The sequence below is a fragment of the Pinus tabuliformis genome, chromosome 1_1 (assembly GCF_031772625.1).
Source record: "Pinus tabuliformis cultivar Carrire ecotype Pingquan chromosome 1_1, CPIR1, whole genome shotgun sequence".
Classification (NCBI taxonomy): Eukaryota; Viridiplantae; Streptophyta; class Pinopsida; order Pinales; family Pinaceae; genus Pinus; species Pinus tabuliformis.
This window is the reverse complement of record NC_142297.1, coordinates 44,284,637-44,356,725: the sequence shown is the minus strand read 5'-3', so window position 1 is coordinate 44,356,725 and position 72,089 is coordinate 44,284,637.

The window sequence follows — 72,089 nt, the reverse complement described above, 5'->3', positions numbered from 1 at the left end:
ATTCCTCATTTTCGCACAAACCCTAGTTTCTTGCTACAAACCCTATTTTCAAGGCTAGGCCTGTGTTTATCCCTTTTGGACCACTTCCCCTCACTCAATTTCTAAGATTCCACTTTCCTCTACTTCCTAACATCCCTCCCCACTTCCATTTTTTTTTTTTCAAGAATTTAGAAGCCCCTTATCCCCTTCATTTCACTTCATTTCGACAAATCCCTTGTTCCACACATCGGGGTAGGTTTTACTCAAATAATGTTTTTGAGCAATAAAAGATTAATTTTGGAAAACAGAGAGAGGTTTTTTTCCACAACAGGCCAATGAAGAAAAACCTCTTTCACGTTTTACACAGGTGTCATGGTTTTAGAGAAATGTTAAAAATACCGTTGCCTCGGGAGAATTGATGCACCTCTGAAATGACTTTGGGAAAATCAAGTTTTCTCATAGCTTGGTTGGAAAAATTACTTGCTTTTTGAGTCAAATGATAACTAGAGACAAAGAGATTTCCAATGAGCTATCATGAGCTCAATTTGAAGTTGAGGAACACCTTCAAAAGTTGACTGCAATAGCACTCTACCCTAGGCAGCCTCATTTGGTACATTTTGACCAGTCTTGGGAGATTTGGTTTTTGACAAGTAAATTGAACTCCAAATTAAAAAATTCCATTAGGGTTGGAAATTAGACTCAAATACCTTTCCAATGACCTATCTTTCATCCAATTTGGACACCAGTAAGGCCTCCAAAAGTCTCCTGAAAAAACGCGCTACGCACAGAGAAGGCGCACTACGCATTGAGAGCGCGCTACGCATTGGGCTTCATCGGCTTGTGTAAAATTACATGCGCGCTACGAATTGGGAGCGTGCTATGCATTGGGTAAGTGCACTACGCATACAAACTCAGAGCTAAATTTTGTTTTTGTGCCTTCGTCCAGATTCATGCCAAATTTCCTCCAACCTCTTGCAAGTAGGTTCTTTATGTTTGCTTAGTGAATTTTAGACATGATTAGGGTGTTTTGAAAGTGGAGAAACAAGTGTGAAATGTAAAGCCCTATGTTTATTTCCAAATTCACTTCTTAGGGTTTGAAACAAATATTAGGGATTGTGTGGGGGTTTTCCAAAATTGTGCTATTGATATATGCCTATGTCATCTATTTTCAGTGGTGTCCCTGCTCATTATTAACTTTAGCCTCACGCTCTCTCTTTGCCATTACATCACTGCTGTCATTGTTATGACCATTGTCATTTTCACACTGTTTATCATTCATGTTATGACATAGTCCCATTTTCACTAGTCCACATCCTCCACTGACACTTTTCAAACAATGCCAGGGCTATTGTCACTTTTGTTCCTAATAGTTATTTCCCCCACATTACTCTCTTTTCTGCTCACTTGTCAAATCCCCTCATAATCAAAGCAATGACTGTTTTTTTCATGCAAACTCATTTGAAAAAACTATTCTCATTATGGCTTTCCTATGATACTTTGATACACATGTGATACAGTTGGGGGGTAAAACATACACCTTGCATGGAAATTATGGAGACAGACACCGAAACATCTTATGAACAAGACAGTGATTTCCACCACTAAACTGCATGCACCAGAAGGACACTAAAACGGCGAAAGAGGCCAGATCCACTTCGAGTTTTGGCGGAGGCTTCATTGGCTGGGAATGATACATGATGGAGGGTCTTCACTCCGAATTTGAGCAAATTCGGAGAAATTTTTGTCATTTTGAAATTTTTGGCTTGCAAAACAGGTTTTTCAGCCCATCGCATAGCGCGTCGACGCACACGCTTATGATTGGGACACTTGCTGGAGGAAAAATTTATATTTTTGGATTTTTCATGATAAGTTATGCATTCTCTAGTATGGCCAAGACATTTCATCAAGTTCTGGATGATCAAAAGGGCCAAAAACACCATCAAAATCACCTTTCTGCACCTTTTGCACCAGCAAGAAGTACTTGTGGGAGAATGAAGTTTTGGAGGGGCAAATGAGCTCCAAATTGGGAAATTCCACTTGGGCTGGATAGGAGACTGCCAGGGATTTCCAACAAGCTATTTTGAGCTTGATTTCGATGCCGGGAAGTGCCCCAAAAACAGGCTGAAAGGTGCGCTACACATAGAGCTCAAGCGAGCTACGCATAGAGGTTTTTCGTCAAATTTTCATCTTCCAGCTCAGAAATTCGGCCAGTTTTCACTAGTTTCACCTTCTGATGTAATATTTGATTTATCTTGATGTAATTTGATGTATATGATGTAACTTTGGCACTTATTTACCTATTCTAGATGATTCATTCAAAAAATAGCAAAAATTTAATGTAATGAATCAGTTTCCCTTCTTTTAGAGGCAGGTTGTTTGGATGCCTAGTTTTCAGCTCTATGTTGGAATTAGTTCAAATTGCTCCTAAAAGGAGGAGCTTGATCCCTAGAGGCTAGGAGATGGGTTGGCATGGTCTATATTATGTAGATTTTCAGTCAGTAGCTGAGGTTGGACTCTTGGGAAAAGCTTGGCACTCTATTGTACATTTTATCTCTGCATTTTTGGCTAAGGAAAAACCAGAGGTTTTGCAACACTGTTTGGGATCCATGTGGCTTTATGTGTTGATGGTGTACTTCTTTCTGTTATTGTAAGTTGTTATGTGTATCATTTTCCTTCTCTCGTCTTCTGCAATTAAACAAATGAAGTGTTAAGGTAGAATCCATAGATTGTTATGCTTTGCCTTTGAATTTGTTTGAATTTCCATGTTTTCATCTGTTTAAGGAGAATCCTTGAAAGCTTCTTGCTCTCCTTAGCTCCTCACCAGTCAGATCTGCCCATTCATTTCCTTTAAAAGCATCAAGATGATCGCCTACCTTGCCCCAAATAGACCTCTGCAAAAACTGTGTCTCATCCCCGCACCCAAAATTTCCTTTCCCTTTGATTCAACAAAAACCTTAAAAAATCAACCTCAAACTCCTTGTACTTCACACCTAGCCTAAGATCAATTAAAAATTTAGTCGTCTCGAGCCTCATCGATTACCTTTTGACGAGATTGACCCGGAGAGAGCCCTCTCCTGTCCTCGTAGGGCTAGCTACGAGGCCGAGCGTGGTTTGATGTGGCCTTGAGTCTCGCCTTCCCTCAGCCTAAGGCAGATTCCAGTGCTAACAGGTTCTTCACTGCTGTCTTTGCAAACCTGGAAGACATGGATTGCAATTTTGATGGAGGACCATATTTCTATGCCTCAGCAGTCCTCTATATGAGAACCTGGAAACCAAATTTTGCACCTAAACAGAAAACATTCACGCATGTACTTGTTTGGATTCACCTATTCTCTCTCCCCACTGATTACTGGAGACCTGCAACATTGGAACAAATAGGAAACAAACTAGGAACCTTCATCTAAGCCTCGGAGGCCACCCTGCAAAAAAGGTACACCACTTGTGCAAGAATATGTGTTGAAATGGATGTTTCAGGTGCACTACATGAAGGTCTATGGCTAGAATTTAGAGATGAAGTCTTATTTCAAGCCATATATTATGAACAAATCCCCTTTCAGTGTCGGAAGTGCCATGAACATGGACACCTGTTTAGGGAATGCCCAATGAATAAGCCAACTGAGAAAGCCAAGGAAAACACAGGCAAGGATCTAGAAGGTTTTTCCCGTCCAAATGGGAGACAACGGGCCAATTGGAAAAACCAACCCAAAATAGGCACCTCCATCAAAGGAACTGTCAATGCCTGTTATAGATATTTTTGGGCCCTGCAACCCCAGGCATAAATATCCATAAACTAAGGGCTCCTAAGTCCCTAAAAGTGTTGTTCCAACCCCTAAAGGAACAAGGTCAACTGATTACAGCTTCTCCCAGAAGTTCTCCATGAAAAACTGCTTAGAATGGGTCAAAACAGGATCAGTGCACTTGCTCCATGGCTAGGGTGCGTTGCAGCTCACCTAAGTACACTAGGGGGGTGCGTTGCATTGCAAAAAGCCCTTCTATGGGGTGCACTGAGCGAGAAGAGACAAATGGCAGTATCATTCTGCAAGGTGGAAAAGCATGGAATCTTCCATAACTTTCTCCTATGACACTTGCCTCTCTGAATTCGACCAAGGATGAATAAGAGATCATCAATCTCCAAGTGGAATCAAGAACTATCAGAGGGAGGACACTAATCAAAACACAAGATGACTCATCTCCCTTACCGATATCTATATATGGATCCCTCATCCCAGAGATCCAGAGGTTGGAATTTTGCATCTTGTAAGGAATTGCTGTTAGTTTCTTGAGGTAACATCAGTGTATGTTGGGTGATCTAAGCTTTGTATGAGGTGAAAAGAGGGTTTTTCTTGTCAAGAGGATGATGCTAGGTCGGAACAGCTGGTTGTAACTCTCTTGACTCTACTTTGATTATCAATAAAGCTATTCTAGTTTCCTTCCATACTCTTGTGTAATCTATGTTTTGTGCATTTGTATGGTCAATTTGCATCTGACCCTAGATTGTTTATGATAATAGATTTATGCTCTGGTATAGTTTTATGTTGCTTTGAGCCTGCAGGTACTCTATGAAGCTGGTTGTGCAAGAAGGAAAGTGACAAAAGACTATCAAAAGAGAGAGGAACTGAACAAGGAGTCTAGCGCAAGACAGAGGTTGGTCATCCTTATTCTTCTCTCATCTATTCTTCATAAAAGGAAACGAAAGTAGACTTTACTTTGTTTGTTTCTAAGGTAGCTACCACACCTTAGTGGGATAGAGCAGTTCTATATAGACACTTTTCCCCATAACAAAATGGTGACTCCGCTGGGGAGAGAATAGATTGTTTGTTCATTTATATCTGTTTACTTTATAAACATACAGACGGAGCCTGAAGCCAAGCCAGCTAGCCTTCGAACTGCATTCTTTTTACGAATGCAAAGTAGATCAACGCTGCTTCAGTCAATCTCTGGGTTTGTTTATAAACTAAACATTGGATCTACAAGCTCTCTAATTTCCCTTTGTGGTGGCCTTAGTAACCTCATTAGATCCACCCCTGTTGTTGAGTTACTGATTACCATTGTCACGACCAAAAACCCTGAACTGAACTGCAAACTGTGACCTGGAGCCTGCTCAAAGTCTCGTCTCTGGACCAGCGCACCCTCTATTCTGAGAAACTGCATTTCAGCGCACTTACCGAGTGAAGAACCTGCACTGCAATTCAGTTTCCATGTGTTACAGGTGTGCTGATCAGACCGAACTTTGTCACTGAATCTTGGTTCCTGTGTTCACTCCTTTCAGTTCCATTCTTGAATTTTGCAGCTTGTGATCAATACACCTATGTTTGAAACCCTTTTCCTTGCTGATATTCCACCTCCAATGTGCAAAGGACTGTCAATGTTTTAAGTGTATTTTTAGTCATTTTCAGTTCTCTTTTTGCAAAAAAGTAACGTAATCGAGCTGTCGTCATTTGATTTGAAAGTGTCGTAACTGTCATTTTCAGCCATAGGCAACAATCCTCTTGTTTGGTAGTCGATTATATGATTTACTATTGCATATGATTTGAATTTGTGATTTTTTGAAGTGTCGAAAAAGCAATATTTCATTTCAAAATCATTGAGTGTCTCTTTTACCCTCACTTCTTTTTGGAAAGAAAGTTGTTAAATTACAGTTGCTTTAAAAGTAATTCAAATTTGCACATTAAACTTTATTTTTATCATCTACATATTAAGAAAGTCGAAAAACAAATACATGCATGTGCATTTTCATTTAGACAGTTTGATTGGTTTGATTTAGGAAAGTGCATATAGTGTGTGCTCTTTGCTCTTTGTTGAAAGAAATCTGTCTATCTTTCCTTAGTAGCTAGGATTTTCATGGTATAAAGAAGATAAAACATTTGTTTATCATCTTAGATTGCATTTAAGGAATTATATCTATACATCACGCGGTGAACCCAAAAGGCAAATTTCATAAACAAGATCAACTCTAAAATAAATTGAATGAATCTAACAACGCTTTGGAACCTAACGCAACATCTAGAGGTCTAGGATAGAGACGTGTTCCAGCGTCGTAAAACGTGGTAGCTATCGCATTCACTATTGGTTGGGTGATTCCTCCACTTTGAGATGACAAGTGCCAATACAGACTTGTGCTCCCACGTACCGTCGAGTATATTTTGGGAGACCACTATAGGCTTTATCCTTTATCCATAGGAAGCCGTGTCTGCCGCCCTATTGATCGCAATGCACTGAACACAACATTCGGGAAGATTGACTGTCATACCGTAAAAAGTATTCTGCAGTTTTGCGATTGGTTTGGTAAACCCTCTACCTAGATCTCCAGAGCAGTCCCTTTCGTTCCTTTTCAGACTCTAACAGAAAAGGTCCATCTGAGCACTTGTCACTTCAGGCTCATTAAAAATCGAAGGAGACTAGAGTCATCTTTTGTTTTTTCTCGACTCTTTAAAATTGAAAAGACAAGTTGTGTCAAAGCGTCTTAAAATTTATTTTAAACGGAATAATTATCACCTTTCCTACGTTGGTCTTGGGTTGAGAAAATGGAGTCCACCAACCAAGGAATTCCCCTTGGAGGGAATCCTAGTCCCTTCTCCTCTTGGGGAGATATTGGTGCACCCCACATGGCCACATTGTCACTTCCAGGATTGACAATAGGCTTGTCGGTATGGCTCTTCTCAACCTCTGTCGTTTAGAACACCGCAATTCCTGAACAGTCAAGTCAGTAGCTAGACGATCCAAGAGTTACCCCCCAAACCTCCACTTCATCAAATTCTTCCTCTCTTCCTTCCTCTTCGCTTGATGGGGCTGGTAAAGCCAAGAATCAAGTACCTAAGAAGGAGAAAGAAAAGAGGAAGAGAGAGAAGAAGAAGAAGGAGCCAAAAGTGAAAGGGGGCAACAAATTGTTATCTGGCGAAAATCCACACACTGCACCGACCAGGCCTAAATCGCCATGTGTCATTTGCAAAGGAGACCACTATCACAGAGATTTTCCCTGCATCCCTCAGATCCTAAGGGACTGGTCTCCTCGTTTGCACAACCTGGTGTCGTCAACCTCCGATAATCATGTTGAAAGCACACTGTCGACTAGTGAGAGTGAAGCCCATGGACAAAAATGAAAATATAGATTTCCTTGTAAACTGTGTGAAGGCGATCATGCCGTCCATCGTTGTCCCTTCTTAGACGAGGCTAAAAGAGTGCTGGAAGATCATCCAGTTTCACCATTACGACTTCCACTTGGATATAAAAAACTCTTGCCGAGTCCGTCACTAGTCGAGAATCTGGCTGGCCCACTCAAGTGGTTGGCCGAAGCATCTATCATTGAAAATGAATCGTCTGAATCCACACCATACGAAAGTCAAAAGGTCGAGACGGCAGTTGACCCGGTCTTGCCTTCAGAGGTTCCATCTTCAGATGATACCGTCACCGAAGAGAACAAGGATAACACCGTCCAAATTCTTTTCGTGAACACAGACTCCGATGAACATGGGGGCAATACACCCATTCCTTTACCGCAGGAAGGAAGTTCGTCAGAGTCGTACCCAGCCGTCTATTCGGTCCCACCTCCAAGCAAACTGGTTGTTTCCTTCGATTGGAATCAACTAGGTAGACCCTACCTACCGGCTAGTGTACCATTTCGAATCATTACTCAAATATATAAAATGGTCATGGCCGGTACCATCATAGATGAAGGGGCTTCTGTGAGTATCCTTTCCTTGACTGCTTGGAAAGTGCTTGGTTCGCCATCGCTTTTTCTTGAAATGAGAAATTTGACAGGCTTTGACAAAGGAACCAGTCGACCTTTATGAATCCTTCCCAATGTGCCAATAACATTGAAAAGGAAAACCATTCAAATGAACGTGATGGTAGTCCAAGGTCCCCTAGATTATAATCTACTCCTTGGGCGAGACTATATTTATTGCGTGGGAGTGATTGTCTCCTCACTCTTTAGAGTAATGTGTTTTCCGCACGAAGGAAGAGTGGTCAAGCTCGTAGACCAGCTTTCATTCCCCGGCTCACACATAGCAAATAGTCATACACCATTCCTAAATGGTATTTTCACGCAAGGAATGTCTCATCACCCAGTTCGCCTGCCCGATGAGCGTGAGTAATTCGGGGGCGTGACTGAAACCCAGGGGGCATGCATCTTGGTCTGCTTCGGCAGAAAAACTTCGGGTATAGGATAGGTTTCCACGAGAAGTATATGACCTTTGTACCCCCGTCCGTGATTGGAAGAGGGGGTTGGACTGGAATAAGATTCTCTTGTCAAAGTTATGTGGGTTGGCGGCATCGCCGCTCACCTTTGTTTATTTCGGTAGACATCGCCGAAGAAGTGTTTTCTTTGGTAACCTGTAAGAGGTAGGCCTCTCTCGGTAAAACAAATGTTTTGGCGGATAGAAGAAGGGGTAACCTTGAAAATCTATTTTATACCTGGAGGCATGCAAACCTCTCGTAAACAAGTGAAAATTGACCAGCGTAACGCTAACCTTATACATTCTCTAACTATAACCACTCGAGTTGGGTGAGTGGTCGGACCAACCATTCGTTTTGTGCAGAGCCTTTCTTCGAAAGGCTCGGCGGATTAAAGGAGAGATTTCCTACCTTGCTTTAGTGGCTAGCTAACTCCATAAACAGTAGTTGGTCACTCCTAGCTTGCATGTAAGAGGCTCAAGGGCAAAGAATTGAAAAATTTCCATATTAAATGAGACATTCTTATTATACGACTGGATTAATCGAGCAGTTTTAATGCGGACTTCATGCTCGTTAAAAAATAAATATAAGCAATGAGCACATGTTCCTCCAGAGTTTAAGCTCATTAAAAATAAAAAATGAACCAATTTCTGGTAAATAACCATCGTGAATGTAAGATTTCATCCTTTTAAAGCCTTGGGCGTGTTTGCACCATCACCTCCACTTTTGCATTGGCCGATCATTCACCTCCATTTGATTGTTTACCCATTTTGAGGAACAGCTGCGAAGAGTGATCATGTTAGCCATCCTTGTAACACTGCCATGATTGGAAAATTCCAAACCTTACCTGGAATCAGCTGCTACCCATTTTATCACTCGTTCCTCAAAAGACGAGTCTTCTTTGAGCTCTTTTCAACTGACTCGTAAAATATGAAAAGATTGCCAAGCTATTGGCCTCTCCAGCTCATTAAAGCGACCGGAAGTGCTATCCCTCCTTTAGATTTTAATATTTTTGGACTTGAGGGATCATTACACAAAAAGATCGAGCGCTTGTTTTGTTCGGCTCGTTAAAAGAATCGAAAATCCATCCCTTCTGTATTATTTTATACTTTTTCGGACTTAAGGGATTAGGTGACGAAAAAGGAATGTTGGAGCTTTCTTTACGTCCCTTTTCAGACTCTCTAAAATTGAAAAGGACCGAGTTATCTTTGTCGTTAAACTCGTTAAAATCACAATAGCGACAAAGTTGTCCGTGGCAGACAAGAACGAGTTTCACTATTGCTAGGCTTGGTAAAACATAGCGATGGGTTTGCCTGAAGGGAAAGTTATAGAACAAGCATATGTTATCCTCCTCAAGCTTGAAAAAAATAAAGAGGTACTGGTCAACAATGACTGGGGAAAAATTGGGAAGAAAACTTGGAGAAACTTTGTTGGTAGCAAGTCGCTCTTGAACATGACACTTTCACTCCGCTTCCATGTCGGGTTGGGTTGTTTCATTCACTGGTCACATCACCATCGTCACATCACACCATCCACATTTGGGGTTAATGCTACCAATCCATCATGTTAGTGTCGCCGATATGTTCAAGAGAAGTCATTCAGAAAGTTCACCTGTGTCTCACCCACCGCAATACACTTATACTCCATTCTTTCATGACCGCCATCCTGAACCTTATATCACAAAAACGTTTTCACTTCCATAAAAATCATTTGCTCCGTTCCGTGTCATTGATGTGGGATTCATTAACGCCCTACTATGACGGATCACTTCTTGTCGACATCAGCTCATTATCCAAGAAGTCGTTCTAGGAACACCCCTTCAGTACTTTGAAGCTTGCATGCCTTAATGGCAAGTTTCTCACTTCCGGCGAAAGGTTTACATCAATGGTCTTCGACCAGAAGATTTTGCATGGTGTTCGATGCCAAGTCCTTTATTCACACCACATAGATTGTACTGCAGTACCTTGAGGGTCATCATCATTATCGGTGATTCCTCTCGCGCCTGTTAACGACTTACATCATTGGCTGGTAATCAGGCGATGTCTTTCCATGTTCGACTCCAAAACATTTTTCACATGGATCGACTTGTAATTTGAGTGAATATCGGACGAGATTGAAGACCTCGGATCTAGTTTCATCCATCCGGGCTGCGATATATATTCAGGAAAATAAAAACATCAAATGTACAACATTACGGCACAGATAATCATCCAATCAAAGGGATGATGGCTCTATCCGAATCATCAGTCTATACTCAGACGATTGTCTGTCCTATGTACATGAAAATGAATTTATAAAGCTGAGCATGGGAATGCCCGCCTCAGCTAGATCATGAAAATGTTATGAAGATAATGTATTGTGTTGTATCTTATTACAGGTCTCCTCTCGACTCGAAAGAACTCCGAATCCTCATTATAAAGCATTTCACTCGACATCTAAAAAGAATTAACGACCTCATGATTTAGGGGGCAACTGTTATAGATATTTTTGGACCCTGCAATCCCGGGCATAAATATCCATAAACTAAGGGCTCCTAAGTCCCTAAAAGTGTTGTTCCAACCCCTAAAGGAACAAGGTCAACTGATTACAACTTCTCCCAAAAGTTCTCCATGAAAAACTGCTCAGAATGGGTCAAAACAGGATCAGTGCACTTGCTCCATCGTTAGTGTGCGTTGCAGCTCACCTAAGTACACTATGGGGGTGCGTTGCATTGCAAAAAGCCCTTCTATGGGGTGCGCTGAGTGAGAAGAGACAAATGGCAGCATCATTCTGCAAGGTGGAAAAGCATGGAATCTTCCATAACTTTCTCCTGTGGCACTTGCCTCTCTGAATTCGACTAAGGATGAGTAAGAGATCATCAATCTCCAAGTGGAATCAAGAACTATCAGAGGGAGGACACTAACCAAAACACAAGCTGACTCATCCCCCTTACAGATATCTATATATGGATCCCTCATCCCAGAGATCCAGAGGTTGGAATTTTTCATCTTGTAAGGAATTGCTGTTAGTTTCTTGAGGTAACATCAGTGTATGTTGGGTGATCTAAGCTTTGTATGAGGTGAAAAGAGGGTTTTTCTTGTCAAGAGGATGATGCTGGGTCGGAATAGCTAGTTGTAACTCTCTTGACTCTACTTTGATTATCAATAAAGCTATTCTAGTTTCCTTCCATCCTCTTGTGTAATCTATGTTTTGTGCATTTGTATGGTCAATTTGCATCTGACCCTAGATTGTTTATGATAATAGATTTATGCTCTGGTATAATTTTATGTTGCTTTGAGCCTGCAGGTACTCTGTGAAGCTGGTTGTGCAAGAAGGCAAGTGACAAAAGACTATCAAAAGAGAGAGGAACTGAACAAGGAGTCTAACGCAAGACAGAGGTTGGTCATCCTTATTCTTCTCTCATCTATTCTTCATAAAAGGAAACGAAAGTAGACTTTACTTTGTTTGTTTCTAAGGCAGCTACCACACCTTAGTGGGATAGAGCAGTTCTATATAGACACTTTCCCCATAACAATGCCTTTGAAGTTTTTAGGTTCGGAACAGTTTCAGCCAAAATTGCCAAGTACCAGACCTAACGCAGGAAATCTAGAATGTTCCTTCACAGGAAGCCCAAGATCCCAATCCAAATCTAACAAATGAGATCCTACAAGGTCCTGAGTTGGCAAAAGACTTAGAAGGAGAAGTGGAAATGACTGCCAGTGAAATAGGAATAGAGGATATGGAATTTAGTGACATACTAGAGAGAGAAGGCATGAATCTCAATACCATGGTAGAGCAATGGAAGCAGAAAGGAATGGAACATATACCAAAGGAGGAAGTAGACAAAGTCAATTTTCTCTTCCTAATAAGGCAAGATGCAGAACTGAAAGGGCAGAAAAGAGGCTTTCATGCCACAAAGGGTCTGGGCATCAAGGCCCAAGGTTTACACCAAACAAACCACAATTCCAAACACAAGAAAAAGAGAGGCCGTCAAACAAACAACGAAGCACTCCATGAGCTAGATCAAATGCTCCTCAACTCAGGAAAGATGAAAGCCCTTGAGGCTTTCTCGTTCTCCTCTTAAACCTTGTTAATTATGAAGATTCTTTCATGGAATGCTAGAGGGATAAATAGCCAAAGAAAACAAAGACTTCTGAGAAAGAAAGTCAAAAATGAAAATTCTGACATGATTTTTTTACAAAAAACTAAGTGCTCAACCAGAAAATGAAAGGAATAAGCAGAAATTTAGGAAAAAGAATGGAATACACGGAAGTGGAATGGAGGGAGGCCTGGCCACTTTTTGGAATCCCCACTCCCTCCATCTTATAAGTGCAGAGGCTTCCAGATCTTACATTTCCCTGGAAATGAAAATCATAAGGGAATCCAACAAATACCTATGCACTAATATCTACAACCCCCAAAGACTAGAGGATAAACTATTGATGCTAGATTGCCTCTCCAAGATGCAACATAGACACTCCATCGCTAAAGCCATATATGGAGGAGATTTCAACATGATTACCTCGTTGGCAGAAAAGAAAGGAGGGCAAGAACTGTGAACAGAGATGCAAAGGCATTCAATAGCTTTATCAGAGTAGCAAATCTTGTTGATATCCTCCCCAAAAAAGGGTTATACACCTGGAATAACAAAAGTTGAGGAGATAGGAAGATCGCCTCTAGACTTGACCATTTTCTTATAGCAGAAGCCATCCTCCTTGAGTGGGTCACTATGGAATCAGACATTATTCCTTGTGGAGGCTCTGATCATTGGCCCATTACCCTAGACACAGCCATCCTCGATACTCAGAAAAACAGACCTTTCAGGTCTGAGAAATTTTGGTTGGGCCATCCAGATTTCACTTCGAAAATAAAAAATTGGTGGCACGAGCTGGTGCACACCATAGGCACCAAAATGTACCCACTCCAAGCCAGATTAAAGCACCTCAAAGCCCGGCTTCAATCCTAGAACCAAGAGGTCTTCAGGAATATTTTCAAAGACAAACAGGCCTTGGAGGAACATATGGCACAGATCCATACAAAATGGCTCAAAGAGGACATCACTCAGGATTCCATTAGCATTGAGAAAGTCGTCATGTAGAAATGGAATGAAAGATGCCAACAGGAGGAAATATTATGGAGACAAAAGTCTCGCATACAATGACTTAAAGAAGGGGAAAAAACACCAAGTTCTTCCATTGTTAGGCTATAGAATATAGGTGCACCAACAAAATCACCTAGTTGAAGGATGAGCAAGGTACTCCCCTCCACTCTCATCAGGATATTTCCTCCATCCTCACTGATAACTTTAGCCATATAGTAATGGAACTAGACATTGATAGGGAAGAGGCTATCAGGGAAGTCATGACTTCCATCCCAAGGTTAATTATTGAAGATCAGAATAAATCCTTAGACTGCCTTGTCACCATGGAGGAGGTGGAAGAAGCAGTGCAAGAGATGCCTAATGGTAAGGTACCAGGGTCGGATGGTGTCACCATTGATTTTTTCAAAGCTTGCTGGGAAATTGTGCGGTTGGAAGTGTGGGAGGTTGTTGAATATTCCTGAAAATCTTCCTCCATCCTCAAATCCCTCAATTCCACGTTCATCACCCTTATTCCTAAAGAGGAGGCAGCTTGTACCCTTCAAAATTTCAGCTAATTGCTCTATGCAATGTTCTTTATAAAATTATCTCCAAGGTAATGGCCAACAGAATGAAGCCAATTCTCCCTTTAATAATCTTAGAGGAGCAATCTGGTTACATGGAAGGTAGACAAATCATGGATAATGTCTTGCTAGCACAGGAAATGATTCACACTCTTCAATCCCAAAAAAAAGTAGGTATGATCATTCAGTTGGATCTCTTGAAATCTTATGACAAGGTCAGTTGGAAGTATCTAGAAGCCATTCTGGAAGCTTTCGGGTTTGCACAACTTTGGATCAACTAGATTCTGACCTTAGTAAAATCCCCCAGCTTTTCTAATTTGGTCAATGGAGCTCCCACCTTTCCCTTTGCCTCCTTTAGAGGCATTTGCCAAGGGGATCCCATTTCCCCTTTTCTTTTTGTCATTTTGATGGAAGGCTTGAGTCACATCATTAAAACTGCAAAGGAAAGGAACAATATCAAGGGCCTTAAACCCCTAACACCTTGCCCAACCACTACTCATCAACAATTTGTGGATGATACCATGCTTCATGGAACTCCAACGGTTCAGGAAGCCCAAGGTTTCAAAGCTATCCTTGATCTCTTTAGTCAAGCGACAGGTATGGACCTTAATTTGGATAAGTCATCCATTTTATTTTTCAATACTCACTTAGCGATCCATAAAATCCTTACTGATATCCTTGGGTTCAAAAGGCAAAGCCTTCCCTCTAAGTATCTCGAGATCCCTCTCACTGATAAACCTTGGCAAAATATCCACTAGGAGAAACTACTATTCAACCTCGAAGAACGGAGTAATCACTAGACTAATAGGGTCCTTAACTTCGCTGGCCGACTTGTCATGACTAAGGCTATCCTACAAGCTATTCCTCATTATATGCTCTCCATCCTTCTGACTCCCAAAGATGTTCTCCAAAAAATCAGAAACATTCAGAGTGTTATATACCTAGGGGGGGATAATATTGGGTACCCAAGGTAATAATGTAATAATGGTATGGGCCATAGTAATAAATAAGGTCGTTAACCCATATCATGTAAGGGACCACAAGTAGTTAGTAATAATGTAATGGGCCCATGGTATTAGTTCGATGATATGAGGGAACCATGGTAATGACCCATGGTATTGTATGTATGAGGCCTATATAGAGGCTAGAGACTCCACATGGAGAGGTGTCAAGGATTATTGTATGAACAGGCATATGGCTTGTGGAGTGTTCTCCTTCCTTAAGGAGTGAATGTATGGTGTTGCCCTACCTTAAGGGTTTTGATAAATAAAGTGAATCATTTCTGTATATATTCATATCTTGTCATTTATTTCTGGGTTTATTTCTATTATCAGATATTTCTGGGTTAGATCTATAACAAGTGGTATCAGAGCTATAACAAGTGGGTTTATTTTCATAGTCTTATTTTTTCATATCGGATCTATAAAAAGTGGTATCGGAGCTATAAGACAATGCAAATAAACCCACTTGTTATAGCTCCGATTCCACTTGTTATAAATCTAACCCAGAAATATATGATAATATAAATAAACCGAAGAATAACAAGATCTGAATATATATAAAAATGATTCACTTTATTGATCAAAACCCTTAAGGTAGGGCAACACCATACATTCACTCCTTAAGGAAGGAGAACACTCCACAAGCCATATGCCTGTTCACACAATAATCCTTGACACCTCTCCATGTGGAGTCTCTAGCCTCTATATAGGCCTTATACATACAATACCATGGGTCATTACCATGGTTCCCTCATATCATCGAACTAATACCATGGGCCCATTACATTATTACTAACTACTTGTGATCCCTTACATGATAGGGTTAACCACCTTATTTATTACTATGGCCCATCCCATTATTACATTATTACCTTGGGTACCCCATATTCCCCCCCTAATTATATAACATTCCACCCCCCTTAGCATGTTTCGTCCCCGAAACATGGGAAGAATACAAATAATAAGATCTACTCAAAAGAGTAGTCCACTGGTACCATGCACGTGCATCTAGCAATCCAAGAGAAAGGTGAACCCTCGATCTTGCTGGTGCCTCGCTTGCTTGAGATGGAAGTTGACCGTGTAGCTCTTCTGTGTTGTTGTGTAGTAGGTGGATCTTTGCTCCTCTCTATCTATCCTATGGGGGTTGTTGTCCTTGTGGCTAATTGTTTGCCATCTTGATGGTTGTTGTCTTTCGGGGTGATGTGGGTGATGATATGTTGAAGTTTTAACCCACACTATCTTTTTCTTTAATTCACCCCTTACTAGAGCCTGACTGTTATGTTGTGGTGCTTGTTGTGGTGTCTTATCTTCCAATATTAATTCAACCACTGAGACCTCATCTAATGTATCAGCACCTGTAACCTTTTCTGCTTCAACCTATGTTTTTGTTTGATTGTCGATCATCACTGGCTCATCATCTGATATGTCAGTCCCTAGAAAATCTTCTTCTTCAGCCTCCTTGGACTCTACCTGTTTATTGATGGAAATATCCTGTAATGTAATTTTCTTTTTTTATACCAGAGCTTCAGGAATTTCTTCTACACATTAATATTGATAGTACCCACTGATTCCATCCAAGGGTATCCCAAAACAAAATCCATGTTATCCATATCTAAAGCATAAAAATCACCATGCAACACATACTTATCCATAGACAACTTCAAATCTTTATAAACTTGCACATCTTGTGTGTTTTCAATGTGTTTTGCTGGTACTTGTAATTTTTTTGCCAAGTTGACATTTATGAGATTTTGCTTGCAACTAGGATTTATAGAAACGATGATTTTCTCCTTCTCAATCAATCCATGAACCTGCATAAGGATATACCAGTAGGAAATAACCGCACATGTTTCCCCTTATCTTGTTTTCTAGCCTGAGACCATTTGTCCATAAGGAGTTTTTCCATTTCTTCATTCGAGAATTTGGACAAGCCTCTAATACCCAGTGAGTTCCACCATATGGCAACCTCTTCTTTCAAACCAATTGGTACCATAAACTTCCATCCCTCCCCAAATATGTTCTTTAGTTTTTGTATGAATTCTTCAATAGTAGGGCTATCATCTTTTCCAGTAAAATTTTCCATGAAGAGGGTTTGAGAAAAATTCACTTGGCAAATATTTGAAATGGCCACAATTCTGTCAATATTGCTCAGAATCCCTATTATGGCCTATTTTTGGAAATGGAACAACCATTATGCATCTGCCTATGTGATAGAAATCTTGATCCAAGCACTGAAATTTCAGATCTGCACTGCAACTCTCTCGTCGTCACCCAAAATTTTTGAAAAAGAGTTGATTTTAAATCAGCGATATCTCCCTCATCCGGACTTTGATTCAACTGATTTTGTTATTTGAAATTCGGTAATTTTTCACAAAGAATCCAGATTTTCAATTATATTTTGCAAATCTTGCACCAGGACATCTAGATCTATGCCGCAAACTCGCTACCTTGAAATATTATCTACAACTCCACTGATTTTTAAATCAACGATATCTCCTTCATCCGGACTCCGATTCGACTAATTTTTTTTTTGAAATCGGGTATTTTTTCACATAGAATCTAGATATGCAATTAGATTTTACATATTTTTCTCAAAAATATACAAATCTGATCTGCAAAAAATAAAAAATAAAAATTCTCCACTTTTTGCCCAAGAAAGTGCTCTGATACCACTTGTTATAGATCTAACCCAGAAATATCTGATAATAGAAATAAACCCAGAAATAAATGACAAGATACGAATATATATAGAAATGATTCACTTTATTGATCAAAACCCTTAAAGTAGGGCAACACCATACATTCACTCCTTAAGGAAGGAGAACACACCACAAGCCATATGCTTGTTCATACAATAATCCTTGACACCTTTCCATGTGGAGTCTCTAGCCTCTATATAGGCCTCATACATACAATACCATGGGTCATTACCATGGTTCCCTCATATCATTGAACTAATACCATGGGCCCGTTACATTATTACTAACTACTTGTGGTCCCTTACATGATATGGGTTAACCACCTTATTTATTACTATGGCCCATCCCATTATTACATTATTACCTTGGGTACCCCATATTATCTCCCCCCTAGGTATATAACACAGAGAACATTCCTATGGCCTAGAAAAGCTGACAAATAGAAATGGCTCTAGTAGCATGGGAAAAACTTTTAAACCCAAGATCTTGGATGGTCTAGGGCTTCAAGACCTGGACACAGTAAACAAAGCCTGTGGTGCCAAGTTCTGGTGGAGATGGGTCAAGGAAACATAGACACCCTGAGCCAGGCTATGGAAAGCCAAGTATGTTGAAAACTGGTGCCCTCAGGATCTCATTAGAATGACTGACCCTTCAGCTGGATCCCCCATTTGGAACCTGGCATGGGCTAATCAGAACATCATACAAGATCACTACTTTTGGGAAATCCACAATGGTAGCATGGCTCTCTTCTGGGAAGATGCTTGGCAACAACTTCCCAAGCTTGAGAGTCCTGATTATCTTCCCCTGTAGCACAAGTATCAGGAACAAGGAAAACTTAGGGTGAACCAATACTGGACTGATAGTATCACGGACCAACAATGGAGACATTGGCACCCTAATACTCCCCCACAGGCAGATGTGATGGGAAACCTTCTCTTATCCTTGCACTCTTGTCTGGATAAGAGGAAGATCTGCTACTCTTAGGATGAAGATCAACTAAGGTGGGGCAAACTTGATGGAGGCACCTTCAACCTAAAGGAAGCCAGACTTTACTTAGAACACAGGGATATAGAAGAGAAAGTGATTTGGCACAATAATGTTTGGGATACCACCATCTAGCTGAAGATAAAGACTTTCTTATGGCTCCTAATCATCGTAACATCCTCACTTGGGAGAAACTGCGAAAGAAAGGCTTCATTGGTCCATCCCGATGTCCCCTTTATGAAAAAGAAGAGGAGTCTATGAATCATCTCCTCAACAATTGCTAATGGACCAATAAACTCTGGGTATGGATGGAGGATATCTTCAAACAAACAGACATGAATAGAGAGTCCATACAAGATAGCATAGCTAACTGGTGAACCAAATATTCTAGCTACGACATTGTAAACATCCTATGGAGGTTAAGCCCTGGTTTTATAGTCTGATCCACATGGAAAGAAAGAAATAGAAGAATTTTTCAGAGGGAATATAGGCAGCTAGATACCATCAAAACAAACATCATGAAAAATATGCGAGAAACTACCCTCACCAGTAGTAAAGCAGAATAGGAAAACAAGCTTTCCGCTAATGACATGTGAATTTTGCAGCTATTTGGCATGAGTGCTGCAATTGGCCTCAATTCTCTGGTGTAGAGACCTCAATCCACTCCTTCTCTGCTATCCTGGAAACCTCCTATCTTGGGGTTCCACAAATTAAACTTTGATGGAGCCTCTCGAGACAACCCTGGCCTGGCCGGCCTTGGAGGTGTCATACACGACGATGAAGGGGAAATTCTTTATATCTATAGAAATTCTCTAGGGGAAGCCACTAACAACGAGGTAGAATTTGCAGCTCTGGAGCAGGGTTTGCAAATCCTAATCCACCTAGGTAGTGGGGCAGCAATAGTGGAAGAAGACTCGCTCTTAGCCATTAATGCTACGAGGAAAATGCAAAATGGTTCACGTTCTGAGAAGGTTACTAAGCACTAGCACCTCACCATGGTCACCACACTCATCGCCAAACATCTCTCTGCTCTCAATGGAGTCATTCTGCAGGTAATCAAGTGCAGTGCAAATGCAATGGCAAATAGCCTAGCCAACCAAGCATTCGACCACCCGAATGATGACATTAACACCTGTTGGCAGAGCGTCACATGTTCTAATCTTCAGAATAAATGCCTTCAAATCTCAAGGCAAGACCTCACTGGAGTGTCAGGAGAGGAGGATGGCTTACAAGGTACCAATCATCAATGAATAATGTGGTTTTCTCTTAATGTTTATTCCCTAATCCTTAATGCCTAGTGGTGGCATCGCTAGCGGTTGTCCTTTGGCTTGCATCGGAAAAGATGGAAGATCAACATACCATTTACGATTTGGGGTATGCATGGCCTCTTCTCTTAAGTGATGAGCGTGCCAGCCTGAACGCACTCAATCGTAATAGTAGAATGTCATCAGTAACCTATTGGGGATCTAGGCTGTCAGAAACATGGAAAAGATGGAAATTTCAGTTAAGATCGTGACCCCTCGCACTACGTCTCTCGCTATTAATATAGAGCCAATCAGGAAAGATTTCACCTTCTCACAGTATTCCTCAAATCTTAGCCCTATATTTATGGTTTCGTGTATAGGAATTCACATTTCAATAGTTTGCACCTACAACCTTGCCATGGCTAAGCACAACCTCCGCAACTCCAAAGTTGCAAGAGGTTTAAAGAGAGCCTGAAAGTATTATGAGGCTTCTGTATCCAAAAAAGGAAAATGGATTATTGAAGAGATCCAAATTGAGGTGGACAAATCCATTTAAGGGATGGACAGTAAAGCCATCAGCAAGGAGGTAGATTGGATCTCAGACCCAGGCACCCCAACAACCAAAGCTACCCAGTTCTTGATAACATAGAGTGTGACTTGGCAACGATGCTTGAAAAATCCATGAGCATGCAAGGTGACACTTTCAAGGAGGCCTACCAGGCAAACTCCCTCACCTCTACCATGAATTCGGTTTGGCTGAACAAGCTGGATATTACCATCAACTCCCTCACGGAAGAACTTAAAATGCTTGCTCAAAGTCTGGTAGGGTTTATTCGGCTCTTCAAGCTGTACATGCGCCATGGGCTAAATGTCTCTATTGAAATCCCTGAAGATGATTCCAAACCAACCGTCATTAGATGCCACAGGCCCCACAGGGCTCTCAAGGGAGATGATGGCACTAGTCCGAGTGCTGCTAGTTCTTTAGGCATCACCATAATCGACCAGTAGGATTCCTGGTTGGCGGTCTTCTGCTGATGGTTCCTGTTATTTTCTATGTCTGATGTGTTATCTCAAAATCAGGCCCTGGAAGGCTGCAGACCAGGAAGACTTCAAGTAACTGTTCAAACTAATATTTTAGCTAAGGCTTAGCCTCCTTAGCCTGAGAGGGCTCTCTCAAAGGATTAAAGGTTTTTGATTATGATCAAGATGGCTAACTCTTTGTGAAACAAATAGGAATGAAGATGGTGGAAACAAAATTAACAAGTATCCATTGGGCTTATGGAGTCATATGTGATTTAGTATTAACAATAGGATTGGCTTTGCATAAACTCAAGGCATTCAGATTTCAATATAGGTAGAGAACACCAAACACAAAGAAGACAGTCTACGAGTATATGAAAGAAATTAGAACACTGCAAGTGATTTCTAAGCAATCAAAGACTCATAACACTATAGATAACATGAAAAGACAACAAAAGAAACTCATACATTGAACTCTCTATGATTCTTGAGAAGCATAAGCCAGTACTGTATTACCAAAAGAACAGAGTCTTTACATAAGCCAAATATCAGAGCTTTTTTACATAAATTTCCAACCCTGAGTGCATTACATCTCTTGCCATATGTAGAGTTCATTACAAGCTTGGATTCCTTCCTCCATCATGAGGGGAATTTCAATTTTCCATCAGTGACACCTATTCTAACCATAAAACAAACCTTTAAATGCATTTGATAGCTAACTAGTAGTCCTAGAGACCTAATACAACTAGGAGTGTAACTCCTTATTATGACTAAAACAACCTTATCTAGGAATTAAACACTCCTTTTGACACATAAAACTCCATGAAGTCGAATTTGATGAAGCCCATAACCTTCCAGCTGGCCCTTGATGACTCATCCTTTTGTTGTTCCTAGAAACTAGGAAACTGTCCCTTGCTCTGTTCTGGCTGAAAAATAGGTCTTGGGACAGAGCTCATAACTTCTCATAAAAAATGTAATTGGAAAACCTAAAGGAGGATTTTGTGAACCAATCCATGCTTAACAAAAAATTCTCTTGGTTTTTTGAAACACCTTCCTACCACCCAAAATATGTCTTTGAAAAATAGGTGTCAAACTGAGAAATAGGCTTGTGAAAAACTGCACTTATAGCAGTTTCGTAGCGCAAGTTTGGTCCTTCATTTCTCCCAGATCATAATGGATTTGAAGAAATTGGAAGACGTTTTTGTATTTCAGTATCTTAGGAATAGAAACCTCTTTCACTTTTGAGAGATGAGTTTTCCATTGCTTGGTAATCCTCTTGGAAGTCGATTGCTCTTTTCGTAACATAAAACTTTGGAGTTCATAAATGTCTTTCCTTTCCTTGTTTTGCCTTTGCTAGAAACTTATACTTTGTGAATGCCCCCTTTCAGACCCTCCTACTCAAATAAGATTTCCCTTTGTCTCACAAAAATGGTCCATCAAATCACAATATGCAGCTACAGCAGTTTCGTAGTGCGCTACGAAACTGTTGTGTATTAGGCATCATCTTCAACAGTTTCGTAGCGCGCTACGAAACTACTGTGTAATCACAAAATACAGTTTCTAATGCAAAAATTTGACTGTCTTGAGCTTCATTATCTTTAAATGTCTCTTTTCATGTGCCCTCTCTTCAATTTCTCCCTCATCATGTTTGTATATCAATAAAGAAATTGCTTTCATCAAATCACCAACTACAATAAAATCTCCACGAGATTGAACAAATAGTGCAAGAATATGACCATGATGGCCACATTCAGACTGTAACTCTCTTGAACCATCATCACGGAGCCCCCATTTGTATAATTGAATTTTTTTTATTGATGCCAACAAGAAACTTTTCATTAAATGCATTCAGATTGTAAACAGAAACCTTTGTCTCCTTCTCAGTAACAAGTTGCAGTTTACCATCTTCAACTTAGAATACGAAAATTCGGCATGTGTTAGGTTTGTTCTCCTTAGGCAATACATATGCTGTCCCAACATAATAATAAGCATTTTTGTCATCTGTAAATGAACAACTGAGGATGGAACATCCATTTTCATAAGTATCAAGTTAATATGATGAAAGAACTTCAAATGTCTGATTATCTAACAGGCGCACAAAGTGTGTTTCAATCTCCTCAATATTTGTCTGAGAATACTTCACACTACAAATGGCAAAGGTGTGAAATTGCTCTTGGTGGCAAATACGACGAGCATGCTCTCCAAGAGGAATTGCATGGATATGAAGTTTCTGAATGTCATCAATTTACCCAATAGTAAGCAGGTTCTCCTTTACAATTGCAAGGCTGTCTGGAAAGGAAAATGAATTGAAAAGGCACATGTGATTAACTTCCTTGAGATTCACATTGCTATACAGCAACTTCTGATTGCTACTGTAAATAACTGTTGGCCTGTCTGATGCTGCAAAAACATGTGTTGTGTTCTTAGAGCGAAAAGTCCTCAAGGTGATAGCTTTTGTACCCAACAAAATCTTCTTCCGGTCAGACAACTCTCCAGTGCTCATATTCAATATGAAGTTGAATAGATGCCCATCCCCAAGACCACATAATAAGTATGCAATCCCTTCAAATCTACAAAGAAGCACAGAGCGAGGTGGAATGTTTTCTCCTAAGTGCAACGTTGTAATGAACTCTAGATTAGGAAGGGAGTATATCCTAACACTGTAGTCTCTCCAAATTTTAGAAACCATTCTTCAAGGTAAGTATCAAAAGGTAATTTGTCAAAAATTAGGACTTAGCTTACTTGCCTTGTTTGGGCCTTCAAAGAACTCTGATGTATGCTGACCCTGAGTTTGCCAAGTGCTTCTTATGCATGAAAGGAGCATGAGAATGACCAAGACCAATTCTTCCTTACCTTACCCTTTTCTTTTGAAATCTTTTTAGTGATAACAGTGGCTCCACTTGGGATAGTGTGCCCTTGTGGTTCACTAAGAACCTGCAGTTCCAGTGCCTTATCCTCTTATGATAAACAAAAATTTATTTGACAAGCATCTCCTTTAAGTTTCTTGGGCCTTCACCTTGGGCTTAAGCTTGATGATCACTGTATGAGAAAGAAGTCTATATCTACTGAAAAAAATGCTCAGTTAACCTTGAGCTTATTTGCATTTCCCTACCTACCTACCCTATCAGCTACAAACTCCACTTGTAGCGCAAGGAACATGAAATTTCCAATGGAGCCAGTCATCGATGTGATCTGACACTTGAATCTCTTGACTGCATTCAACCTAAAAATAACCATGATAGTGAGATGACCAAATCAACTTATAATGTATATGATATTCATAATGCAAATGAAAATGAAATACTGATGTGCAAAACTTTGGCATGTATTCATTTATAGGGTCAAAGAAAACATGGTTATTTTGATAATCATCATAACATTCTATCTCTTCAGACAACTGATCCTTAGCCACGCAAAATTCCTTTGATGTGCTATCCAACTGCCTTTTTGCATGATTCCCATAGAAAATGTAATTTACTTCACTATTGTGATCATTCTTTGATGTAAGCTGCTGCAAGGAATTACAAAAATGAACAACCTTTTCCTCTGCCTGAGGGTCATAAAAAATTTCTTCCAGTATTTCTTTTTGGTGTTTGTACTCATTTTCATCTTCATTATGATCCGAAGATTGACAAATCTGCTGCATATCATGGGATGTTATAGTTTCTTCTTGGTGTTGAAATGTATTGTTATGAAGAGCCTCTAAAATTTCTTCATCCATAAATTCATCATCATCATAACTATCCTCCAAATATTGAATAAGACTTAAAGAATGTTTACAACAATCTTGGACCAGCAACATGGAGGGATGGGATTCTTTATACATCTCATAGAATTCATCATGAAAACTAGCAAGCGAATATATTGAACCATTTTCCAAAATTTTATACCAAGACCATGCTTTTCCTTCTAAAGTGGTCATAAACATCCTCATCAGAAAATCTTCAGGGAACTGAACCTTAAGACTACGTACATGCATATGAAACCTAACCAAATGAAGAGCAACATTGTCTTTCTTTTCATCTTTGAATATTGGAAGATCCTCTAAGCAATCAACCTTTGGCATAGGATTTGGAAAACCAGGGATATGAGACCGATTCATAGGATCATACCTGGCATTCATTCTCGCAGTGGAAATCATCTTTAAACTTCATCAAGCTACTGATCTTCTAGCAGTGGAGTCACCTTCCGATTTGTTATTCGATGTGTGGAGTCACCAAGGTAGTTTTGCAGCCTCAAAAAGATGTCTGAGCTCCTGCTACCTTCAGAAGTTCAGCCTCTTGATTTCAAGAATGAATAGACTTCAGGCTCCCGGCAGATGCACCAAAATTTTATCTCAAAATTAGGCCCTGGAAGGCTGCAGACCAGGAAGACTTCAAGTAACTGTTTCAAACCAATATTTTAGCTAAGGCTTAGCCTCCTTAGCCTAAGAGGGCTCTCTCAAAGGATTAAAGGTTTTTGATTATGATCAAGATGGCTAACTATTTGTGAAAAAAATAGGAATGAAGATGGTGGAAACAAAATTAACAAGTATCCATTGGGCTTATGGAGTCATATGTGATTTAGTATTAACAATAGGATTGGCTTTGCATAAACTCAAGGCATTCAGATTTCAATATAGGTAGAGCACACCAAACACAAAGAAGACAGTGTACGAGTATATGAAAGAAATTAGAACATTGCAAGTGATTTCTAAGTAATCAAAGACTCATAACACTGTAGACAACATGAAAGGACAACAAAAGAAACTCATACATTGAACTCTCTATGATTCTTGAGAAGCATAAGCCAGTACTGTATTACCAAAAGAACAGAGTCTTGACATAAGCCAAATATCAGAGCTTTTTTACATAAATTTCCAACCCTGAGTGCATTACATCTCTTGCCATATATAGAGTTAATTACAAGCTTGGATTCCTTCCTCCATCATGAGGGGAATTCGAATTTTCCATCAGTGACACCTATTCTAACCATAAAAAAAACCTTTAAATGCATTTGACAACTAACTAGTAGTCCTAGAGACCTAATACAATTAGGAGTGTAACTCCTTATTATGACTAAAACAACCTTATCTAGGAATTAAACACTCTTTTTGACACATAAAAATCCATGAAGTCGAATTTGATGAAGCCCATAACCTTCCAGCTGGCCCTTCATGACTCATCCTTTTGTTGTTCCTAGAAACTAGGAAACTGTCCCTTGCTCTGTTTTGGCTGAAAAATAGGTCTTGGGACAGAGCTCATAACTTCTCATAAAAAATGTATTTGGAAAAACTGAAGGAGGATTTTGTGAACCAATCCATGCTTAACAAAAACCTCTTTTTTTTTTTTGAAACACCTTTCCTACCGCCCAAAATATGTCTTTTAAAAACAGGTGTCAAACAGAGAAATAGGCTTGTGAAAAACTGCACTTACAGCAGTTTCGTAGCGCAAGTTTGGTCCTTCATTTCTCCCAGATCATAATGGATTTGAAGAAAGTGGAAGAGGTTTTTGTATTTCAGTATCTTAGGAATAAAAACATCTTTCACTTTTCAGAGATGAGTTTTCCATTGCTTGGTAATCCTCTTGGAAGTCGACTGCTCTTTTCGTAACATAAAACTTTGGAGTTCATAAATGTCTTTCCTTTCCTTGTTTTGCCTTTGCTAGACACTTATACTTCGTGAATGCTCCCTTTCAGACCCTCCTATTCAAATAAGATTTCCCTTTGTCTCACAAAAATGGTCCATCAAATCACAATATGCAGCTACAGCAGTTTCGTAGTGCGCTACGAAACTGCTGTGTATTAGGCATCATCTTCAGCAGTTTCGTAGCGCGCTACGAAACTACTGTGTAATCACAAAATACAGTTTCTAATGCCAAAATTTGACTGTCTTGAGATTCATTATCTTTAAATGTCTCTTTTCATGTGCCCTCTCTTCAATTGCTCCCTCCTCATGTTTGTATATCAATAAAGAGATTGCTTTCATCAAATCACCAACTATAATAAAATCTCCACGAGATTGAACATATAGTGCAAGAATATGACCATGATGGCCACATTCAGACTGTAACTCTCTTGAACCATCATCACGGAGCCCCCATTTGTATAACTGAATTTTTTGTTGATGCCAACAAGAAACTTTTCATTAAATGCATTCAGATTGTAAACAGAAACCTTTGTCTCCTTCTCAGTAACAAGTTGTAGTTTATCATCTTCAACTTAGAATACTAAAATTTGGCATTTGTTAGGTTTGTTCTCCTCGGGCAATACATATGTTGTCCCAACACAATAATAAGCATTGTTGTCATCTGTAAATGAACAACTGAGGTTGGAACATCCATTTTCATAAGTATCAAGTTGATATGATGAAAGAACTTCAAATGTCTGATTATCTAACAGGCGCACAAAGTGTGTTTCAATCTCCTTAATATTTGTCTGAGAATACTTCACACTGCAAATGGCAAAGGTGTGAAATTGCTCCTGGTGGAAAATACGACGAGCATGCTCTCCAAGAGGAATTGCATGGATATGAAGTTTCTGAATGTCATCAATTTACCCAATAGTAAGCAGGTTCTCCTTTGCAATTGCAAGGCTGTTTGGAAAGGAAACTGAATTGAAAAGGCACATGTGATTGACTTCCTTAAGATTCACATTGTTATACAACAACTTCTGATTGCTATTGTAAATAACTGTTGGCCTGTCTGATGCTGCAAAAACATGTGTTGTGTTCTTAAAGCGAAAAGTCCTCAAGGTGATAGCTTTTGTATCCAACAAAATCTTCTTCTGGTGAGACAACTCTCCAATGCTCATATTCAATATGAAGTTGAATAGATGCCCATCCCCAAGACCACATAATAAGTATGCAATCCCTTCAAATCTACAAAGAAGCACTGAGCGAGGTGGAATGTTTTCTCCTAAGTGCAACGTTGTAATGAACTCTAGATTAGGAAGGGAGTATATCCTAACACTGTAGTCTCTCCAAATTTTAGAAACCATTCTTCAAGGTAAGTATCAAAAGGTAATTTGTCAAAAATTAGGACTTAGCTTACTTGCATTGTTTGGGCCTTCAAAGAACTCTGATGTATGCTGACCTTGAGTTTGCCAAGTGCTTCTTATGCATGAAAGGAGCATGAGAATGACCAAGACCAATTCTTCCTTACCTTACCCTTTTCTTTTGAAATCTTTTTAGTGATAACATGATGAATGTAATCTTTGGTGGGCCTTTAAGTGGCCTTCTATGATAGCAATTGCTCTCTTTCTATCTGACAATGGCAGCTCTGTGTGGTTGGCCGTTTTTTGTTTCAATTTATGTTTGACTCAGGTTAAGTTTGTGTTAGTTGTTACACAGTATGTTTCATGTCTAAACAACGATCAACTACAAGGCTTATATAAGTGGTCTTTTGTTTGACAAGCCTGCATTTTCTCTTTTCCCTTTGAAAATGGCAAGCTCCTTTTTGTAACCTTAGGTAACATTTTTGTGATCTAATATATTAGTTGATTTACACCAAAAAAAAGAAAAAAAAGAAAAAAATCTAAATTTCAAGATAACTTTCTTTCTTACAAAAATAATAAGTGTTATATTTCTATGAAAACATAAAGCAGGAACAATGTGCCGAGTGCCTTCAAAACAATGACTGCTAACTCTGAAACAAGACTTTTGCATAAAACTATTATTAGATGAAAGATAAATATATAACCTTAAAGGATACCAACAGTAATACTTTTGCAGAGAACTATTATTAAATGAAAGATAAATATATAACCTTAAAGGAAACCAACAACAAAACTTTTGCAGAAAATTATTATTAGATGAAAGATAAATATATAACCTTAAAGGAACCAACTAAGCGAAGGAGGATGTCAGAGAATAGGAATATGAACATCATCTCTTCCAATTATAGTTTACATGACATGGTTTTTCTTTTTTACTCAGGTGAATTACAAGCTTAAATTGTAATCCTCTTTTTTTTCTTCCCCAACAAAAATTAACAGAATATTAACTCTTCTTCAATATAGGCTTTCATAAATAGAAATGTATTAACATAATAGTAACTCTTCTTCAACATATGCTTTCATAAACATAAATGTATAATAAAGCATAGATCCGCAAATTGAAAATAAGAACAGTAAACTTATAATGGATAGAAGATATAGAGACTACAATTAGCAGTATCGTGTTGTCGTCTCACAACCCATTTAAATGAAGAATTACTAATTGGATCCTCTATTTACCCATCAGATAAAACAAAAACATTTTTTTAAAGTTCCGTAACTTCAGAATATGTATAAAAAAAAGAAATAAATGGTAAACCATTGGCTATGATCAGAGGTTTTATAGCAACAAGAACTATTTTTAAGGTAAACTTTTTACCTGATACCCAAGTCTCGTTCTACTTTGTTTAGCACCTTTGCAATCATATCCAAAGGAAACCTTTTTCCTTGGAATCGTCGAGATCTATGAGCTCACAAACAATACCAACTTCAACAATAGTGAGAAATTCTAGGCAACTAAGGAAGATATCCTATCTTCCTCTCACACCACTTAGTCTCAATCAACTAGGATAAATTACTGAGATTTTAATTTAGGAATTGGGTAGTCATTTTGGCAGCATTTCCCTACTCTTTTTGGTCTCCCTCCCATGGGGAAAAATCCTTCAATATTTATAAGCATGGAGTGGAGTGACACCTCACCCCCTTCATGCAAAAATTAACCAATTTTTGATATATAAAAATTTGTATTATTCACCACCCCCTAAGGTGGCACCTTTGAAATGTTTCCCTTTTTTTCTTATTTTATTTAGGTGCCTAAACTATGTAATATTCACCACCCATGTGTCTAATTAATGATTTTTCTTATATTTATTTTTAAAAAGTAATAATATTTATTTTGAATAATCCTCTAAAGTGGGTAAATTGGATTTAATTCAACTTAAAGTTTAACTTTGATTAATGATTCCCTTTCTTTCTTATTTTATTTAGGTACCTAAATTATGTAATATTCACCACCCATGTGTCTACTTAAGGATTTTTCTTATTATTTATTTTTAAAAAGTAGATAACTAATATTTTGCATTAAAATAATATTTATTTTGAATAATCCTCTAAAGTGGGTAAATTGGATTTAATTCAACTTAAAGTTTAACTTAGATTAATTCACCTAGTTGATGTAAGCACTTAAGTGGTGTTCTCGGTTAGAGAATAGGGATTCCACACCCCTATTATGCACTTCTCCTAACTTGTTAGGACTTTGTGCCCTTGCCCTGTACTTAGGACTCCACATCCTAGTAGAATCAAGACTCCACACCTTGATCTATTCCAAAGATCCAAGACTCCATGCCTTGATATTTCGAAAGTTAGGACTCCATGCCCTAATATTTCCCATAGATTCTCATCTATTCTTCTTTGAAGCTACATGGTTTTCCTCAAGGTACTAGTTGTGAGCTCATATGCATCTAATGATATGTTGGCAAGGCCTTGTTTCCCCAGACTTGCACATCATAACCTCATAGATTAAAAGCATCAACAAAATTCATAATGAATTTAATTCAATCATATTTTACCCAAATATATACATGAACTCCATAGTCATCTGAGCATCCTTCTTGACAGTAACTAAGTTCCCTACCAAATCCTGCTAAATACAAGATCAATCATGTATAATCATATACATCATAAATCATCAACAAGATGATGGTTCTTTAACTACTCCACCTAGTATCTTACATTCATATGTCATAGTCATATGGCATAATCTAGTATAAAACAAAAGGAGACGTAAATCAACATAGATATGATACATATAATGAATCACATAGCCACACATAAGAGGAAATATAACTATGTATGTAATATACATAACAGTGTTCCCCAAGCAAGTGATCGATGCAAGTCCATAACATATAAGTTTGTCATATATAATCCATCAGAAAATCACTCTTAATAGTAGTCGCAAAATTTTACTAGGCAAAATGGGATGTTACAATCTTTCTGTAGAATTTCAGATCTTTGTGCCTCATGAAGTCTAAGTCTACCTGCAAATGATGGAATATGAATTTCGATGGATGGTGTTGTGCTATGAGGTTGTGGTGCGGTAAGTGGTGATGTTGGAATGGAACTCCTACCTCTACTTACAAACCTACCCCTATAATCTCTTTCCCTATGAATAAATATGTTTTATCATTTTTTTTAATGAAATTATTCCTAAAAAAAAATGAATCATATATGCACTTCCCCGAAAGAAACGCTAAAATGTTTGGTAATTTAATTGAGCTTAAATTATTGCATAAATTATTGACCAGGGCTTGTAAACTGATGAAGTGTATGTGCACCAGTTGTGCTAGAATTCTTTATTAGGTGAGTAAATTTTCAAATTAAATTAGGATGTTTTCATGCACATGTTTTATCTAAGAAATTGTCACTCTTGCAAGAAAGGAAAATAACACACTGATAGAAATAAATATAAATTGAAATGCATAAGTAAATAGCAAAATCAAATCCAAATTCTCTTTACGCTTGCAGAAAACAAAACTAATCTAACATTGCATAAATAAATATCACACCAACAAAATTAGATCTACTTCTCACTGACATAAATGAAACTAATATTAAGTACATAAATAACATATCGCACTCGAAAATATGAACCACACTAATAAAGCCTTGGAAGAATTACACTCCTCATTGCAATTCGAAATTATATGATTCTACTCTTCAAAATTTACATGTGAATAATAGATCCCTTTTGGATTTATTTTCTTCATCCTTCACATAACGAAATTATTAGAACTATGAAATAAATCTTCAACAAACTATATTAAAAGCTATATTCACATCGTCATAAGAATTCCCTGAAAAATCAAAACTAAAATATTAGCTATGATAATATAATGGTATAAAATTGAAATACTAACTAGAAATGAAATGAAACCTTATAGCTCCAAGGGGGCCCTCCTCTGAGTTATAGGTACACAGAGATCAACTGAGATTAAATGTGCATTTAAACACAATGCACCGAGGATGATCCAGGTCGATATTGGTGGCCACCCGCCTATTCTACTTGGACCCTCAACGTTGTTTCTTTTAATTTTGCATTTTCCTTAATTGTAGCATAGTTTACTATTTTTGGCAGTTTTTCGAGTCCTGAACTCCCAATGCCATTTTGAGGCCCTTCACAACTTTTTCTTATAAAAATTCCTTTGGGGATTGTTATGGAAATCACATTGGAAGTTGTATTCCTCGGGGATATGTTTCCAACGAGGTATCGTACATGTCAAACAGAGATAATATTACCAAGTTACGACCTTCGGAAGTTGGCTACCCAACTAACCCCAACGGGGCCCATAAACTCTTGGAGTTACATCTCCTCGGGTTAGGGTTTTGGTTGTTTATGGTTTTCTCTTATTGTTCAATAATAAAAAGGCCCTTGAGCCTCATTGTAACTCAGTTCAGAGGCATGTATCCTCCACATATCTTCTTAGAGATAAGCAACCATTGCTCGAGCCATCTTATTTATGTTCTGTTTGTAAGCATAGTTCATTATTTTTCTATTAATGAAATGAAGTGTTTTCATGTTGCATCTCTATGTTTATGATTATATCTGTAATTTGTAGCGTTCTTGTTTAAATTCAGATCAGTGCTATCAAAGCGTTCTTCTCTTTCTTTGTTTTTCCATGTCCCCAATGAAGTCAAGGTATAAGGAGTTAGGGCTCATTCTAGATGAACCAATGCAGGATCAGCCTCACAAAACTCGATGATCTCCCATAGCATAAGAAAATAAAGATGAGGGGGCAGGAGATCCTTTCAAAATGTTTCTTGAGGAAGCTCTCGAGTCACAGAGGGACACAATGATGGATACTTTGCCCAGATCCTTCGACGGCTACCCAGAGGCAATGCATCTTCATCTAGCGGCCACTTTGGAGGCGCTAATCCTTTTAAGGTAAAAGTGACTTCGATATTCCCATATTTGAAGACCTGATAAATTCAGAAGCCATAGATAAATGGTTAAATCTTTTGGAAGGATATTTTTCAGTCCATGACTTTTCCAATCAAGAAAATATTACTTTTGCAATTCTCAAAGCTACCCCACACATCAAGGACTGGTGGGAAACCTACTGTGAACAAAATAACGATAGTGAAACCTGACTGTTTTCAGCCACACCCACATGGAATTATTTCTGAGATGCCATCAAGGAACAATAGTACCCTTTCGGGAGCTATGAAGATAAATACATAAAGTGGACCACTCTACGGTAGGGAAGGGACCAAGATGTTCCAGAGTTCAAAAATATTTTCCATGCCCCTCACATGAAGTTGGGTATCAAGGATACTGAGAAGCATTTGGTGCACAAGTACCACAGTTGTCTACACAAGTACATCCAGGATGAGATTGAGTTCCTAGACATCTCCTCTCCGAGCACCGCATATTGGTACACTCTAAAGATTGAGCAGAAGTTTAAACAAAAGAAGGGGGACTTTGGATCTGTGAATCCAAAGAAAGGAAAAGGCACCCCCAAACCACAAAACAAAGGACCAAGCCAAGGCAAGGCTACCCAGGACAACCCATCGATGCTGCAAGCAAATAACAACACCACGAAGATGAAGAAGGACATGGGAAAATGAAGTGAATTCCATAAGAGCTCCACTCACAATAAAAGTGAGTGTCGAGCCAAGCAGTTACTTGTGGTCGAGCTCAAGGCTTTCGAATCAGAAGAAGTTTCTAACTCTGAATCATAACTTGATAAGGGAACTGAAAAAGGGAAGAATATCATTAATTTGTTGCCCAGTGCCACCATGGCCACCACAAAGATCCTAAAAATTGAGCTTGAAGGTATAGAGGAGGGGGAACACCTCTTCCACTCACAGATTTGGGTGAAGAATTATCCGCTGCAGTTTATTGTCGATAGCGGGAGCCAAAAGAACCTTATTTCGTTAGAGTTCATGAAGTGGTTGGTCCTAAAGACTACAACACATCCACATCTATACACCATCAGGTGGCTTCCCTAAGGACAAGATCTTCGCATCAGCAAGCAGTGTCACCTTCCCTAGCATCAATCCCTTCACGAATAAGGTACTATGTGACATTGCTCCCCTTGAATTTTCTGATGTATTGTTAGGAAAACCATACTTGTGGAAGAAACATGTTGTATATGAGTCTAGACCTCATTCTGTGATTATTACTTTGGCTAATTAGTTGTACAAGATACCAGAGGTAGCCTGCCTACTGCCATCTCTTTAATCATTGCAAAGCAATGTAGTAATACCATTTCCTAGATGAAGAAATTTTTTTTCTTATGATTCGCCCCCAAGGCAAGAAGAAGGTTCTGGCAATGAATTCCAGGCAAGGCTCCTCTGCACAGCAGCAGTTGATGGACAATGTAATGGAGGAGTACAAGGATATTTTTGCCTCACCCATAGGGGTACCTTTGCACTATCATGTCAAGCACTCCATCGATCTAACCCTGGCACGCCGCTACCCAATGGATCAATCTATCAATGCTCCGTTCTGGAGAATGATGAGATCAAGAGGAATATTTAGGAACTACTACAGAAAGGGCACATAAAGTGAAGTTTATCACCCTGCAGGAGCCATATTGTATTAGTATAGAAGAAGGATTGGACTTTGAGGCTCAGTATTAATTATCAGCCGTTGAACAAGATCACTCTCCGAAATAGGTACCCAATCGTGCGAATTGATGACCTTGTGGACTAGCTCAAGGGGGGGGGGGGGGAATATTTCAGCAAGATTGACTTGAAGTTAGGTTATCACCAAGTGCCTATCGAACCCTCCAATGTGTGGAAGACTAACTTCAAATCCAAGGAAGGCCTTTTCGAATGGTTGGTCATGCCATTCAAATTGATGAACGCCCCTAAAACATTCATGAGACTGATGGATGACATCTTGCGACCCTTCACCAATACATTCGTGGTAGTGTATTTAGATTACATCTTGATCTTCAGCCAGAGTTGAGAAGAGCACATCCAAAATATTTGATGGGTCCTTCAAACCATTTAACAACACAAGATGTGTGTTAACTTGGAGAAATGCATCTTTGGCCTTTCGCAGGTTCAATATCTGCGGTAAATCATGGATGAGCAAGGTGTACATGTGGACCCATCCAAGATACAAGTCATTTAGGATTGGCCAGCCCCAACCACTCTAACAAAGCTCTGCAGATTTTTGAGTCTTGCCAATTTATACCATAGTTTCATGTTAGGGTTCTCTCATATCACTTGGCCTTTAAGTCAAGTCACCAAGGGCAGAGTGAAAGAAAATTTATTTTGGTTGGAAGCCCAACAAAAGGCATTCTCCAAGTTGAATAATTGCCTCCGTTCTGCACCAATGCTCAGATTACCAGACCTGCAACAACCATTTGAGATTGAAATAGATGCCTCTCACTATGATATTGGTGAGGTTCTTACTCAGCATGGACATCTAGTGGCTTACCATAGTGAGACACTTTCAGAAACAGTCTGAAAGTACCCCACCTACGACAAATAAATGTATTCCATTATGTAGGTCTGTCATCAATGGAAGCATTACATTCTGGGGAAGGAAACGGTCATCCACATAGTCCATCAGCCTCTACAGTTCATACAAACACAAGGGAAGTTGCAGAATTATTTCCATAAACAATGGTCTACCTATCTGCAAAAATTCCGTTTGAACATTAAGTATAAGAAGGGCAGCACCAATAATGTTGTTGAATTCCTCAGAAGACCACCAATCATGGCACTAATCACTGTGCTTGACTCCTATGGGAATGAGACATTGGGGTGGCCACATATTTACAAGGGTGATCCAGAATTCGGCATCATATACTAGACACTCTTGGAAGGGAAGAGAGTTCCAAAATTTCACCTTCAGGATGCACAGTTATGCCACTTGCGACACATCTGTGTTCCTTCAAGTGAGTGTGCCAAGATGATTTGGGAGGCACACTATAGTCAGGTCATTGGACATTTCAGAGTAGAGAAAGTAGTGGCAGTATTGTAGAAGTATTTTTATTGGTTGAAATTTTGTCAGGATGTTGGGAAGTACATTAGATCTTGCACTACCTGTGCCATTGCAAAACCATCCATCAAGAAGCATGGCCTGTATATTCCTCTACCTACTCTTAGTCAGCCTTGGGAATCTATCTCCATGGATTATATGTCAGGCCTTCCTTCTACTCAACATGGCAATGATTTCATTTTCATGGTCATCGACAGATTCTCTAAAATGGCCATCATGGCACCTTGCAAGAAGAGTATCACAGTAGAGGCCACTGCTAAGCTCTTCTTTGAGAAAGTGCGGGTACACTTTAGGATCCCACAATACATTATCTCAAACTGAGACACCATATTCATGAGTGCATTTTGGTCAAGTATCTAGTCGTTGCTAGATACAAAACTTATTAATTCCACCACTTTCCATCCCCAAACTGATGGCCAAACAAAGGTTGTCAACAGGATGATCGTGCACATTTTGTGCATGTACAACTCAAAGCTTCCACACACATGGGATGAACGTCTCCCCTATTTCCAATACAGCTACAACAGAGCTCTCCATAGCTCAACAGGCCACAACCCCTTTTAGGTAGGGTTGGGATTTCAGTCATTATGCCCCATTGATGTGGCCATGCCATTTGCAGCCACTCAGGTAGATTCGGCTCATGTGCAGTTTGAAGCTAAAAGGGCTAACAACTTCATTGAGCACATTCAACACATCCACCAACAGGTCCATGATATATTGGATAGATCTAATGCTAAGTACAAGCAATGCTTTGATCATCATCAAATTCCTCACAAGTTCTAGGTGGGCGACAAAGTTTGTCTATGTATGTAGAAGGAGTGCCTTGTTGGACCCCACCGCAAGGTTTGCTCACTCTGATATGGGCCATATATCATCACCAAGGCCATTGGTGAGAATTCCTTCGAGCTCAACATCCTAATGTTCCTTGGTCTGCACCTAGTGTTTAATGTAGATCACCTTCACCCATACTTTCCACCATTGTTGGACACATCTGACATTGCAAAACAACTCATACCAACAAAGCTCAACTTGAACTGCATGGAGTAAGCCACAACTAAAACTATCATGGACACACAGATTAAGAACACTCATCAATAGAGGATACAACTATATCCAGTAGTCAAAGCAGGCCAACTCCTTCACCAAGGAAAATGGGTCACCAAGGACCAAGTTTAGTAGAAGTTTCCTCATCTCATGGAGGAACTCAACATAATGGGGATCATTGCTTCCTAAGGGGGAAGGAATGATCCAGATGGATATTGGTGGCCACCTACCTATTCCACTTGGACCCTCACCATTTTTTCTTTCAGTTTTTCAGTTTCCTTAATTGTAGCATAGTTTACTATTTTTGGCAATTTTTCGGGTCCTAAACTTTCGAAGCCATTTTGATGCTCTAAATGAGATTTTTTTTGAAAAGTTCCTTTCATTATTTCTATGGAAATCACATTGATAGGTGTAGTCCTCTGAGATATATTTCCAACGAGGTATCATACATTTCAAACTAAGATAATATTACCAAGTTATGACCTCGAGAAGTTGGCTGCCCAACTAACCCCAATGGGGCCCATAAACTCTTGGTGTTACGTCTCCTCAGGTTAGGGTTTTGGTTGTTTATGGTTTTATCTTATTTTCAATAATAAAAAGAACCTTGTGCCTCATTGTAACTCAGTTCAGAGGCATGTAGCCTCCACATCTCTTCTTAGAGATAAGCTACCATCCCCCGAGCTATCTTATTTCCATTATGTTTGTAAGCATAGTTCATTATTTTTGTATTAATGAAATAAAGTGTTTTTTTGCTGCATCTTTGTGTTTATGATTATCTCTGTAAGTTGTAGCGTTCCTATTTAAATTCATATAAGAGGAATAACAAACTCGCTTTAATAATATGAAAAGAGTATTTCAAATAATAACTAGATTGTGTCATCATGTTTTATAACCTCCTTCATTAAACTGTTTGGAGATTTATAAGCCTATCCTACTCGAAAAAAAATCTAATAATAACATAAGATAACATGAAATAATGATTCTTCATGATTTTCTATCAGAGAAGCAAATCATGAGGCAAAATATTATCTTCATCCTTATCATCGATCTCCTCGCTTGCCTTATTCATCTTTGCCTCCTTTTCCACTAGGTTTACTTTGACGTTAACCTACTCATATGACATCCTTATCATCTTGGTGGATCATGGAGATAGGTGGATATCATTATGTCAATTTTCAGCTACCTGTCCATACATTTCGTTCCTCAACTGGTATTTCAGAACCTACAAATTCTTCAAGTAAGTTGCAGAATCGATCATTAGCTATAGAATTGATGAAATTCAATAACTTATGCAAATACTACACCAAATAATAAGGAAACAATGAAACTATGAATAAAATATGATTAAGTACTTTCTTTTGCCAATAACCTTACAATCTGACACCTTATTGATATTATTATGGTCAAAAAGGAAGGAAATGGAGCGAATGGGATTTAAGGAAGGCGTAAAAAAGGAACAATTTTGGTCTTCAACTCCGAGTATAAACAATTCGATTCTAAATATTATTTTGTATATACTAATCCATATAATTCCAATAAATATGAAGAACAATTATGTATTTATACTAATCCCCTAGCTTTTAAGGATCTCGAAAATGTTCTTCCTAAAGTTCAGAAGTTAGTTATTAATCCTCATTTCTTCCAAAAACCCAATTCCTCATAACCTCCTACTTCTAGTAAAGTTGTATCTCCTAGAAAGACAACTCCATCTCATCAAATGGTTGGTATTCAACCAATTGTGGAAGCATGTTATACAGCCTTAGTTCTTCCACCTGCAACCCAACTCCATCCTTTTCCTCATGGGTATTTAAAACACTTACCTAGATTTAATGGAGAAACTAGGCCATTTGTTGAAGACCACTTAGCTACATTCTTAGACTTTGTTGATAACATGAATATTGAGCATGAGGATGTCTACACTAGACTTTTTGTGCAATCCCTTGAAGGAAATGTTAGGATATGGTTTAGACAACTCCAAGCTAATACAATTAATTCATGGGCTGAACTAGTCAATATTTTTTAAAGTTAATGCGGAGTTTTAAAAATATTATGTGTATTACTTAACAAAATTTGAAGACTTAAAAAGAAACCCTGGTGGTGAACCTATCACTGATTTCATTAAGAGATTCAATAAATTCTATAATAAAGTTCCCCTTGATTGCAAACCTCCAATAACCGTTGCTAAGGTTAGGTTTTCCAAAGCATTTGAAGATAAATTTGTTGTAATGCTTAGGGAGAGAAAATTAGAAACTCTATCACACATGCAAACAAATGTAAGCAAAGTTGAGGTTAATAGATCAACTTCTACTAAACTAAACACTAAGGCATAAAAGGTTGAAAAGAGGATTAAAGCTAGAGAAGAAGGCACCTCATCAAAGTCTAAAGATCAAGATCATAAAATTGATGAAATAACCTCCCTACTTGGAAATCTCTCTAACGGAATCTCTAAAATGGAAACTCAACCTAGAGCAACTCAAAAACTTGCAGAAACACCACAAATTCAATATCAAAGACATTTCCAAATGTTCCTATCAATACAAATGATATCAATTATTTTTAATACCCATCATAAGAGAATCTTATTGCCCGAATTACTCAAGATCAGTCTTTAATTCAAAATCAAAAAATTCTCAAATTTCTATGTATCAATATTTTATGAATTCTTAATTGTTGAATTAAATAGAAGGTATGACCTTAGACCAAGACCAGGACCTCGTAGACTAGTTTAAAAGGTTACCTTTTATGAACCTGAAGTCAAATTAGTGGAAACAAAAACCCCATTAATTCAACCACAAAATCAGATACAAGAACAAAATATTGCTGAAAAATCTGTTCCAATTGTCTTTAATGTTGAAAAGGAGTTAGAAAGAGTTAAAATTCCAATCCCATTATCTGAACTCTCTAAAAATATAGGTTATAAACATTAATTTTATAAATGGATTCAATCTTCAAGTATTGATGCATAGGGTTATGTCATTAGTTTACAGGATGAGAAACATCAAGTTGTTTTTTGTCCTAGTTCAGATATGATTGATGAAACTGTACCTCATTTCTATGTCACCTTGAAAATTCATGACTACCTTTTATATAATTGCATGTTGGATTTTGGTGCTTCCCATAATCTAATTCCTAAAGTAATCATGGATCAACTTCAACTGCAAATCACTAGACCATACCATGACCTATACACTTTTGACTCTAAGAAAGTACCTTGTCTTAGATTAATTAAAGATTTAGTGGTAACACTTGCTCAGATCCTTGTTAAGAGTATAGTCTTAGATATTGTTGTCATAGATATTCCCCCAAAATTTGGAATGTTATTATCCAGATCTTGTTGTGCCAAGTTAGGGGGAAGTCTTCAAATGGACATGTCTTATGCTACAATCCCAGTTTATGGAGGTGAAGATTTAAGATTATACATAGAAGTTAGATTCATTAATAGATTTTTTAAAGAAAATCAAGTAATTAATCATCATATTTATAAATTTGACCATGATTTTGGATGATTTACATTTTCTGCAAATGATATTCCAAATCCTCAAAGCACTATTCAAGAAACTTTCAATACCCCTCAAATTATATCATTAATAGAGTCTGTAAAGAAAATCAAGTAATTAATCATAATATTTATAAATTTGACCATGATTTTGGATGATTTACATTTTCTGCAAATGATATTCCAAATCCTCAAAGCACTATTCAAGAAAATTTCAATACCCCTCAAATTATAAACACTGGCATTTGGAAAATGTACTTTGATGGATCATTTTCAATGGTGGAGGAGGGGCTAGAATTGTACTTATTTCTCTTGGTAAAAAAAGTATAACCCAATATTTTAAATTAGATTTTGAGGTCACAAATAATGTGGTAGAATATGGAGCCCTAATTTTAGGATTGGAGTTAGCCAAAAGCTTGAAAGTTGAAAATTTAGCTGTATTTGGTGATTCTGAGTTAATTGTCAAAAAAATCAGGAACCTCTATCAAACCAAGCATCCTAGGCTTAGAGCTTATAGAAATGAAGTTTGGGACTATGTAGATAATTATTTTCAAGCATTTAATATCACATCTATCCCAAGAGAAGAAAATATTCATGTTGATGCTCTAGCAATTTCTACTAGTTCTTTTAAAATTCATGATAATTTACAATTGCATTATCAAATATAGGTAAAATACAAACCTTCTATCCTCGATAATCCCAAACACCAGTACATTTTTGAAGATGATGAGAAATTAAAAAAAATCTTACAAGCAATAGATGAATTTTCTACTTTACATGTGGAAGAAGAATACATTAATGAAATCAAATCAAATGAAGATGATCAAAATTCACATTTAGAATAGAAAATGGTTGAACATGATATTATTCATTTGTAAAATAATTACATTCCAAAGCGATTAGTTCCCCTAGAAAAACTATTTGATCATAATGATATATCTAAAACTTCATTCATACACTCACAACAAGAAAATGTTCAGGACTGCCATATTGGTACATCTGATGAAATTAGAAATGTTAAAATGTCAGCATCATTGCCTCAAGAAATTAAATACAAATATATCACACTTTTCAAAAACTATAAAGATGTATCTACATGGTCATATGAAGAATTAAAAAATTATGACATAATCATTATAGAACAGAAAATTCCTCTCAAACCTGAGGATAGACCATTTTAGAAGAAATTAAGAAGAATAAACCCTATATTGCTTCCAATCATTGAAAAATAAATTAAAAAATTATTGGATGCAAAAATCATTGTTCCCTTAAGATACTTTGAATGGATATAAAATTTAGTACCTGTTAGGAAGAAATATGGTGAAATAAGATTGTGTTTTGACTTTGGGAATCTGAAAAAATTGTCTTTAAAAGATAATTATCCATTACCAAAGATGGATCAACTAATTCAAACAGTTTGAGGTTCAAATATAATTTCAATGTTAGATGGTTTTTTTGGATATATACAAATTCTGGTTAGTCCATAAGATAGATAAAATACATAATTTACAACTCCTTAGGGTACATTCATGTATGTCAAAATTCCATTTGGTTTGATTAACAAAAGGGGTACATTTCAAAGAGCAATTGACCTTGCATTTGTTGGTAAGATAAATTAATTCTTTGTCATTTATCTCAATGATTTAACTGTATCTTTTTTATTCTAATGAGAAACACCTGAAGCACTTGAGAAATTTTTTTGAAAGATGCAGGAAATATGGGATTTATCTTAATCCCAAATGTCACTTTTTTCCATGAAAGAAGGAAAGTCGTAATCGATCGAAAAAGAGTCTTAACAATTCAGGTAATTAGCTTACCTAGAAACAAAAAGGAAATTCAAGCATTTTTAGCAGAAATGATTTTCTTAACAAGATTTATACCTAATTATGATGAGATTATGAAAGATATTACTAACATGCTTAAGCAGGACCATGAAGTCAAATGGATAGTACAGGCTAGATATTCTTTTTCATATATTACGAAATCCATTTTAGAAGCCCCAGTACTATCTAGTCCAGACTACTCAAAACCCTTTAGTATCCTTTCCTTCGCCTCTGACGCTACCTTAGTTGTTGATTTACTACAAAAAAGTGATTATGGATATGAGTAACTCATTTCCTTTTTCAGAAAATTAATGAGATATGTTGAGTTGAGATATGACAACATAGACAAGCAAGCATATTCCCTTGTCCAAGCCCTAGAAGCATTCATAACCTATGTATTGCATTCTTCTATTATTGTGTATGTCTACAATAATGGATTCAAAAAAATGTTAACACAACCTGATACAGATGGAAAGAAAGGAAGGTGGATAACCAAGATACTTGAATTTTATCTCGATATCAGGCTACCAAATTGGTGAAAGGACAAGGTTTAGTCAAACTCTTGGCTGAATCAAATTGTAATATACTTGGTATTAGCACCATTTTACAGATCTCAATTGAGAAGAATCCACAAGAACCTTTTCAAATCTCAAGTTAGGAGAATCCATAAGAATCTTCTCAAATTTCAAGTGAGGATAATCCACAAGAACCTTCTCAAAGTTCAAGTGTGAAGAATCCAAAAGAAACTTCTTTTTGTTCAGATCATGTTCCTCTACCACTACATATTGATGACAAATTTTTACTTTCAAATTGGTATAGTGACATAGTGAATTTTATTCAAGATTTGAAGTACCCACTAGAATTCACTAGGAATCAATCTAGATCTCTTAGTCTCAAGGCTATAAACTAATTTATTATAAATGTCAATTTTTGTTGAAAGGATCCTTTGAATATCCTTTTATTATGCCTAACTGAAAGTGAAATTAAAGGAGTCATTGAACAATTCCATGAAGGCATTTTCAGAGGACATTATGCTTGGAAGGAAACTGCATATAAAATTCTTAGAGAAGGTTTCTATTGGCCGAAATTATTTGCACAAGTTGGACCAAAGGTAAGAAGTTGTATCCCGTGTCATATATTTTCTTGAAAACAAATGCTAGCAACTCTTCCCCTTGTTCCAGTTTTAATAGAAGCTCCATTTTTATAGTAGGGATGTAGTATACCTATGGATGATATTATGGGGTACAGAGGGATTTACCCAAGGGAATAATGTAATAATGTGATGGGCCTTAGTTAATAAATAAAGTGCTTAACCCACATCATGTAAGGGACCACAAGTAGTTAGGAATAATGTGATAAGCCCATTGTATTAGATATATGGTATTGTGAGACCCATGGTATTGTATGTATGAAGCCTATATAGAGGCTAGAGACTCCCCATTGAGAGATGTCAAGGATTATTGTATTGGCAAGCATATGGCTTATGGAGTGTTCTCCCTCCTTAAGGAGTGATTGTAGAGTGTTACCCTACCTCAAGGGTTTTATCAATAAAGAAGCATTTTCATGTTATATTATTGGATGAATATTGTTATTTCTAGGTATACTTCCTATTTTAATATAATTTCAGGTGTGATCTACTACAAGTGGTATCAGAGCATTTTGTTGGGCAAAGAGGGAGGATTTTTATTTATTTTTTGTTGGAATTATTTGGGGCGGCGAGTTTGAATATCAGATCTGAAACTTTTGGTGCTAAATTTTCAAAAAGAAATAGCATACATGGATTCTTTGTGGAAAAATACCCAAATTCAAAAACCAAATTGGCTGAATTAGAGTCTGGATGAGGGAGATATTGCTAATTTAAAATCAATTGTGTTGCAGAAATGTTTTTGACAGCAATTTGTGGATGATGGATCTCCAGTAAATTTTTACAGTTTTTTTGTGGGGAATTTTGGGAAAATAATTGCAGATCTCAGATCCTATTGAAACATCACCTAATTTCAAAAAAAATTCATTTGAATCAGAGTCTAGATGAGGGAGATATCGTTGATTTAAAGTAAGTTGTTTTTTCATAAATATCTGTGTCGATGCAATAGTTGCAGCGCGAATTGAGTTCCAAAGCGCCCAGATCGGGATTTCTATCAACGAAGAAGAGCAGAATGGTCATTCCATTTCCAAAAATAGGTTATAATAATGATTTCAAGTCATATTGACCGAGTTATGACCCTTTTAAATTTTCCATATAAAGTAGGTAGTTTTTTTCAAAACCCTCATTCTACTTCATGGCTTCTATTTAGATGAGTTTTGGAGGACATGGTGATGGTCCTACTATTGAAGAATTTATAAAATATCACAAGTCTCGATCCAAACAATTTTGGACAAGTTTTTTACTATTAAATATAAAAGAAGAGGTTACTAAATGGTGGTACTCAGTTGACGATTCAGTGTGGTGACTTCCTCATGAAAAAATAGAAGTCCTTTTAGAAAAATGGTCTCATGCTAGAAAATAGGAGAATGAGATACATTAAGGGTTATTTTATGATGGTATCTCCTTATTACAGGTTCATGGATGTATTTAGAAGGAGAATATCATTATGTCTATAAATCCTAGTTGCAAGCATAATTTTGTCAATGTTAATTTGGCAAAAAATTGCAAGTTTCATCAAAACACATTGCAAAAACACATAGGTTGATAATGAGAATGTTCAAGTTTATAAAGATTTTAATATTTCTATGGAAAAGTATGTATTGCATTCTAGTTTTTATGCTTTAGATATGGCTAATGTGGATGTTGTTTTGGGATACCCTTAGATGGAATATGTTGGTACTATCAATATTAATATGCAAAGGAAATTTCTGAAGCTCTGGTATAAAAGGAAGAAAATTACATTACAAGATATTTCCATCAATAAACATGTAGAGTCTGAGGCTGAAGAAGGAAATGTTGAAGGTGTTGACACATCAGATGAGGAGTTTGTGGTTGAAGTAATACTAGAAGATAGCTAACAACCGCAGACACTAAAACATGTACTAGATACCAATCAGGCTCCATTAGGTGGTGAATTAAAGAAATATACACCATTGGTTAAATGTCAGCATATCACCACCCACCTCACCTAGCAAGAAAACAACCAACAATATGGAAAATAATTGGCAACAAGGACAACAACCCATGCACGACAAATAGAGAGGTGTGATGATCCACCCACAACACATCAACATAAAGGAGTTGATAGGATCAACTCCCATCTCAAGCGAGGGAGGCACTGGAAAGATTGACTAATCACCTTTCTCTAGGATGGCTAGATGCACGTTCATGGCACGAGTGGACTACTCTTTTGAGTAGATCTTATTATTTGTGTTCTTCTTATGTTTCAGGGATGAAACATGTTTAAGGGGGGGTGGAATGTAGTATTTTTGTCTAGGTAAATCCTTTCTATGGACAGAAACAATCCCTCTAGCCCAATGAGTAGGACTAGCGATCTACGTGACAATCTACAAGACACTTTCCTAAATTACAACCGAAATGAAGGAAGAGGAAGGAGACGTACCTTGTTCTGATGTTATAACACACTCCTTTGTTCAAGATCTTGATTGCACGATCCTTAGGCTCAGATCTACTGCTCACAACATTTGAATATCTACACAAGAGATTAAGGACACAATAAAGCATACAAGCGCAACAAGCATAATCGAAAGTAATCCACTTAACAAATCAAGGAGCATTAAGATAAATGATGCGTTAACACAAGATTTTATGAAAGTGAACCAACAATTGTACATATTAATGAATAAAAGAGGAAGCATACAACCAAGCCTTGATGTCAATAAGCCCTCCTTGAGTGAATGTCCAAGTCCAAGCTCAAGCTCTCCAAGAACTCCTTCTCCAAGCCAAATGAGTAGCATGTAGGCACTATCTTAGCATAAGGGTGCAAATAATTAACGACCAACCATTTTGGAATGGGAGAGGATGAATATATAGGCAAGGAGAGGGAGTTAGGATCCCTCCAAAGATAGGGGAAGGACCTCGTCTCAAGGAGGTAGCTCATAGGGATAAGATCAAAGGGAAATATTGGGATAATTCAACCACATCCACATTGAACAACCTCCAGCTTGTCCTTCTGGAAGCATCTAGATCACAAAGCTTCTTATTGGAAAAACTTTCCTTTTAGGGATCAATGCAAGTATCCAAGAAAAAATCACGCTGGCAACATGAGGCTAGTATCATGAAACATGTCATCAGCACTAGTTTCCAGTGTCACAGTCAGGATTGTCCTAAAATTAGGGTTTTAGAGCTTACTTCTTAAAGGAAGGCTCAAGGCATGTTTTAATTAGTGTTTCAGGGAGGATCTAGACTACATATCATGATGGGTACACTGCATTATGGCCAAGTTCTAGGCACTCCAGAGTATGACACTAAGTGCAGGAGGCATGAAAAACCATTGTGTGACAAATGCCCCCTAAAGCATGAAGTCAGAATAAGGAGTGATGGTTCAGATGATTTATTAGCTTTTGCAAGGACAAGAACACTGTTAGGAGACCTGTAAATCAAGGACACATATACACATATGTATCTAATATCAAAACATGAATCCACAGTATGGAGGCAGTCATCCAAATAGAAAGGACTATGTGAACATATCCATGGCATGGGAATAACCATCTGAATGAAAAGGATCATTTGGAAGTCTAAGATCCAAGGTATGGACGCAACCACCCGATATAGAAGTATCATCATCATCATGAATGTAAAGTCATACGGTATGGTCATAGCCATCTGTATAGAAGAAACATGTGTACAATCATGAATAATACATAACTCCATGCAACTTGAGTAATAGTAGAAAAAATGAAGGGTCTTGTGCTCCCTCCCAACTCGATCAAAATTATGAATTCTAACATGCGAATGAATGTGTCAAAGTCAAACATGCTAGAAAACCACATGATTATCAGCCAATGATGCAGACTGTTAACAGGCACATGAGAAACCACCAATAATGACAATGACCCTCAAGGTATGCTTGTACAATCCGTGAATGTGAAAATGAAGCTAAAGTTGAACACTTGTGGAATCAGTTGATCAAAGGCCAATGATTAAAACATGTCATTGGACTTGAAGAACTTTCCATTAAGGCATGCAATCTCTAAGGTATTGAATGAGGATCTCTAAGTTATCTTCCAGGAAAAAGAGTTGAAGTCGACAGGAAGTGCCCTGTCAACGGAGGGCCATAATGATTCCCTCATCATCGACATGAAACAAGGAATAAAGTGGAATGAATCAATATGATCCAAGACTGTAAAAAACACTTAGATAATGTATAGGTAGTAAACTACAGATAGGACTTCTCTTGAATGTCAATGACACGACTCTGGAGTGTGGAAGCATTTGACTCAACATAGGACTAAGGGTCATGATAATGAAATGGAATAGTCAAATGAGAGGAAAAATGGATCAACTAAACTCAAAAAGACAAGTGACTGAGAGAGGATATCCCAAACCTAACAGGAGTAGCAGATGAGTGTGATGTTCAAGAGCGACATGCTGCCTATACAAGAGATGTTTCACTTTCATTTTTCCCCACTATTTCTAGTGAGTACCCCAATTATTTTTTATCACAAGATTGAAGGGGATAGCATATGGTTGTCGTATAAGTTCACTCTTCGAATGAATCCATACTAGTACATTTTACGAGTCATACGAAGGAGAACTCGGTCTCGTCATGGTGACAAGTCTTTCACCATTTAGTTTTTGCGAGTCTGACAGAAGAATAACTCGGTGTATTTTTCATATTTAGCGAGTTTGAAAAAGAGATAAAAAATAAAACTCCATCATGTCCCTTTTCATAATTTGTCTCTTGAACCCAAAAAGGTAGAAAACAATATTCGAGAGAACCTCTTGACCATGTCGACCATGGTGTACTTGTGTCACAAATAGTCAATCCCAGCTGGAAAAAGGGGTAAACATAACTGAGACAAAGTCAATTCATTTAATTTAATGAGTTCAAAAAGACAAATACTCAGCGATATTTTCATATTTTGATAGTTAGAAAATAGCTTAAAGACGACTCCAGTGGGGTCCCTTTTTCGTTTGTTTTTAATGAGTCCGAAAAAGAGATAAAACAAAAACTTGTTGAATCGGTCAAAAATGATCATCGTAACCACCAAAAAGAGCCTATAACTGCACAAAGACAACCAAACATCATTGATATCGAGAAAAATAATAAAATATTGTCAAAAAAATCTTTAAAATTTTATAAAAAGCCCAAAAGTAAAAACATTTTTACCATTTCACTTGGATTAAATTGGAGAGTGCATTTTATCCTATTTTCCTTTATTCTTCAAGAAAACAGTGTGCGAGATCTAGGGCACCATTTCACAAACCGTCAACTGTAGGTAAGATCTATTCCTTTTCTCATGCTTTTCATTCTAATTTAATGCCATTTCATAGGATTTTTAGCTAGTTAAGGGGAGGATTTCAATTTTTTAAATCGGGGGCGACCATCGCAAGTTTTCTCATCAAATACGCGTTGATTTCCCCTAAGCCCAAAAGGCTCTCCCACTCCCAACACGAAAACAATTAATATAGTCACATTGGATGCATAGCGGAAAATCGAAAGGTAAATCCTCTCTCTTGATCAATTTTTGATGATTTTGATCCATGGAAAGGCATCTAATCAATGTATATGGGTTGTTTGCAGGAGATTTCGACAACATGGTCATCGAATGGAAGGAAAGGGGCCATGAGGTAGAAGATAACCAAGTTACCCAAAGCATTGAATGTGTCAATGCTTTGAGGGACTGCAGGTTATTAAAATTCTTTTGAAACCCAAGACTCAGGGATAAAAATGAGTTGTTACAATATATGGTCAATCTATGGGATGTTGATCAATAGATATTCATCATTGGAGATCAGGAACTAGAGCTAGAAGTATTTGATATCTACTTCATCACTAGATTGTCCAAAAGAGGGGAAAGAGTCCAACTCTTTGGAGCTCATGCTAGAGGTGAGAGGACCAACACCTTGATAAGAAAGCATTGCCCGAGTGTAGAGACAACTGTGAGTGGAAAGGTGAAGATATCAACCATTGACAATCTTCCCTTGAGGAAAATTCTACACACCATAGCTCGTATAGCCATGGTTCAGGCTTTGCATGAGATCTCGAAATCACAATTCCAGTATGCAGTGGATTGCCTTGCTCCAACGGTGTTCAATTAGTGCAAGGGACTGCTGGTCAACATGAAGTGACAGCTGACCAAAGGCAAGTTGGGAAACTTGAAGCAGTTCAGCTTTGGATCGATTTTGGTCACTATCTTTTTGGAGCGTATACCCCTATTTTGATACTAGTGGGTAGAGGTGGAGGATCCAGCTCCACAAGATCCAAGGTTGCTCAGATGGAGTGAGATCATGCCTCAAGGAGGAGGAGGCTAGTGGATGCATTTCCCCCAGTCGTTCTTTGGTTGGCTATGCTAACAAGTGATCATTATGGATGACTATGCCAATGTTGGCACAAATTTCAGAGGAGATCCAATTCTGCCTCTACCACCAGGTGAATAGTGGACTGATGCAGGTTAAACTTGTTTTTTGGAATTTTTTCAAGTTTTATAATTTTTTGTTTAAAGTGTATCTGAGAGTTTACTTGTGATAATTGTGCATATGTATGAACAGAAAGGTGTCTTGGCATGTCCCCAATAGCACGACAAGTAGCATGCTAGATAGAGGATGCTCCATACAAGGAAGGAACTGATCCTATGGTAGAAATGGAATGAAATTTGGAAGTGATTACCCAAGGGAATCTAGAATATGCAACTATAGATAATGTGCCACTATGATACCAAAGGCATGCAGTAGGATTGTCTGCGAGACTACATCGCTATTAGGCCAAGTGATCAGAGCAGCCTCATGCTATCACGAGAACCATGTGGCTGAATAGCCTTTTTTAGTCGTGTTTTTCTACACTATTGGAGGCTTTGAAAGCCATGTGTCCCAAAACACTTATTTTTTGAGATTTTGATGAACAAACTTTGACAGACACGATATATCTATATATATATATATATATATATATATATGCATGTTTCTTTCTGCTACTTATGCTTTCATGTATCATGGTGATGTGATCATTTTTATAAATTACACAAATGTCTATCTAGAACATAATTTTCTAATGCATAGGTTAATGTATTCAAATTTCATGGAATGCATTGATATGTGATAAAATCAAAATTTATTTCCAGTAATCGAACACGTAGATACATATGAAAAATTTGTGGATTTCTTACTGAGTAATGACTATTCAATTTTAACACAACGAGTTATGAATCTAACTTAAAAACTAAATTATTAATGCCGAGAGCAATTGCTTTTGATAACAATTCAATAACTGTACTGTACTGGGAAATATTATTAGTTGCTCATCCTAGGAAAATACCTTGTAAATCGATCAACTCGCCATTAGGGGCGAAAAATGCCCAAGCTGCAGAGGATAAGTTTCGTGTGCTATGACAAGCACCATTAGCTAAACTAACATAATGGTTTGAAGGGTTATGCGAACCAAGTGAAACAAAAGGTAAGTAGAGGAAACATGTCTGCAAAGCAAACAATCACACAAAAAAATAAAAATTTCACACCAATGATTCACACACTAATGTACAAAAGTAATAAAACGAAACTCACACATAACGCTTTTTTAGATAAATCTCGTTGTGGTGCTTTGATAATGCATTACCTTTGTAGACAACCAACTCATAGGCGCCTTTTTGCAAGACATGTTTAACGATGTATGGCCCATGACACATAGGTTCGAATGTCCCAGCTCCCAACTTATCATTGGCTTGGTCATACAGCAAGACCAAGACACCTTCAGTGAAAACTCATGGAGAAAAAGTTTGATCATAATGAGATTTAACTCATATTTTTTGTGCTTCAATCACCATCACAACAATACGACGGGTCTCATCAAGCCTCTCAAGATAAAGTAACCATTCTTCTTCAGGTGAGGTATCGGGGAGTAGCTCGATAGCTAGCTTTAACGAAGAAATTTCACACTCGATTGGGAGTGTCGCCTCTAAACCATATACCAATTGGAATGGAGTGAAACCAGTGGTTGTCTTAGCCAAGGTCCGGTAAGCCTAAAGAGTTGAGAATAACATGATATTCCAATCATTTTTATGCTTCCCAATGGTACATTGAATCATAGTAATTAAGACCTTATTAATTGCTTCAACTTGGCCATTGGCTTGTGGGTAGTCAGGAGTTAAGCTATCATGGCCAAGACCCAACTGAGCAGTAAGATTTTCCATCATGCACTGACAAAAATGTGGTCTGTGATTAGTGACAATGGCTTGAGGGATTTCAAAGTAGGTTATGACATGGTTAAAGAGGAACTGAGAAACAATGATATTGTCAGCATTATATTTGGGCATCGCCTCGACCCATTTAGTAAAATAGTCGATGCTAACAATGATATAGCCATGTCCCTTAGACGAGCGAGGGTTACATATCATGAAATCTATTCCCCATTTAGCGAATGGGCCAATGGTAATGACTGGGTGTAAGGGTGCTGGCAGGATACACTGTTTGCAATTATAAATATGACATTCAGGGCACTTTCGAAGTGCCAAAATATAATATTTGAAGATAGAAGGCCATAAATAACTAGCACAAAGGATCGTCTAAGGAATGACATAGCTTGAAATGTGACCACCACATGCCCTAGAGTGGCATTCATTCAAGACTCGTTCAGCCTCTTCAAGTATTAGACATCTGTGAAGAACATAATCAACACCGACTCAGTACAACATATCACCAATAATCCGATAAGGTTGAGACTGATGTTGGATGCGGCGTTGGTCGGATCGAGAAAAATCGGATCAGAAGGTTTGGGTCTGAATATAAACAATGATATCTTCGTACCATGGGTCAAGAGTGCTGATGAGAAACAAAGTTTCATCAGGAATCTACTCAGTAAAATCAGTGGAGGTGTTTGCAGAAGGAAGGGCGCAGATCAATTCGGAAAAAAACAAGTGACTTCTTTGATTTGGCGGCAGTGAAATCCAAATCAAACTCTTGTATGATAACAATCCATTTAGAGTATTTTCCCCCAAGAAACTAATGAGTCATAATATAAGTCATGGGGTTATATTCAGAAATCACTGTGGTCTTTCATAGAAAAATATAATGGAAAAATCGTTGAACAACATAGATTGCAGGTAAGGAAAGTTTCCCGACATGAGCATATCAAGTTTATGTGTCAATAAGATTTTGACTCAAATAATAAACCACATGTTCATTGTCATTTTCATCATCCTAGACCAACACCATAGCAATGGTACTGTCATTCGTGGCCAAGTACAGGAAACAATCGTAGTGGTAGTGAGGGGGATGAAATAAAGGAGAACTAATGAATGGGATCCCCTTCTTAAGCAAGTGAGTAAAAACCTTGGAAATCTCAGCATAATTAGGGAAAAAGCGACGAAGAAAATTAGTCTTTCCTTGTAAACTTTGCAATTGGTGTAGTGATGAAGGAGGGGGTAAATTTACAATAGCCTCAACTTTAAGAGGATCTATTTGGATGCCTTCTTTGGACACAAAAAAACCCAAGAGCCAACCAAATTCGACGCAGAAGACACATTTATGCCAATTGAGACGAATATTATAGTGTCAAAAATGTAGAAAGATTGCTCAAAGGTGGTCCGAATGGTCATGACGCTTAGAAAAATAAGATGGTAAGTCATCTAGATAAGGTTGAACAATGTGTTTAATATCATGAAAGGCATATGACATTACTCTCTAGAAGGTATCACCAACGTTTTTGAGATCGAAAGAGAGATTCTTATAAGAAAATGTCCCCCCATGGACAGATGAAAGCAATCTTTTGTTGATCATCGAGTAATATGTTAATCTGGTTATAACGAGAAAAACCATCGATAAACAAAAATATCCTGCTCCCAGCAAACACATCAATGATCTAATAAATAAAGGGAGTGGGATAATTGTCTTTAGGGAACACATGATTGATGTCGTGGTAAACAATAAAAACTTAGATTATTCCCTACTTTTTAGTAACAGGTACGATATTAGAGACCCAATATGTCAATGGGATAGGGTAAGTAAAACTAAACTTTAGAAGTTTTTCAACATCTCCCTTAATAGCAACATCCTTTCTGGGATACATGGGATGAAGTTGTTGATGAATGAGCTTCACATTAAGATACATGGGAATTTCATGCACCAAAATAGTTGGATCAATACCAAGCATTTCCTCATACGACCAAGCCAATACATCACAAAATTATTTTAAAAGGCTAGTGTAAACCCTGATCTCATAAGGAGAACAAAAAAACCCAATGTAAATGTTCTTAATAATTCTAGGTTTAATGGAAATGTTGATCGGCATGGTTGCAGTAATATTTCCCATATTACCTTTGGACAAAACTTTGTGCACCAAAACAGGTGTTTGAAGTGGATACATTGGGTTATGAGAAAAAAAAGCCTCAAGACACGAAGGAATCTCACTTACACTTAGAAGAAAGGAGGAACAATGATGGGCATCATTCCAAGGAGTTTCATCAAGAGAAATAACCTCAAAAATACTCTCGTCGATGGGGAATATCTTGTTCAAGGGATCTGGAGAATCCCAAGAACCAAGCCATGGAGATTGTGAATACGTATCCAGGTGCATGCCGATAATAGTATGACTTTGTGAAGCGGACATTGAAGCCAAGAAAACTTCTTTATAGGCTTGTTCAAAAGGACTTAGCAGCATAGCATCACCAAAAGAATCAACCTAATCATTGTAGGGATGATCAACTGATCATTGGAGATAGATATCATGTTCATCGAGGTGACATGCAGAGGTGGGAGAGAAAAATTTCCTATTAAAGAAGAATATTTGAAAATACCTGCCCCCATACCCTCATATGGAATATCGGTATTTCCCACATATGGGACGTTGCCATTTGAAGCACTGGAAGATAAAAAGGACAATTGATCGATGGTGACAATTTTTCCTTCATGAGGGAAATGGAGCACCTGGAATAAAGAGGAAACCACAAAAAATATGGCACGTCTCAAACTTCGCCCAAGTAGAAGGTTGTAATTTAGATTTGCATCTACAACTTCTACTTCTAACTCGACAGTCTTTCCTTCCAGGGTGATGGGAAAACTTGTGAGAATAACATAAGGACAGGAGCCTTTGCTATCGAAGGCTTCTAAGGTGTTTAGGCACTAGTTGAGAGGTGGAGAGCCAATGGATTTCCAACATGAAATAGACATGATGCAGGTCGAAGCACCTTCATCAATGACAGTCTGATGAATCGTCTTTCATTTTATAATGACTTGAATCAAAAATGCAATTTGATGAGGAAGGCTAGGAACATGGTTTTCTATATCGAAAGTAATCAAGTTTGAATCAACAAGATGATGCCTCATATAGTAGACAATAATGATTTCTGCTGCATTGGAAAGGTTTTGAGAACCTCCAAGGTAGACATTGCCAAAGCTGCTTGAGCTAAATCTTTGACAATGTTGTAATGTTGAGTAGCTCTAGCGTCCAGATTATAGGATGACTTCTGAATCACACCTTTGGGAGGTGGTCGGATGACAGATTCATTATTACGTCTCTCAATATGGAGATGAATAGAATGGGTGGAGTGGAAGTAGAAGGTGTATCAGTGGCTTCCCTTTTCACAATTTGATTTTGAGGAGTTTGATAATCTTTCAATTAGGTGGCCACAGAGATAGGTAGTGAACCCATCATCATGTAAACCTGGGAACCAGATGAGGCAGAGGATTGTGGTTGGTCTACCAACTAATTCTTCTGAGATGCAAATGCCACTCTTAGTATAGTCGGGGTCCCTTTTAATAAACAACTAACCTCTGCATGTCGGAGACAATCATTGGTGTAATGATCTTCCTCACAAATGAGGCAAGGATATTTTGGCTTAAGTTTGGAGGCATCATCAGCAGATGGCTTCGAGGATCCTATTTCGGGGTATCAAAATTTACTTTACCTTTACCCTTTTTCTTAAATTTCGAGGCTTTGTCTACCTCGGTAGACTGGACGACATTGACCTCAGTGGTTTTACCAGGATTCGATGGGGTTTTCGACCGAGGGTTAGAACCAGTAATCAAAATAGATTTTTGCTTAGAAGAAGCTTTAGTGGAAGTTTTGGATACTGATCCAATGATATCATCAGTAGGTGGCACATGTGGATACTTTGAAGATGCTAGATCCCAAGATGGCCTTAGAGCATCAGAAAAAATTTCATACAACGTTCCATATTAGGAATAAACTAAATCCAAATACTAGGTGTGGGAAATAGCTTGATCCTCAGTAACACAACCTCCCATTGCTATATCTACAGCGATTTTTTTTACAAATGACATTGTGAACCATTCGGTCAAAAACTCATCAGGGATTTCAAATTTGATGAGGCGACACTGGCGTCTCCATTCATGGATGTGATCGGAGATATGGGTCATGGTATCTTGTTTCAAAGATGTGAGCAAGGGAGTACCAATTTCATAACGAAATGGTAACTAGAAGTGGGTGAGGAAAGCCATGCCCAAAGAGTTGAAGTTTGCATAGATACCTCATGGAAAAATCAATGTACCATTTTGTGGTGGAACCTATCAAGGTTTGTAAAAGGGGCAAAGACAAATAAAATCATCAACATAGGAATTGGAAGAACACCATAAGTGATATGTCATCATATGGGCTTGAGGGTCCTCTTTAGCTTTTCCTTCGAATTTAGGGCAAGCACTTGGAATTTTAGTGGGAACTAGAGGCCAATAAGGCAAATGAAGAATCAGATCATTAATAAGCCTCAAGACATCAGGCAGTTCCAACGTTGCTAAAAATGGAAATTACGGGGTTAAAAGGCATATAAGGCCTTTGGTAAGGCCTAGTCTGCAGGTTCCAACCTTATTGGTAAGGATTATGCCCCCAAAGAGGAGGATTGTGACCAAAAGGGGCTTGATTTTTCCCCCACAAAGGGATACCCTGACCATAAGGTGGATTTTTCCCAGGGTAGGGTTGATATTGACCTGCCATATGCTGTTGATAACCATAAGGTAGATAAACATTGTGCACGACATATGGATTATAAGGTTGCTGCAACTGTTGACCATTGTGTAGGTTTTAACCCCATATAGAAATGACCTGCATACAAATTTTAAAACATAGAAAATAAACAATGCAAGAGCATAACACATAAAACACATATACACAAAGATTTTCCCCTGGATCCAAAAACTGAGACTACCGCTTGATTTTTCATTATGTTCCTTTCAATGTTATAATACATATTTATACATGCCAAAGCATCCAATACCATTGATTGAAAAACCATCGCATCCAATACCATGGGCTGAAAACCATCGCATCCAAAAACATGTGCAAAAATCATGCACAAAACCATAGGTGGGTCCGCCCAGCCTAACATAGGGTTCAAAACCAAAATTTTCCAAGGTGCTGCCCTGGAACCCATAAAGTGGGGTTACGGGCACAAATCAAACCCCCTGTGACCCCCCCCCCCCCCCCCCGCTACACAATCGACGCAATGAAGGGGGGCTCTGCCCCCCCTCTAACCCCCCGGTTAACTACGTGGGCTAGTCGTGGAAAGAATATAGCGCAACCCAACATTCTTCCACTTGTTGTTTTATTTCCACAGGGGGCCACAAGAGAGCTTAGTCATTTTTCTAGCCCTAAAATGCCCATTGTCTCTCTACACCAAGAGAAATTCTCAGAGATCACAGATGTTGTCAATGCATTTGTAGTATTCTTCAAATTGTACACCTTTACCAACAACACCTTTTTGTCTTCTATCATATCCCTCAAAAAGTGATACTGAACATCAATGTGCTTTGTCTTTGAATGATATGCGGGGTTCTTTGCCAAGAAAATTTCACTTTGGCTGTCACAGTCTATCCTTATAGCTCCCTATACTAACCTCATACTTGAACACAATCTCTGCAACCAAACTGCTTCCTTGCTTGCATGAGTGGCTACCATGTATTCTGCCTCTGTAGTTGATAGTGCGACTACAGATTGTTTCTTACTCATCCAACTGACTGCACCTCCAAATAGGTTAAACACATATTCACTTGTAGATCTTCTCTGATCTAGATCTCTAGTCCAGTCTGCATCAACAAAGCCATGAATATCCAACTTTCTGTCCAATCCTGATCTTCCTTGGTAGCACAAACCATAATCACTAGTGCCATGCAAATACTTGAAAACCCACTTCACTGTTGTCCAATGCTCCTTCCCTGGTTTTGACATAAACCTGCTCAATACTCGCACTGCATCTGCAATGTCTAGTCTAGTACAGACCATTGCATACATTAGGCTACCGACTGCACTTACATATGGAACATGGGACATGTCCTCTTCCTCTTCTTGTGTCTTGGGACACTTTTCAGTAGATAACCTCACACCTACAAGAATAGGAACCTTCACCGTTTTACTATCCTGCATATTAAACCTCTGCAGTATTGTCTCAACATACTTCCTCTGCTTTAACCAGAACTTCCTCTTTTCCTGATCTCTTTTAATTTCCATGCCAAAAATATAGTTTGCAGCACCAAGATCTTTCATGTCGAATTTGGAGGACAATTGGGTCTTCAAATCCTAGATAATTTCTTTGTCATTTCCAACCAACAACATATCATCCACATACAAGACTGGATAAATAACATGATCACCAATTAATTTTAAATACACACAGTGATCTGCTTTGATTCTGGTGAAGCGAAGTCCCTGTATAAATGTATCAAATTTTTGATACCACATCCTTGGTGACTGTTTTAACCCATACAAAGACTTCTTTAACTTGCATACCAGTTCTTTCTTACCCTTCACCGCAAAGCCTTCATGTTTCTTCATGTATATTTCCTCTTCCAGATCCCCGTGAAGAAATGTTGTCTTCACATCCATCTGTTCTACCTCAAAATCAAAAGTAGCAACAATAGATAAAAGTAATCTAATAGAAGTTACCTTGGCAACATGAGAAAAAATATCACCAAAATTAATTCCCAACACCTAGGAATAACCTTTTTCTACCAACCGAGCTTTGTATTTCTCCACCTTTCCTTCTGCATTTGTCTTCTTCTTAAACACCCATTTGCTGCCAATGGGTTTCCTTCCAGTCGGAAACTACACCAGATCCCAAGCCTCATTTTTGTGCAAAGATGCCATTTCATCAACCATGGCCTCTTTCTAGAGTTTGCCATCCTCTGAATCTATTGATTCATTCACAATTTTTGGATCATCATCAGTAATAGATAAAGCAAAATTTGAACAAAAAGTAGATGGACTATACCTTTCTGGCTACCTTCTTTCTCGAACTGATCTTCTCACACCTGAAGTTTGTGGCTCTTCATCTTCTGTTTCCTCCTCTTTTGTATAGTCTAATTCTTCCTCTTTAAGCTCAAACTCTATCTTCTCATGTTCCTTTGGTTTAAATTCATGTTTACTAACATCTTTTACCTCTCTGTACACAACATATCGGCTGTAAAAAACTTTCTGTGTGACTAGGTTCCAAAGCTTATAACCCTTTAAACCATCCTTATACCCAATAAAGATGCACTTTTCATATTTACTATCCAACTTGGTTCGTTTCTCCTTTAAAACATGTACATATGCATCACATACAAATACACTCAGATGTGAAAGAGAGGGTTTCTTACCAGTCCATACTTCTTGTGGAGTCTTATCCTCCAACGCTGATGAAGGTGACCTGTTGACAAGGTAACATGCAGTATCCACTACCTTTGCCCAGAATTCCTTTCCTAACCTAGCACCACTGAGCATGCTTCTTGCCCTTTCCATCAATGTCTTATTCAATCTTTTTGCAACTCCATTTTGTTAAGGTGTATATGGAGTAGTCTTATGTCATGCTATACCACACTTCTTATAGAATTATTCAAATTCCTTGCTACAAAACTCTCCACCATTATCTGTCCTTAGCACCTTTATCTTCTTCTCTATCTGATTTTCCACAAGAGCCTTGAATTCTTTAAACCTGTCAAAGGCTTCAGATTTCTTCTTAAGGAAATATATCCATGTATTCCTTGAGAAGTCATCTATAAATGATACATAATACACAGACTTACCCAGTGATGGAACCTTCACAGGTCCAAACACATCACTGTGCACAAGTTCAATATCTGTTTCGCCCTCTTACTACCAGAGGGGAAACTCACACGATTCTGCTTCCCATATACACAATTTTCACAAAAATCAAAATCGAGAAAGCTATTACTCATACCTTCTACCATACCTTTACCATGAAGTATTCGAAGGCCCTTCTCTCCAATATGTCCAAGCCTTTGATGCCACAACATGGTCTTCTCTCTAGAGACCACTAGATTTTCTGCTCCACTTTTAGGAACCACAAAACTATTGCACTCATTAAAAACAACGCTACCTTGCAGCTTGTACGGAGTTCCAATTCGAACTCCCTGCATCAATACTAGTCCCCCCCAAACCATTTTGCAGGTATCCTTCTCGAACACTGTTTTTACACCTGCATCATCCAACTTGCTTACAGAAATCAGATTTCTGGCCAATGCAGGAATATGCAGAACACCTGGAAGTGTTCTAACCCTTCCACCTTGCAACTTCAACTTTACTTTTTAGCAACCAACGATTCTAGCATTCCTATCATCCCCTAAGATGACATCTCCACCATTTTATTTCTCATACTCGCAGAACCACTCGCTATGGGGAGTGAAGTGAAAGGATGCACTTGAGTCAATCAACAATGCCTCATGATCTACATGTGTACTTGAAGAAGCCAAGTACACATCCCCACCTTCATCTGAGGTGGTTTTCGGCTCTGCAGAAAGAGCATCATCAAATACCTTTCCTTTATCAAGAGCTTTAGATTTATAGTCGCTTTTGTAGTGCCCTTCTTTTCCGTATTTCTAGCACACCACATTTACAAGTTTTCTTGGAGATTTAGATCTCCCTCGAGATTTAGATCTCCCACTCGATGACTTATTTTTGTTTCTATTCTGGGACCATCCACGTACAAACAAGGCATCACCATTCTGGCTCTCGATATTTTTCCATCTCATCTCCTCCGTCAGTAAGGATGAGACTATTTCATCAAAATGCAAGGCAGTTGTGTTGTTACCTATTGCAATAACCAAACTATCCCACAAATCTGATAGAGAACACAACAAACTAATGCACTTATCTTCATCTGAAATTTTAATATCAACAGATGCGAACTGACTTACCACAATATTAGATGCGTTCAGATGCTTTGTCACCGAGTCTCCTTCTTTCATCCTCAGTTTATACAGCTTTTTCCGCAGGAACAATTTATTCACTAGAGACTTAGATTGGTACAAAGTCCCTAACTTGTCCCACAAAGCCTTTGTCGTAGCTTCCCCTGATACATTCAACAATACTGAATTTCAGACACATAATCATATTGTGCCCTTTGCCTTCCCATCCAACTTCTTCCATTCTTCATCAGAAACTCCTGTTGGTTTAGTATCCGGATCTACCACGATCCACTAATCTTTATCCACCAATAGATCCTCCATCTTGAGTTTCCACAACTCAAAACTCTGACCATTAAATTTCTCGATCTCTATCTTTCCACTGCTCACCATATTCTTTGACCACCAGAATCACTCTCACAGATCTCCCACTGAACAAGGTCTACCACAGGCCCGAGCAAAACCCTTCAGCAACAAAGGCATCCCCTTGAAGCCAAAACTGCTCTTATACAAAATGTAGGTTTTAACCCCATATAGAAATTACCTGCATACGAATTCTAAAACACAGAAAATAAATAATGCGAGAGCATAACACATAAAACACATATACACAGACATTTTCCCCTGGATCCCAAAACCGAGACTACCAGCTTGATTTTTCATTATGTTCCTTTCAATGTTATAATACATATTTATACATGCCGAAGCATCCAATACCATGGACTGAAAAACCATCGCGTTTAATACGATGGACTGAAAACCATCGCATCCAAAAACATGTGCGAAAATCATGCACAAAACCATAGGTGGGTCTGCCCAACCTAACATAGGGTCCAAAACTAAAATTTTCCGGGGCACTGCCCCAAACCCCATAAAGTGGGGTTACGGGTACAAATCAAACCCCCTGTGACCACCCCCCTCCCCCCCGACCGCTACATAATTGACGCAATGAAGGGGGGCTCTGCCCCCCTCTAACCCCCCTGTTAACTACGTGCGCTAGTCGTGGAAAGAATATAACACAACCCAACACCTTGTAATAAAGTTGTTTGCCCTGCTACTGTAGGGTTTGGCCTTGTGTCGTAAGGTTTCACCTTGTTAATATAAATGTTGAGCCTGTTGTAGTAAGGGTTAACCTTGTTGCTGCAATGGTTGACCTTGTGGATACAAGGGTTGATTTGGTTGTTAGACAAACTGCGTTTGTTGTTGCAAAGGTTGTTGAAACTGCTGCAAAGTTTTCCCTTCCTGCTGTAAAGGTTGTTGAACATTTCCTTGAGGGATTCCCTATTGGTATTAATAAGTTCCAATTGGGATTTGACCATATGCACCGGGAATAAGATTTTGACTAGGTTGCACATGAGGACCTTCATGTGGAATATAAGGTGGATTTTGCAGTGCTTGTGAACCATATGGAACATAAGATTGTTGGAGAGGTATCTGGGCCATATAAGGTTGTTGATACTGGATTACCTGCCCTGGATGAATCAATGGGATTAGGAATACCACTAAAAGGTTGACTCACTCCAACCATGTGAGGTTGTGATTCACGCACATGGGTTCCACCTAAAACAAGAGGGATATTTTGATTTTTTTCTCCATGATAGGAATAAAAATGTAAACTTTGAAACATGAATTGATATTATTACCCATTTCGTAGAGATAGCAAAAGAGTGACTCGATTTTGAAAAGGGGGGATGCATAACACACATATTTTTTTTAGAGCATAGTTTTTGGCACTTTAATTTTTTTGATGTACATTACGTTTTAAAACGTTTGTAATATGCACGCTGATTTTAAAAAGTGGTGATTCTACATCAAGCCCTTTTTTTAAAAGACCTATTTATTGACTTTAAATTTTCTAATGTATGAAATGTAAATAATTATTTTCTAAATTTAACAAATTTTGACACTTTAAATTTTTTATTAAAAAATAAAAAATAAAAAGACAAATATAAAAATATATAAGAAAAAAAGACAAAAAAAAACATTATATATTTATATATATATATATATATATTTGATCGGCCTGGAGTATGCCGTAAAACTGCTTCTGCTTGGCTAAGAGCTCGTCTTCCTCGGACGTAAGGAAACAGGTTAACGGCCCAAGACCCAGAGGCATCTGGCAGGAGTGATAGCCTGCTCCCTTACGGACCACCAGCGGGTTATTACAGGTGGCGTGGTTTTCCTTGATAACGGTGATGAGTCAAATCGACATTCGCGGATAGCAGCCAGAGATGGTTGTCCTCACTGTTGGTTTGACACCTGAGTTTGATAGGTTTTGCCACCTTCGGAAAAAAAATATATATATATATATATATTTGCATGTGTGTAAACCATAAGAAAAGTTGGCAAAAAAAGAAAAAATTAAAAAAACTATAAAATTAAGTAACTAAAAATAGAAAATTTTTAAAAAGCATTAACAAAAAACTACAAAAAAAAAATTAAATATAAAAGACAAACTAGATTTAAAAAGAAAGAAAGAAAAAACAAAAAAAGAAGCAAATAAAAATCTAAAAAACTATTAAAATCAAGATTAAAAACATTTAAAAAAAAACCCTAAAAAAACAAAATATATTCCACTTAAAAAAACAAAAAACAATTAAAATTCAATATATATATATATATATATATATAAACCCAAAAACATTTTAAATTTAATATATCTATATATATATATATATATATATATATGATTTAAAAATAATCATTTAAAAAAAAAACATATATTTTCAATTTAAAAAAAATAAAAAACATTTAAAACTTTAAAAAACATATATTTACGATTAAAACTTTAAAAAATATATCTGCACGCAGCTCTGCTACCCAGGGCCACGCCCCCACAGGGGGTCGGGCGGTGGCTATCCGATTCCGAGAATCGGATAGCCACCCCCATGGGCGGTGAGGCGGTGGCTATCCAATTCTTGGAATCGGATAACCACCGTCAGACTGCCCATGGTGATGGCTATCTAATTCTAAGAATCAAATAACCACCGCCCAACCAACCCCATGGGTGGCCGAGCAGTGGTCATCTGATTATGAGAATCAGATAGCCACTGCACAGCCACCCCCACGAGTGGCTGGGCTGTGGCTATCCGATTCCGAGAATCAGATAGACACCCCCACGGGCAACCAGGCAATGGCTATTTGATTCCGAGAATTGGATAGCCATGCCCACAGGCATCCGGGCGATGGCTATTCGATTTCGAGAATCGGATAGCCACCCCATGGGCGCTCAAACGATGACTATTCAATTCTGAGAATCGGATAACCACCCCCACTGGCGGTCAAACGGTGGCTATCCGATTCTCGGAATCAGATAACCACCCCCTAATCACCCTTGAGGTGGATATCCGATTTTCAGAATCGGATAGCCATTGCTCGACTGCCCCCACATAACCACCCCCTGATCACCCTTGAGGTGGATATTCGATTCTCAGAATCAGATAGCCACCGCTCAGCCGCCCCCACGAACGGCCGAGCGTTGGCTATCCGATTCTGAGAATCAGATAACCACCACCTGACCACCCCCATAAGTGGCTGAGTGGTGGCTATCCAATTCCAAGAATCGAATAGCCACCGCCCAACCACCCGTGGGGGTGGCCGAGAAGTGGCTATTTGATTTTCAGAATCAAATAGCCACTGCCCAGCTACTCGTGGGGGCGATGGCCAATAAAAATTCTTTTTTAAATAAAAAATAAATTTGGTTTTTTTAAATACAATAAATATATTTAACAAAATATATTTATTATTTAAAAGAAAATTTTATCAGCCATCGCTCCCACGAGCGGTCGGCTGGTGGCTATTTGATTCTGAGAATCGAATAGCCACTTCCTGGCCACCCCCACGGGCAGTTGGGTGGTGGCTATCCAATTCTCGAAATCGGATGGCCACCACTTAGCCGCCTGTGGGGGTGGCTGGGTGGTGGTTTTCTGATTCTCAGAATCGAATAGCCATCGTTCGGTCGCCCAGTGGCTATCCAATTCTGAGAATCAGATAACCACCACCCAGCCACCCCCATAAGAGGCTGAGTGGTGGCTATCTGATTCTAGGAATCAGATAGCCACTGCCCAACCACCTGTGCGGGTGGCCGGGAAGTGGCTATTCGATTCTCGGAATAAAATAACCACCGCCTGGCCGCTCGTGGGGGCGGTGGCCGATAAAATTGTTTTTTTAAATAAAAAATAAATATTGTTTTTTTTAAATACAATAAACATATTTAACAATATTTATTTTCTATTTAAAAAAACAATTTTATCGGCCACCACCCCCACGAGTGGTCGGGCGATGGCTATTTGATTCTGAGAATCGAATAGCCACTTTTCGACCACCCCCACGGGCGGTTGGGCGATGGCTATCCAATTATTAGAATCGGATAACCACCACCCAACCGCCCGTAGGGGTGGCCGGGAAGTGGCTACTCAATTCTCGGAATCAAATAGCCACTGCCCAGCCACTCCTAGGGGCGGTGGCCAATAAAATATATATATTTTAAATGTTATTTTAAAAAAAATCAAATATATATTTAGGTTTTTTTAATTTTAATGTTTTTTTTTTAATCCAAATTTTAAATTTTTTAATATAAAAATTGAAATGTTTTGTTTTTTTTTTTGAAAATATGTATATTTTTTTTAAATCTTAATTGTTTTTCGGGTTTTTATTTTATTTTTAATTTTAGCATATTTTTGTTTTTTAGGGTTTTTTGAAAATGTTCTTAATCTTAATTTTTGTAGTTTTTTTAATTTTTTTTAGATTTTTTTTGTTATTTTTCTTTTCTTTTTTTAATCTAGTTCGTTTTTAATTTTATTTTATTTTTTTAGTTTTTCTTAATGCTTTTTTAAAATTTCCCATTTTTGCTTAATTTTATAGTATTTTTAATTTTATTTTTTTCCAAATTTTTTTTATGGTTTACCACATTAAAAAAATGCTATTTTTTTGAAAATATGTTTTTCTTATTATTTATTTCTTTAAATTTTTTAAATTTTTAAATTCTTATATTTTATAGGTTACTTTTGTTTTCTTTTTTTACATTTTTATGATTGTGTTTTTTTTTTAATTTTATGTTTTGTTTTTAATATATATTTTTATTTACATTTTAGTTTTTTTTTTGTGTTTTTTTCATTGTTTTTATTTTTAATTTTATGTTTTCATTATTTTTTTTGAAATTTTAATGTTTTTTGGAGTCATAACAAAATCTTTTACACCATTATTTCAAAATGTTGAAAATTTACAAAAAAAAGAAGTGTTATTCCAGCATCAACACTTTTTGTTTCGAGGGTGTTTTTTGCACAATTTTTGCACATAAAAATTTAGTTTTACTGGCATTTTTTTAAATGTTGAAAATTGACCCTAAAAAGAAATCTATCGTTCCATTATTAACACTTTTCATTTTCAGGTTGTTTTTTGCACAATTTTTGCACAAAAAATTCGTTCTCACTACCATTTTTAAAACATGTTCAAAATTGACCCTTAAAAAAAAAACCATAATTCTAGTATACACACTTTTCGTTTTTAGCACTGTTTTTCATGTTTTTTCGGGGTTTTTTGGGCAGAGTTATCATTTTGAGTTTATAGTTCCCATTTCAAAGTTTACATTCTTGAACGAGATGGTGGCATGTTTTATCCGCTTGATGGGGGAAATCGAGGAACTTATAGGCATATAAATTGAAATTGTCAGTTGCGCCAGAATGGAAGGTTGAAATGAAAGTAACAACTGTGATGGAATCATCGGTTGAATCAAAACTGAAGTAACGGTAGTTTACATAGGGATCTGAGAAGTCACGTTAGGAATAAACAGACTAGAAGTAGGCATAGAATTTGATGACCAAATTGGCTTTAGGTATAATGAAGAATCACTGGGATTTCCTGAAACTAGTTGAGCCAAGGTTGTATAACCATGTGGAAGCATAGGCCCACTATTTTCAGGAGGTGGTTGAGATGGAACTCTTCCTACATAAGGAAAGCCTTCCAGAGGAAAGTCATATTTGGATTCATTATCAACACTAGAAGTGTGGGTAGTGGAGACTTCTGAAGGACATCAAGGAGAGTTTGGAATCTCACCTTCTAAAGCCATAGGTGGAAACAACTATTGAGGAGGAATCTGAGAAGGACGAGGAGATAAATCTGAAGGAACACCCAGCTAGTCATATGGACTATAAGGATGTTGAGGAGATATCACAAAAGAATCAAATAGTAGATTCAAAGGGTATAAAAAAAACCTTTGTGGACTCTCAAGGGTTTCTGGATCAGACTCCTGAGATGATGATGAATCTCGAGGTGAAGGATAAGAAACAAGGGGTTGGATACTTGGGACAATTCCAAGTTCAAAGCCTTAAGCTTCAAGTGACTGCGAAAGTTCAAGATGAACTTCTTGTGGATACCCTTCAGTATCAGATGATGAAGGGGAACTGTGAGGTGAACCCAATGATTTAGCCATGATTACTTTCTCTCAAGAGAAGAATGATAAGAGATGATTCCTTGAGGGATGATTAAAATTAAAATTTACAAGTAATTACTCAAAGTGAGGCCAAGAATCAACTGCATGGGTTCGACATGTTATCACTGGAAGTTAATTTTATGACACGAAACAACAAATAAATCAAAATGGATAATGCTAGGCAAGAGGGTTTAGCAGGTATCCGTGAACTATTATTTACACCTTAGCCGAAACCAAGGACTTTACGTAGGATGATCTATCTCCCCGAATGTTGTGTTTGGTGTATCATGTTTACAAGGCAGTTGACTTGGTTACCTGTGGCTAAAGGATAGAAACCTAGTGGGGTATCCCAATATATACTCGATGGTACGGGGAGCACAAGTCTGTGCTATCACTGTCTAATGTATAACCATTTGATGAGAGCATCCCTATATACTTTCCATTCTGAAGTGCCTCCTATATACCTGAAAGTACTGGAGAACCTTTGATATCCTTCCATACTGGGATGGAATGTCACCCCCGGGATATAATGTAGGTAGTTAATGACAGATCTTATGTTTAAAGATGTTAGAACATGTCTCTAGGCTAGATCTCTAGATATTTGTGTTAGGTTACAAATGCTCCTTAGGTTGATTGATGTAAATTTTAAGTTTATCTTGAATTAGGTTTCAATTTTATGGCTTAGTGATGTCCCATGAATTCTTATAATGCAACTAAATGATAAAAATGAAATAATTTCATTCTATGAAAGCTAGACTAACGAGGGAAGAGAGACAACAAAGAAAATGCAACAATCAAGCAAAATGCATCAAAACTTAACTCTTTATCTTTCCAATACAAAATGTAAAAATGAAATCTACTCTTTCACTTTCACTAGCAAATGCGATGCCAAAATGAAATCCTATGAGAAACAAAAATCACTTTCACTAATATTTTTGTTCTTTTCCTTTCACTTTGATTCAACAATGCAAACTAATGCAATGAGCAAAGGGAAAAATGCAATCTAAAACAACTAAAATGAAAATTTCATTCACTTTTGGTTTCGAATGCAAATTGTTTCAAAAATACTTAAATGAAAAAGTCCTTTCACTTTTCTTTTGGAAATAATGAAATCAAAACAAGCATTCACTTTCAGTTCTACCAAAGCAAACAATCGTAATATATGTTCGACAATGGAGTAGAAGAAATTTTCAAACTACTAAAATGACGCAATACTAATGAAAATAACTCACAATCATGAACCGAAAGAAACTTGAAAATGGTTTCTTGACTATAACAAGACTCCTAAAGGGAAGAAATCAATCTCATAGAGATAAAACAAGAGATGAGTGAAGGGTGATCTAGAAACCCTAGAAGGCAATCAAGTTTCAAACGCACATCAACAAAGCCAAGGGACAATTGTAATCACACAAGGATAACAATGAAGACAAACACAATGTAGTTACACTGGAAAATCACTCACAGAGGTTGAAAACCACTAAAAACAAGAAGAAATCCTAATTTTCTTTTATCCTCTGGGATCAACGTACATGTTAAAGGGAAAAGGGTGATGAAAGGCAGAGCAGTGCGACTATAAATTGAAAACCAGCACTGACAACACTTATGTCAGAGTAGAAAATGCATTGGGCGAGAAAAATATGAAAAAATAAAATATCTTCAAAATCAAAGCAGGCTCAAAACTCTCAAGAAAAAATTAGTGACTACATATATCTACAATGATGCACACAAGCCAAGAAATTGATGGTTGGTCAAACTCATTAGAGAATCTGATTGAAGGAATGGATGGAAAAGGTTATAGCTTCCTAAGTGGAGTCACCATTTTGTTGTCTAGGTAAATCATCTTTGCAAACAGAGACGATCCCTCTAGCCCAATGAGTGGGACTAGCAACCTATGTGACAATCTACAAGACACTTTCCTAAATTACAATCAAAATGAAGCAAGTGGAAGGAGACCTACCTCATTTTGATGCTATAATGCACTCCTTTGTTGAATATCTTGATCGCTCGCTCCTTAGGCTCAACTCTACTGCTCACAGTGTTTGAATACCTACATAAGTGATCAAAGACACAACAAAGCATACAAGCTCAACAAACATAATCGAAAGTAATCCACTTAACAGATCAAGTAGCATTAATATAAATGATGCATTAACACAAGAATTTATGGAAAGTGAACCAACAATTTTATATATTAATGAATAAAAGAGGAAGCATACAACCAAGCCTTGATGTCAATAAGCCGTCCTTAAGTGAATGTCCAAGTCCAAGCTCAAGCTTTCCAAGCACTCCTTCTAGAAGCCAAATGAGTAGCATGTAGCCACTATCTCAGCATAAGGGTGCAAATAATCAGAGACCAACCATTTGGGAATGGGAGAGGATGAATATATAGGTAGGTAGAAGGAGTTAGGATCTCTCCAAAGATAGGGGAAAGCCCTCATCTCAAGGATGTAGCTCATAGGGATAAGATCAAAGGTCAATATTGAGAGAATTTGACAACATCCACACCGAACAGCCTCCAACTCATCGTTCTAGAAGCCTCTAGATCACGAAGCTTCTTGTTCTCTTTGGGAAAACTTGCCTTTTAGGGATCAACACAAGTATCCAAGTAAAAAGTGTGATGGCAGCACTAGGCTAGTATAGTGCAACTTGCAATCAGCACTAGTTTCCAGTGTCACAATGAAGTTGGTCCTGAAATTATGGTTTTAGAGCTTACTTCTTTAGGGAAGGCTCAAGGCATGTTTTCATTAGTGTTTCAGGGAGGATCTAGACTGCATATCAGGATGGGTACACTACATAATTGCCAAGTTTCAGTCACCCCGAGGTCTGACACAGAGAAGTGCAGGAGGTGTGACAAAATATTGTTTAACAAGTATACTTAAGGGGGAAATTATGGGGTACAAAGGGAGATACCCAAGGGAATAATGTAATAATGTGATGGGCCATGTTTAATAAATAAAGTGGTTAACCCACATAATGTAAGGGACCACAAGTAGTTAGGAATAATGTGATAAGCCCAATGTATTAGATATATGGTATTGAGAGACCCATGGTAATGACCCATGGTATTGTATGTTTGAAGTCTATACAGAGGCTAGAGACTCCCCATTGAGAGATGTCAAGGATTATTGTCTTGGCAAGAATATGGCTTGTGGAGTGTTCTCCTTCCTTAAGGAGCGATTTTATGGTGTTACCCTACCTCAAGGGTTTTATCAATAATGAAGCATTTGCGTGTTATATTATTGGATCTGTCTTGTTATTTTTGGGTATATTTTATATTTTAATATATTTCCAGGTGAGATCTACTACAGGGGATTAGATTTTATAGGTGAAATTGTTGGGTCCCTATAATACTAGTGATTACCCCATTACTATTGTAGTTATACCCCTTATTTATATTGATGTACCCATGTAGTGCCCATATTGTTACTATTGTGCCACATAGAAGCCCACTATTGTTATTGTTGTGCCCTACAATATTATTGTTATGTAGGCTCTGATTGTATTGGGACCACTTAGACTCCTATATATAGAAAGGAGGTATTTTCATTTGTATCATCCAAGAATTGTTCATTTATGTAATGTAAAGGAGGTTGCCCCCTCGAAGAGGCTGAATTCTAAGGCGTGGATCTCTCTTTTCTATCTTTTTGTGAGCTGGTTTCATAACATTTGGTATCAGAGCTTTGGATTCTAGGGTTTCGCTGCTCCAAACAGGTCATCGTGGCATTTTCGCTATAACTTTTTTTCTGGGACGTTTCAGAAGTCGCAAAAAAAAACCCATTTGAGAAGAATTGGCGCTGAACCTTGGGTCCGAATTTCAGAGCTTTTCTCGTGATAGTTTCGGAGATATGATCTGAGGAAGTTGGTCTTTTGGCAGACTCCTGAATTACATTCAAAACAGGTGACCTGGGGAAAATCGTCATAACTCTCTCTCTGAGGATCGGATTGAAATTTCGTCAAAAGGTACAGAACGAGGACGGACTGTAGTTTCTTGTGCGTGTGTTTCAGATTCAAAGGTGGAAACAGTGACTCGTGGCACGTCGTACAAGTTCGCTCTACTGAACCAGTCTAAAAGCAAGTCACTGTGGGAGATTTCACATAACTCTTCCTTGGAGAATCCAATTTGGCTCAGACTTGTGGCATTGGAAAGAGGACGCAGAAGGCTACTACAGGTAGCAATTTCAGAATTGGATGATCTGAAATTACAGAGATACATCAGATTCAATATCAGGCTTCTATAAAGTGAAAAAAGGTGTGTAGTTTTTTTTTTTAATTTTTGTGTAAGCTTGGTTTAACGGAATTCAAAGGGCATAGTAAAACTTTATTATCGGTAACTGATGCCCCGAGGAAAAAAAATGAAAACACCTAGTAAGGAACCTGAAAGCTCTAGCATGACTCATGAAGAAGAGGAAGAAATGCTACATGATATATCAAAATTACAAGAACAAGTGCAACAAATGTCACGCTCACAAAAGCTAACAGAAGCTAAGATAAGTGGCATGGAATCTAAGGTAAATGGCGTGGAATCTAAGATAAAGGGAATGGAAGCTAAGATGGATGGCATGGAAGCTAAGATGGATGGCATGGAAGCTAAGATTGATGCTAAATTTGATGGCATGGATGATAAGATGGATGAATTGAAGAAGTTGCTACAAGAAAGGGTCACTAATGGTGAAAAGGTAGTAAAGGAAACTCATGATGAGAACAAAAGAAATGTTAATCATGATACCATAGATGCTAATGTTGGATCGAAGACTCATCATGTTCCAAAAATCGATATGAGGAAGTTTGATGGCAAGGATCCCGCCACATGGATATTACAGATGGAGCAATTCTTCGATCTCAATAATGTGCAAAACACACAAAAGGTACGTATGGCAACTTTATATTTGGAACCAAATCAGTTTGTATGGTATCAATGGCTTTGTTCTCGTAAACAATTTATCACTTGGGCAATTTTTACGGAAGAATTGATAGCACATTATGAGGATACAAAAAGCAACACTTTTTTTAGCCAATTGATAAGTCTCAAACAAAAGGGTTCAATAATGGAGCACATTGAGGAGTTCCAAAAATTGAACATAAGGGTAAAAGATATTCCAGAGGAGCATAGGATTGATGTGTTCATAGGGTCTTTAAAGGATAATATCCAACATGATGTGCGCCTTTGGGAACCTGATTCATTAGAGAAGGCATTCAGGTTAGCAAGAAAAATGGAAAGCAAAATTATGGCAACTAGGAAGCATACCATTCACAACTATAAAGAAGGAAGTGTTGTTGCCCATAGTCTTCCACAACCTACAAGGTTGACACCACAACAATTGGAAGAAAAAAGAGCA